At 49.5% G+C, this 70,367-nt stretch overlaps 3 protein-coding genes across 3 annotated transcripts; all 3 read right to left on the reverse strand.

Annotated features, from left to right (window-relative positions):
• Positions 1-27,294: 27,294 nt before the first annotated feature.
• LOC135997199 (lysozyme C-like) lies at positions 27,295-28,727 on the reverse strand. Its single transcript, XM_065649689.1, has 4 exons — positions 28,574-28,727; positions 28,071-28,229; positions 27,755-27,833; positions 27,295-27,355 (listed from the first exon to the last, which is right to left on the reverse strand). The coding sequence occupies exons 1-4, from the start codon at positions 28,725-28,727 to the stop codon at positions 27,295-27,297; spliced, it is 453 nt and encodes a 150-aa protein (XP_065505761.1).
• Positions 28,728-40,299: 11,572 nt separating this feature from the next.
• LOC135997187 (lysozyme C-like) lies at positions 40,300-41,711 on the reverse strand. Its single transcript, XM_065649667.1, has 4 exons — positions 41,558-41,711; positions 41,058-41,216; positions 40,742-40,820; positions 40,300-40,360 (listed from the first exon to the last, which is right to left on the reverse strand). The coding sequence occupies exons 1-4, from the start codon at positions 41,709-41,711 to the stop codon at positions 40,300-40,302; spliced, it is 453 nt and encodes a 150-aa protein (XP_065505739.1).
• Positions 41,712-62,301: 20,590 nt separating this feature from the next.
• On the reverse strand, positions 62,302-63,728 carry LOC135997208 (lysozyme C-like). Its single transcript, XM_065649697.1, has 4 exons — positions 63,575-63,728; positions 63,072-63,230; positions 62,756-62,834; positions 62,302-62,362 (listed from the first exon to the last, which is right to left on the reverse strand). The coding sequence occupies exons 1-4, from the start codon at positions 63,726-63,728 to the stop codon at positions 62,302-62,304; spliced, it is 453 nt and encodes a 150-aa protein (XP_065505769.1).
• Positions 63,729-70,367: the final 6,639 nt, after the last annotated feature.

The following is a 70,367-nucleotide window of genomic DNA, read 5'->3' on the forward strand; positions in this document are numbered from 1 at the left end:
AGGCAACGTAATGAGAAATACCCAACAGCCTTTACCTGGAAAGCTGTCGGATTTGGGTTTCTTCGTGTTTGTGCTGAGGACTGCTGAAATCTCTAATCCGAAGGAAAAGCTGCACTTGTAGCTCAGCCCGACAGGGTATTTTTTAAACTTGCTAAATAAATGTGGCACCCAAGAAAATGCTGGAGAAGTTATTGCAGCTGCAGTCTGGGACAGTGTAATTTTGCCTATAAATGGGTTTGCACAAGACACATGCTGAACAGGCTGCAACTGGAAGCTGGGTTTGGAAGGAGTGAAGGATTTGTAGAAGCCAGGATGCTCTGTTGGGTCTGTGCATGGCAGGACGGGATGGAGCAAGAAATCACCATCCCAGCCGTGCCTGTCCCGGGGGAGGAAGGAATGCCTTTTCCTCTTAAAGTGCTAAGTCAGAGTTGAGCCAAATATTATTACACTTTTCTTTTTGCAAAAGAGTGCACACGCCACCTTGGAAAAGGGGGGCAGAGTCATGTTTTGAGACAACTGACACTTGCAAAAGGTTACCCTCGCTTTGGCATTTTCCTACTGGCAGTCACAAGACAAGTCTCTGAAGTTCACAGCCAAGCTGCAGAATCAATACTTTGCTGTAGTTGCTAGTTTGCTCGCTTGATAGCTTTAAACAGCTGGGGATGGAATTGAAAACAAACCCACTGGAAAAGCCTCCCTGTCTCACCCATGGTAAAACCACTGCTGATGCAGAGGGTCTATTTTCACACATTGCACATTGGAAAACTTCACTGGACCAGCACATAGGACGGGTTTATGCTGGGCTCTCAGTGGCCACCAAGCGTCTAACGGGGTGTTTCTGGCTGCCTGCAAACTGCAGCCCCTCTGACCCAGCTCCCCACCACTGCATCATTTCAACGGGAGAGGTGCCTGAGGACTGGAGGAAAGCAAATGTCACTCCAGTCTTCAAAAAGGGCAAGAAGGAGGACCCAGGTAACTATAGACCGTTCAGCCTCACCTCCATCCCTGGAAAGGTGATGGAACAACTTATCCTTGGTGCCATCTCAAGGCATATCAAGGAGAAGAGGGTCATTAGGGGCAGTCAACATGGCTTCACCAAGGGGAAGTCATGCTTGACCAACCTCATAGCCTTTTATGAGGACATAACCAGGTGGATAGATGGTGGCAAAGCAGTGGATGTGGTGTATCTTGATTTCAGTAAAGCATCCTTGCTGCTAAACTGAGGAAGTGTGGACTGGACGATCGGGTAGTGAGGTGGGCTGCAAACTGGCTGAAGGAGAGAAGCCAGAGAGTCGTGGTCAATGGGGCAGAGTCCGGTTGGAGGCCTGTGTCTAGTGGAGTCCCTCAGGGGTCGGTACTGGGACCAGTACTATTCAATATATTCATCAATGACTTGGATGAGGGAATAGTGACTGTCAGCAGGTTTGCTGCTGACACCAGGCTGGGAGGAGTGGCTGCCACTGGAAGGCTGCGCTGCCATCCAGAGACCTGGGCAGGCCGGAGAGCTGGGCGGGGAGAAATTTAATGAAATATAACGAGGGAAAGTGTAGAGTCTTGAATCTGGGCAGGAACAACCCCAGGTTCCAGTGTAAGTTGGGGAGCGGCCTGTTGGAGAGCAGTGTAGGGGAAAGGGAGCTGGGGGTCCTGGGGACAGCAGGGTGACCATGAGCCAGCACTGGGCCCTTGTGGCCAGGAAGGGCAATGGGACCTGGGGGGGATTAGAAGGGGGTGGTCAGTAGGTCAGAGAGGTTCTCCTGCCCCTCTGCTCTGCCCTGGGGAGGCCGCATCTGGAATATTGTGTCCAGTTCTGGCCCCTCAGCTCCAGCAGGACAGGGAACTGCTGGAGAGAGTCCAGCGCAGCCACGAAGATGCTGCAGGGAGTGGAGCATCTCCCGTGTGAGGAAAGGCTGAGGAGCTGGGGCTCTGAGCTGGAGAAGAGGAGACTGAGGGCTGACTCATTCATGGGGATCAGTATGGAAAGGGGCAGTGTCAGGAGGATGGAGCCAGGCTCTTCTGGGTGACAACCAGTGATAGGACAAGGGGCAATGGGTGCAAACTGGAACACAGGAGGTGCCACTTGAATATGAGAAGAAACTTGTTCCCGGTGAGGGTGCCAGAGCCTGGCCCAGGCTGCCCAGGGAGGTTGTGGAGTCTCCTTCTCTGCAGACATTCCAACCCGCCTGGACACCTTCTGTGTAACCTCAGCTGGGTGTTCCTGCTCCGGCGGGGGGGTTGCACTGGGTGAGCTTCTGAGGTCCCTTCCAACCCCTGACATTCTGGGATTCTGGGATTCTGTGACCACTGATGTTCACCCGCGCTGATACAAACTTGCCCAACCACCTGCGCTGGGGATCAGCTTATAACCTCAGCTGGGTGTTCCTGCTCTGGCGGGGGGATCGGACTGGATGAGCTTTTGAGGTCCCTTTTAATCCCTGACATTCTGGGATTTTGTGGTTCTATGATCATTTCAAGAGCCATTCCAGGCAAATCAATGCGTTATTAATAATTAAATAATTCAGCACATTTTACAAGCTGATAAAATAGGGGAGATGCATCTCTCCATACCCCTCAAATCCCAGGGACCCCCGTCAGTGGGCTGGGGACATCCCAGCTGCCTCCTCCCCTCCATCCATCCATCCATCCATCCATCCATCCATCCATCCATCCATCCATGCATCCGTCCATCCACCCAGACCCCTCGGCAGCGCTGGTGCCCACAGTGTCTCACCGGAGCCAGCTGTCGGCTTCCCCTCCTCCCCCTTCAATTATCCTCACGGTTCGTATCTCCGAGCTCTTCCCCATGACCTCTGCCTTTCAACATCCACCTTTCTCTGAAGCTTTTAGTAATACTACCATTAAGTTAGTCCTGCACAGACTTTGGGTGTGAGAAATACTTCCCGTCTATGAAAATTTCAGTGCAAATTTATCTCTGTGTTATTTTAAAGCCTCATCAGTGTAGTTTCTGTGTGCTGCTGCTGCTGCATGGCATTGCATCTTTCTGAAGTCATCTTAACTTCGGCTCCTTTGCTGTGCTGCTTCTCTCCGTGCCCTGTTACATTCCGTCCAAAGCATTTCTTTTTATTTGCAGGAGCAGCGATACCGCGCGCTGCCGTCCCCTGCTAATGGGAGTCACTTCATTACTTTGCTACGCAAAGACCTGAATCTTACCACAAGGATTTTAATTAGGGATTAGCCGATTGGGAAATTAGATCACTCGTTCCATCAATCATTCTGCACTCCCTGGTACTTCATGCTCCAGGTAGCTTTGCTGCAGCGGGTTGGCAGGGGCTGGGCACCAGGACTGGGATGGCTGGTCACAAATAACCCAAATCCTGGCTTTCTCTTCAGAAACCACCTGCTAACAGCCAGGGCTTTTCTCTAACACCATCTTTGTTTATTAAGTTATTTCAATGTCTTGACTTTTTTCTATAATTCACATACCATTGCTTAGCTGCTTGATGTTTTAAATAGGAAACACTTCTAACACATGACGTGTGCCTCTTCTCTTTGGGATGAGCCTATACATTAGGATTGTATTTTCTTACTTATGCAAGTAAATTTTACTCAGAAGAGTAATCCCATGAGACTCAGTGAGGATACCTGCACGTGCAACTGCTTGCAAATTATCCCCGCTCACAAAATCATCCCTGTTTCCATGAATTCTCCTGCTAGCAAACCAGCTCACTAGTATATTCTTAGCACAGAAATGCAAAAGAGGCGTAGACACAAAAACCCCAGTTTTGTAAGAATTTAGAACCATGGAAAAGTTTTTTTTTCATATTTTCAGCACAGATAAAGACTCAACATATAACTTTCTTTAAAAGCTTTTGACTCCAGAATTTCCTTTTTTTTGCAGCACAGATCAGCAGAGCTCCCCAAAGCTCCCAGCCCAGCAGAACCAGGTGCTGCTGCTGGTTTTAGATTTATTGACTCTCCCTTCATGTTTGGCAGCTGCTCCATATTCTGTCATTATTTGGTGTGTGGGTATCTTCTATTGAGTGGATACTCTTTAGCTTAAAAGTTAGGAAATCATATATATATGGAAGAAATTATCTTGTACCTATCCTGCGAGCCCCAGACACATGGCCTGAACTATACACTGAGTCAGCCTGGCAAGTATGTGTGGATGTTACTTGTAGACAGGAATTCTCCTGGACTGCAAGCTACTTCCAAAAGAACTCCAAATGAAATATTTATGTCTCATAAGCAGTACATGGGAATCCCTTGTCTGAGGTTAAAATCAATTCATGATACTGTTAAAACAAATATACTGGTATATATTGTACATGTCCCTGCATATACAAGCATATGCATGTGCACACAAACACTCCCATATCATGTAAATTCTTGCTTTTTGCTTTCATTTCCGGGGCAATATTTAATAGAAGATGCAACATAATAGAAGCATCAGTGGGGGAAGCCATGATACAGCCAAGGTCCCAGAAAGTCAATTATGCTGTAGGAGCGGGTGATGATAACTAACGAGATTTGCATGGAAATGCCTGATCTCGTGATAAAAAGGACCACAGAGATTGTGCCAGCAGACAGTGCTGAAGGGAAAGGTAAAGACCAAGGACCAGAATACATCAGCCATGGCTTGTATAATATGTATTTCTTTATTCCTTTGTTAGAGGCGGCCACACAGGAAACTGAACTGGTGAAGATCTGGCTGTATTCTTGCAAAAGCCATTCATTGAAAATTAATGACAGCTTAAGTTTTCAATTAAATTTTAATTTAAAGCCTGCGACTGGTGCAAATCAGCATAGTTCCACTTGTGTCAGTGATTTATGTTAGCTGAGGATTTGCCCCAACATCTCGAGTGAAAGTCCTGCCAAAATACGCTGCAAGAAGGTTCCTCTGGCCAGATTCTTAAATGCGTTTAAGCCCTGAAACGTGTCAATAAGCATGAAAACAATGTGAGTCAGGTGCTTCAGAAAACTCCATTAGGTGCCTGTTTGCCTCTTCTGATGTTTAACAAACTGGTCCCAAATAATACCTTACCATAAAGGAAAAAATCCTGCAATTCCCCAAATGCTCTTCTGTTTTCCAGGCGGGATCTGTTCAGGGCACTGCCTGGGTTCCAGCTGAAGATCTCCGAAGTCTGAAGGTCTCTGCTGTGTCATTGCAAAATTGCAACATTTCAGAGCACTGCAAATTGCTGACATTTGATTTTACAGTCTCTTCTAGTTATGAAGGATTTAACTGGCTTTTCTGCAGCTGCACTCCCATTTTTGCATGTTTTGCCTATTTCGACATTAGCCTTTTAAAACCCAAATGGACACTGGGATAAAACCAGGAATCAGACTTTTTAAAGTCTGAAAAACACTTTCCCCATTTTGGACAGGGTATAAAATTATTAGCCATTGAGACTCTTTATATATAATTAATAAGGCATACTGCTATATTTTAGGTAAATAATGCATTTTAATTAACACATTAAAGGTAATTGCAGAAGAGCCAAATGATTGAGGCCAGTATGTGTCCGTGGGTCACCTGTACCTGCCATCCCATTTAATAGATCTGTGGCAGAAAATTTAATAAGTTAGGAAGTTTTACATGCTCTCTTTCTTTCTTATATTTAATGTAGTCATTTCTCAATATGCCATTCTCAAGAGGTTCTTTTTTTTTTCTCCTTACTGTTGAAATCTAGCTGGATTGAATCATTATTCCTGACATTCCACAAGTCCTGCTCTTAATACTTTTAGAAGACAAAAGTGTGATTTCTGCTCGGGACTTTTTTGTTTATAAATTTTGCATAAATTTCCAATACAAAAGCAGCAAAAGGCATTCAACCGGATCTTTTCAAGAACAGGAGCAGCTTGTGATGTACAGAGCAAAACCACTGGGTTTAACCAGCCAAGAGGTTGGAAGAAAATGAAGCAATTAAGGGGAAGGAGGGAATTGGAAATGAGGGTCATTTGCACTTTACAGAAAACCAGCACAACATTCAGTTATCCCTTAAGCTGGGAGGGCTCGGGAGGCAAAGGCTCTCGACGTGACTGCTTGCATTTTTTCTGGGAACAATATCGAGGGTGATGACAAAAACCACTTGTGTCTACAGCTCTGGCCCTGAAAGTTCAAGTTTTTGTGCATTAGGCTGGAACAGCTGGTTACAACTCATTTGGTGACATTTGGGCTGCACTAAAGTTGCATAGAGCAGAAGTTCAGGAGACACGAATCAGCCTTCCTACTCCCCAGGATCAGCAGTGGCAGGGCACATTTGACTCATACCCATAGACTCAATAATATGAATTAAGCACCTTGAAGGTAGAGGAGTCGTGTTTGTTGGGCTCATTTGCACTGTTTGGAAAAAAACATATTGTGAGCTCATGGTCTGCGATGCCCAGAAAATTCAGAGCGAATGGCAGCGATAGACGTGATACGTGGGATCAGAGCGGGCAGCGCCAGCTTCTTCTGGCCAAGAGGGAAGAAATCCATCTGTGATTTCTGTCCCCCTCGAGTTTGCAGTTCACAGAATTTGCAGACACAGCCAGGTCCCCTTTGGAGCGGCACCGTTTGGTGGCTTCACGGGCACCTTGGTGGGACCCAGCGTGCTGGGGAGCAGGAGACCTACAAGGGAGAGAAGGGGGAGGACGAAGCTGGGCCACTTTAGACACTTTGCATTCCCTTTTGTAGACCTGCCAAGCCTGGGACAGCCCTTCCCATTCAGCCAAAGTACAAGAATATTCTAAAATCCTACCCCAACTTCTTCTACAGCCATTGAAACCAGCCAGCGGAGCAGGGAGGATCCTCTCCCTCTTGGTTGTGTTCATCCTCCTGGAAGGAAGATCCCCAAGGAAGGGTTAAATCAATCACAGCTAAATTCACTGGTGTATTAACAGGTGTATCGAATTTAAATAATTAGCATTTTTATGTCACATGCTGTATACAGGGACACCAAAGGGACTGCAGGCACTGAGCAGAGCCATATGGTCCTCTGAATAATAATGTCAAGCCGAAGCAAGCAGAGCGTTCAAGGGAAACGCCACGCAGGTCGCAGGGGTGATGAGCTCTTACACGCTGTAAGCAGCGTTCTCGCTACGCCAGGGAGCTGCAGCCGTGCGGTGGGGTGGGACGGGGTTGGGCGGTGGGTCCCGTCAGGGACCGTGACAGCCAGAGCCCCGCGGGGACCTGGCGTCTCCCCCACGGGCAGCCCGTGTTCTCATAGATTCATCAAATAGTTTGGGTTGGAAGGGACACAAGTCTGAACAGGGTAGATGGGAAAGAAAAGGGATTTTCCATCTGCCTTGAAAGGACCGTTACATTCTCATTCATACATAAAGCGGATCTAGCAGAGAATGTTACAGGCTCAATGACAGCACTCTACAAATGTTAATATGGTTTTTAATTGGAAGAAATAATATCTTATTGCTGTACACTTGGCAGACCATTCTCTGTAGCTACTTGATCCTACCCCTTTTCTAAGGCAGAAGGGGAAAAAAATCGCAATTCTGCATTGCAGTCAGGGTTTATTTTAAGTAATTGAGGTGCTCAGCTGACGCAGCTGGTAACTCTCTGGTTATCCCTGGGGCAGCAAAGGCTGCAGCACGGGAGCATCCAGAGCCTCTGCACACCCTGGTCCTTCGGAGGGGACAGGACTTTTGGGACGTGTTTGAAGCACAGACCCAAGCTGGGCTGTTTGGTGCAAACCCTGGGGCACGTCCCAGGGCATGGGGACACCCTGGGGCTGGCACCATCCTCAGGTGCAGGTGACGGAGCAGCCTGGTGAAACAGACGGACAAATAAACCCAAACTCAGCCAAAAATCACCCATAAACATAGATGGCAGCAAATCACATCCCACTCGGTCGCTAAAATCAGGCCCACGGGTTGGCTGCATGGCCACTTCAGGGCTGGGTCTGTCCCCAAGTTCTGATGAAGTTACCGAGGGCCTGTGTGCACAAGGATATCAAGAAAATAATCTGAATTAACTTTTTAAATGGATTAGTCAAATTGCCTTAAATAACTTTGTAGACACTTAAGTTTGGTTTTTTTTTTTGTTTAGAATTTAGGGAGTCTTAGAGAACTACCATGTTGGCTGGAAACCTGTCAGTTGACATGATTTTCAAGGACAGAGGAAGATAATTCCTGCCCAGCTTCACTCACTGTGCAGATATTAAAATTTCTACTTGATGCTTAGGCAAAATCTAATCTGACTTCTGATTTTGTAAAATATTTTAGGGTAATTAGACATGTTTGTGCTTTATTGATTCTTAAAATGAACATAAGCACGTGGGGAATTGCAAGCGCTCTGGATTAAAGAAAACGAGACTCCTTGCTTTGCTGAAGTTCATGCAATTAAATCACCACCTGCTAATGTGGCCCTCATTATTCTGGATGGAAACGAATGCAGGAAAAAAGCTAAGGGAGGCTAAAATAATAACGATTATAAAAGTGAAGTTTTAGTGTTTAAATGAGAGTTTGGTTTCTTGTACTTTTAGCTGGTTCCCAGTGGCCTTTGGATAAAACCCAGAAGAGCCCCAGGGTGCTGGGGGAGGCAGGGCAGCAGCTTCGTCAAACTTTGCAGGGTTGGGTCACAGCCCCAGACATGTTCTTTACAACACTGCATGTCCCTGTTTGCTGCTTAGTTTAAAAATAGTTTTTATGATGAACAAGAGGCTGAAAGGTCAATGGGTTTGTAGGCAGAGGGGGTTTGAGAGCATCGTGCCAGCACCGCTCAGCCACCAAACACCGTATTGCCCCCGAGCAAACAGCAGCCGAGCAGAATCCACCCAAAGGGACTCTGTCAGAAATCGCCTTCTGAGAAGTCAAGCTCAGAGCAAACGCCGATGGCAGGATCGGCACCAACAGCCCGATGCACCAAGCACAGCTGCTGTCCTCACCCAGATCACCCAGGAGGAGGAGATCACCCAGCGAGTGACCCGTCACACAAACCCACCTTTAGGTCACAGGGATATTTACTGCTCTGTTAACTTCTCCTGCCTTTTCCCCCAAGCATTTTGGAAGACCGAGGCCAGCATAGGAAGTTCAGGCAGAAGATCATGACCCCTCTGCTGAGCTGCCTGTCCCGAGGGGCGAGCAGGGACCTGCATCCCCAGCTCTGCAGCATCCTCGCTCGCTCCTTCCCCGCTCCCACGCTGCGCTGAAGGAAGCAAAGAGTTCACAGGTCCGGGTCCTTAAGTAACACTTAGCTTTTCTGCACCACTGGTCATGCCCAGTCTTCAGGGGTTTTTGCAAAAGAAAATGCCTTCTTACCAGTTTTATATACGATAACACTTCAGACCTGGTTTATCTTGGAGAAAGCAGGCGACGCGGAGCCTGGCAGGCTGCAGGAATGAGCACGGGGGAGCCAGGCTGATGGATGCTGATCAGGGGTCAGACCTGGAGTCAATGGACATTTCATTAAGGCTCCTGTTTGCTTATTGATATGATTTAAAATAATCTTTCATGTCGGAGACAGAGAGGACTGGTTCATACACTGGCTGTGAGTCAGAGTGCTGCGTAGAGGCGATCTGTATTTTCTCCTCTTTAGCAAGCATGAGAGACTCCTCCGTCTATGTATTTTAGCCAGTGCTGCAAAGTCCAGATGAAACATTTTGGACAGAAAATCAATACGAGGGCATGTGTATTCCAACCCTGAGCTACAGCAGCACAGACAGCGGCACAGAATGTGCCTCCATCTGCTTCCACCCTGCATTTATCCACAAGTCCCTGCACCCTGCAGTTCTTCATCAGGTTTACATCCAGCATAAAGTGAACTCAAGATAGTTATAGATTTTAAAGGCAGAAAATACCATCGCAGTCATCTGTTCTGTTCTCCCAAAAGAGTTAGACACAGAAACTGCCTGGAATATAGTGTCTTGATTTAACTGCCTGCCTCAGAAGGGTATGTCTCACCAGGATCCAGGCTCGTTGGTTCCAGTGGTATTAAACTTCGTGTAGGAAGGGCTGTGCAGGGTGGTGGCGTGTGGCACGGGATGCAGGTGCTGCAGAAACACCCACAGCTGCTGTGAGCATCCTCATGCAACATCAGCATCTCATCGCTCTCCGCTGACCCCACGGGATGTGACAGTCCCAGGGGTTGGTGGCCGTGCATCCGAGGACACGGCACCCCTGGGAGCAACGCCCGTATCCACTTTGCACAGTACACGCTCTAAGTGCCGGCTGTCTGCAAGGGTGTGAAGTCTGCTCCAAAATGCACTAAAGGACAGGAGTTCAACTTGTTTGAACAGATGGCTGAGTAACATTTGCTGCCGGAGCCCGCAGGTCCCCAGCAGGCCCTTTCTGTTATCATTTACTGCACTTGCTGCAGCTGGGGATGCAGAGACACGCTCAGACGTGTGTGCGCACAGCACTGAGCTACACGCAATGGCGAGGGGCAGCTGTGCCCCCCCAGCCCCCACCCCTTGCTGTCACTGCAGCTTAAATGAAGTCATAAATAAGCAAGAAGCAGAAATAAGTGTCTGATTTATTGGGGAGCTGAGACAAAAAGACGAGCAAAACCAAGGTCACATCCACGGTTAAGCACATCCCTGTCACATCCTTCTCCTCTCTGCTCCTGCCAGGTCTAGGAAGCACCGAAACTGAATTTTGATCTGCACTTCTCACTTTGGCTATCTTTGGAATATTCGAACCAGCCCATTTGCTCCAAATCCAGGCAGTTTTAATTAATGCACGGCCAGCGTACCGCGCCATGGTGGGATGATGGCCACGAGGCTCCCGAGCTCTCCCGTAGCGTGGCAACAAGTGCTAAGCAACACAGAGTTTGCAGGCAGGACTTCGTCTGGCTTTTCTCTGCTGAGGGACCACTTATTTCAGAACTAATCTCTATCCAAAACACGGCTTCTCAGCAGGGCTGGCAGCAGTATTACTCATCTGAGCTTCCTTGAAGTGATGCTCATTAAAAATATATATATATATATATATATATATCTCCTCACTCTGACAGGCAATATGTCAATAAGGGAAGCCCACTTTAATCCACGTTCCCCTGGTTGAGGCGCTTTGTCAGGATTAGAGTGTGTGATTTTCACCTAATGCCTTCTCAAGGGAAGAGGCCGCTTTGGCAAAACGGGGGTTCCAAGTGGGGTGAAGGGCCCCGACTTTGAAGGGCCCTCCCCAGCCCCCCCAGTGCCCCCCCTGCCATGAGCAGGGACATCTGCACCAGCTCAGGTTGCTCAGAGCCCCGTCCAGCCTGGCCTGGGATGTCTCCAGGGATGGTTCAGCCACCACCTCTCTGGCCAACCTGGGCCAGGCTCTCACCACCCCCAGGGGCAACAATTTCCTCCTCACGTCCAGCCTGAATCTCCCTTCTTTTAGTTTAAAACCATCACCCCTTGTCCTATATGTCCCCCATATGGGGACCTGAGCTGCACAGACCATCAGTATCTCACTGCAGAGCAAGAAAGAAGAAAAACTTCCATCTGGCAGGCAGGCAGCTGCTTTGCCTCCTGGTCAGGAATGCAGGAAAACTGCATTGGGAAAAGCAGTGGCTGAAAGCTATCTGCTATCTCCCATCTTTGTGCCCTCTGTCATCACCTGCAGCATTAAATGAAGCCAGGTGGCCTGGGATAGAGGAGTGAAAGTGGCGCTTCCCCATGACATACTGAATTTTCTGTCACTTGGTACAAAATAAGCCACAGCAAATTTAAAAGCAGAGTGATTGCTGAAAAAATAACCTTAATAAAGTGGGTATAAATAACTGTATAGAAGTATATCTGTGTGTTGGAATTGTTCATTCAGGTAAAATTTAATAGCAGAGGTGTGACCACATTTGTAACGGAGTAATCCGTATGTAATTTCACAAATCCTGTGTGTTTGCTCACAGGAGACAACTGTAATGTCTTTTCTTAAAAGTCATTAGATTTAAGTAATAGCTAGCACCCAAGCTCTTGATCAGGCAGCTATAGAACAAATCAACTTTTGTTGCAGGCAAAAAGTAGAAAACCCAATTCCTTGGAAGCTAATAAAAATTTCATAATTTTTTTTTGATTCAAATAAGTGCAGCGCTTATTACTTTGTAGACGTCTTCATAAAAAAACTGGAGCAAACCTAATCTAGATGAAAACAACAGCTGCAAGGCACAATATATTTGACCAAGATGGATGCCTCAGAGGTATGATATTCATTAGCTCACTAATTCCAAACAGTAAACAAGGTTTAACTAATTTTGATTTCAAGCTACAATGGTCTGTTGGCCATACACAGGTGTGTGCCTGGGATGCAGCATTAATAACTGAACGTACAGCTGCTGCAGGAGTCAGTGTTGTCTGAATAGTTTTGCATGTTCTGTTGACATTTCTGCTGGGAGAAGTTTCAGGGACAGAAGAGAGGGAGCATTAATCTCCTAATTTTGCTCTTTTGCAAGAGCGTTGCTGGGTGTGAACGGCTCGCGATACTGCTTCAATGAGGATTTTTCCGAGATTAATGCCTACAGAGTCTGCTTGGATGTATGTAAGTAAAAACTAAGTGCCTAATTTGCTAATTTTGTCTAATTTGTGCATTCAGTGACCGAGGCTGCATTTGCGATGTTAGATATTTGCGTAAGTTGTAGCAGTTCTCTGGTGTGTCCTCCACAAAAACTTCTATTGTTAGTCTTTAAAAGGGAGTTTAGAGGAAGCAGCTATCAATGCTTCATTGCAAAACATCTTGACCTAAAACCCTGATGAAGACTCAGTTTTAGAGAATGAATAGTTACTCAGTCAGCAAATTTACATATGCAAACACTCACTTGTGTAGCCAATTACACATCTGCATGTTCAGCTTCCCAGTTTCATATCCAGCTGCATGCACAAATTACGCTGCTGTTGCACGTGCAGCTTGTTTAAAAACGTAATCCTTTCTTAGTTTTGAGTTGATCTCTTGGTAAAACCACGCTCCTTACAGTCAATCCCAGCTCTCCAAACTTGCATGCAGCAGCCAGATTTTTTATTTTATTTTTACATTGATGTTACTGTTTGCTGCATGGTGACTGCTATTCATTTGTACTAGCGTAACTGAAAAGGGAATAGGCTTTGTGGTCCTTGAAGATATTGCACATCATCTCCTTTTCAGAGCCTGAGCTCAGCTGACGGCACAGCATCACCCCTCTGCTCCCTGCCTGGCTTGCAGCAAGCGCGGGTCCTGTTTTGCCACCACTATGGCGCATTCCTGGAGCCCCAGCAACCTCCTTTAAGGGAAAAACTGTTTAAATCAGATGCCTCATCTTCAGCAAGGAATCGCTGCAAACCTTCTGCTAAAACAATATTGTGAATTGCTCCCTCTCCCTCACTTCCAGAGGATCCCCAAGTGTTTATTGTAAAACCAAGTGGAGAATTATTTTCATCCTCAAAATAAGAGTTATTTCCATATTCTACCTGTGAGTGACATGCATGATAGCTCCAAACACAGACAGATGCACGATACAGATGCCTGACAGACACAAAGATCTTTCTTTGCATTTAACTGAGCTACACTTTGACTTCCATCATGTTTTCGTCACCAAAAAAAAAAAAAAAAAAAAAATTGGACACAGCCAGAGATGATGAGATGTGCAAACTGTTATTATCACCCTGACACTCTGTGGTCCCCAGGGTCTTTCCAGCACCCACCGTTTCCCTCTCAGCTGCTCAGGCCCTGCTCTCTCCAGGGTGGAGCCTGTGGTTTTGTTATGTGTGACGATGGTGGCCGATGTGACCGGTGCCTTCCAGGGGCCTTGACAGGCTGTTAATGATATATCTTTTATTGATGGATTTGAGGGAGCCTCCTGATGGGGAGCATTTGCTCAAGGGGTATCTAAACAAAGTCCAAAGCCTGAAAAATCAGATTTGTGTTTCTGACATTGGTGACCCGAGAGAACAAAACACTCCCACGGACAAAAATCAGATGCAAAATGAAGATACACAGAAATAACCACAAAAGAGAAGGCACTGCGGAGCTCTGCGTGCTAACGCATGCCTTGGGCTTTGCAGGCTCCCAAGGAGGGTTGCTGCCCTCCCCGAGCCATCCCTCGTGTCCCTGCCCACACAAACCAACCCAGCATCAGCAGCAAGAATGCCCTTCAAGGACAACTGCTTCTGCAGAAACACATGCCATAATTACTGTGATAAATGCCGTGCTGGAGAAGCAAGGAGCAGCGGCACGTACAGTGGTACTCGGTTCTGGTTGTCCATGCACCATACTAACCAGCATCCCTCCTCCCGTCCCGTGTCTTCACTCTAGTGCTCGTTACTCACTTCTGACTGAAAAACAGGAGTTTGTTCTTCAAAAATGGGAAAGACCTGTGCTCATCAGGGTGCTGCAGGCCGCCGTTAAAAAAACCAAACCAAACCAAACAAACACACTTTAAAAACCATCTTGCCATGCTCACGGAGAACTGGGCATTGCTTTGCATTTCTGGCAGAATCCCCCTCTATGACAGGGCTGGGGAAGTTACATCGAGCTGTGGAAATGCCTGACCCTTCAGCTGGAAGTGGGGCAGAAACAGCACATGGTTCAGCTGTGGAACATCTGGCACATCTGCCAGCAGCTGAACGTGAGCTCAGAGAGGGGAAGGACAGCCACAGGGCACAGCTGAGCTCTCCCATGGTTTCAGCTCCCCAAGGATGGTTCTTAAAAATGAGCTTACAACTCTCATCTGACTTTGCCATCCTTTTTCCAGCTGCACAGAAGTCCCTGCTGTGCACAGTTTGGAATTGCGTGTTAGGAGTACACGCTGCTTGGCCATCACAGCAGCTGTGCCCAGCAGCACTCACTCCCCTCTAACAAACGGCACCTTGCATTGAGATGCAGAACTTTCCCGGGCTCCCCAAAATAGCCATAATCACAGCATGAGGGAGATTTTAATTGCCACTTTCAATGACATGAGTGCCTCCTCTGCACGGGTGCCCTCATGCTCGGAAGCAGCTATTCTCAGGAGATGCCTGGACAGGCTTGGAAAGCTGCTGTGAACCCTGGCACTCAGCTCTTTCCTCTCCAGTGCCCCCTCTGGACACGCATATCCATTAATCACAGAACTATTTTCGTTTGGAAAAGCCCCTGAAGATCATTGAGTCCAACCGTTTCCCCACCCTAGCACTGCCCTATGTCCCTGAGAACCTCATCTCCGTCTGTCCAACCCCTCCAGGGATGGTGACTCCAGCACTGCCCTGGGCAGCCTGTTCCAATGCCCCACAGCCCTTTGGGGAAGAAATTGTTCCCCAGATCCAACCTCAACCTCCCCCGGCGCAACTTGAGGCCGTTTCCTCTGGTCCTGGCGCTTGTTCCTGGGGAGCAGAGCCCGACCCCCCCTGTCTCCAAGCTCCTTTCAGGCAGTTCAGAGATCAGGTCTCCCCTCAGCTCCCGTTCTCCAGGCTGAACCCCCCAGCTCCCTCAACTGCTTCTCCTAAGGAAGCGAGTTGTAATAGAACCTCTCAAAGAATGATGTTCTGTTTCTAAGGGTTCTCATCTCTCAGCTTTCATGATCTCCACCAACTCTTCTATTTCTCCTCTATTTGCATCAGAGCAATATTAATACTGCTAATGATAATTAAATTTCAATCAGTGACCAAGTGAATTCCAGTCTGCAAAGGCTGAGTCTGCACCGGTTGGGTGCCAGCAGCAGTCCTGGTGAATAACTGTCTCGACATGTCGCTCTGCGAAACGCTGGCAGCACAAGATGCCTCCTCGGGCTGGAAGTGAAGGGGTCTCATGGGGGCTGCCTCCGCCACCTCTCTCATGTCTGGAAATGTCAGCATCGCTCATTGCTGCTGACTCGAGAACTGCTTTTCTAACACGAATCACTGGCCATGACCAGAAAAAAATGATGCTGAGATGGTCAGATTTATGACTAGTATAAAGAAACGCTGCAGCAGGATCACAGCAAGGAGCTTCAGTTCAATGGGAGCAGTGGAAAGAAGAGGCATTTTGATTATTTTTTGTTCCTCCCAAGATGTAAACCTGTAACTGAATCTTTCAACCCTGAGGCAGAATTCACAGTGGAGGCATTAGGCTTGTAAACCAGAATTTCCCTGCCCCACTACAACGCAAATGGAAAATAACCCGGTGTGCAGCCTCGGAGGGCAGCACCGGTCATGGCACCGTCCCTGCAAACCACCCAGCACTTCACAGAGCCAGTGATTTCCAGTTACTACTGGTCAACACCCTGGTGTATAACAGATGCCTATTCCTGCCAACACTGGCAAACCAAGTCCCGCAGCCCAATTCCACATTAAACAGACCCAGCTCTAGAGCTGCTGGAGTGAAAACGGAGGAAAGGAACAGGCTTTGTACCAAGCATCCATGGATGGAACATTGAAATGTCACAGTCTGTCATTTGCTTAAATATTTCAGAGTTAATTGCATCACTAGACCATTTATCTCATGCAGGCACTACAGCTCTGGAACATTCCTTTAGTGATGTGTGGGTGGGGTGGGACATGCTGCACACCCACCCATGGCGGGGTTTAGCTCCAAGTGCCCGAGGAAGTGTCTCTGTCACCTCTGAGTGACACCGGGACATGCTCTTGTTTTGTACTTGTGAATGGGAAATGTATTTAATCCAGGCTCCAGGCAAAGTCATGGCACACAGCCCTTTAGTGCGCTGCTGAATTTGAAACCAGCTTGCAAAACTGCTCCCAAAATAACCTTGCAAGTGCCTTTTATCCAGAGAACTGTATAAAATATTTTTGTTCAAAGACAGAAGTGCAAAGAATTTAAATGTCAACATCTCCCCTGGAGAGAGGGGACAGGTTTTGGGGACTATTTCCAAATGACTCTGGCCTTAGGACGGCAAAGACCAAGCGTGGCTGCACTCAGGCTCCTCCTGATGTGCCTGTCTCCATAGCAACCAGCCAGAGCTGGAAATATGCTTTAACAAAGCACAGCAAGAGTTAGCTATATTCACTTTTTTTCGCTCTTACATCATAGGCATAAATATATGCACTAAGAGAACGATGTTTTGGGTAACCATGGCTAAATAAATAGGATGGAAACTTTGCATACCTTCTGCAAAAAGAATTTGCTGGCTGCAAGATTTCAAGTTTCATTTAAAAAATAATCAAGTCATTGTAATGAAGCCTATACCCCAAAATCACAGCTTTGCATTTCAGGTGCTATGGACTTAATGCAATAATGAATATATTTGTCTTCTTCAGACTGTCATTCTATTAGTTGCTGTATCTAACATAATCTACTTTCAGCTAACATCTATCATAACACACAAATAGAACAACTGAAATGCATTAAAAATAAAATTGATTCTGCTGCATTCCCCTCTTTGTCTGGCTTCTTTATTTGCCTATTAATAACCCACTGTGCAAATAATTATGTACAAGTTCAGGTACAACCCTTGTACCCCTATAGAAGAAAGTTGATAGAATTCTGCAAATATTTTCAGCCTGGAGGTAATATTTTTCCTCCTGAGCCATGCTGTGGGTTTCTGCTGGGAGCTGGGTTGCACACAGCAGCTTGGAGAACACAACAGCATCATGGAAGACGCAGGACAGAAATTAGCTGCTTAAAATATTCAGGACAGTCCTGATGAATAATGGCTTCAACCATAGAAACAAGACTCAACCACAAACAAAACAATGGTTAAATTAATCAGGAAAATTTAACGATGAGGAGTAATTAGGCATCTCATGTCTCACTGGTGCTCCCTCCTCCGAGCAGGCTAGCTTATTCTCATCACTGCAGGCTGGAGTTTCTTAACACAAGGCTTTTAATTATCCTTAGATCAATATTCTCATTAGCACCAAGAACAACCTGAGAACAAACCTGTGCAGTCACAGGGACACTGAACCCATCAACCATCACCTGGAGAAGGCAGGGAGGGAATTGAAGAGCCCTTGCTTTGGGCAGCACAGGTCAGACTGGGGTGCTACTGATCAGACTGGGGGTGACAGCTTTGTCAGGCTCTGTTGAGCTTTGTCCGTCTCTGTTGGTCCCTGTCAAGCTTTGTTGGACTCTGTCGGGCTCTGTTGGGCTTTGTTGAGCCCTATCAGGATTTGTCGGGCTCACTTGGACCCTGTCGGGCTTTGTTGAGCCCTATTAGGCTCTGTCAGGCCCTGTCAGGCTTTGTCAGGCTTTGTTGAACCCTGTTGGGCTCTGTTGGGCTGTGTTGAGCCCTGTCGAGCCCTGTCGGGCTTTGTTGAACCCTGTTGGGCTTTATCAGGCTCTGTTGAGACCTGTCAGGCTCTGTCGGCCTTTGTCGGGCTTTGTCATTCTTTATCGGGCTCTGTCAGGATTTATTGGGCTCTGTTGGGCTGTGTCAGACCCTGTTGGACTTTGTTGGGCTCTGTCAGGCCCTGTCGTGCTTTGTTGGACTCTATCGGTCTTGTTGAACCCTGTTGGGTTTTGTCGGGCTTTGCCAGGCTCTATTGAGCTTTGTTGGTCTCTGTCGGCCCCTGTCGGGCCCTGTCAGGCTTTGTTGGGTTTTGTCGGTGTGAAAACCTTGAAGCGCTTCTCCCATCCTTAGCTGAACAAAGGGCTATTTTATGCCTTCAACATCTGGTTTTTGTTAAGACATGGCCTAAACACCCAGCATGTGGCGGCTGGAGAGGGGCAGCTTTGGCACAGGCCACATGGGTAGGGAGCATAAGGATGCAGCAGAGGAACAATGAGGGGATGGGAGAGCTGGTAGTTCTTTCCTCCTCAGCCTTCAGTGAATCATCATGAAGGGTCAGGACCCTCTTGCACAGTGCAGGCACTTAAGCAAAGCATCACCCTTCAGAGTGTGCTGGCTCCGGCTCCCTCTGTGCTCAGCATTCGTGAGGGAACCCTGCTGAGCAGCAGATCTCATGTGAGCCATGTCTCCCTGACTAGAAGGTATCTGGGGAAAAACAGCTCAGCCACGGTCTCTTCTGGCAGAACATCCAGCTGCTAACACCCACACGTGTCCTGCAGCCTCAGTGCCCCAGTGCTCTTGTGACTGTCCCCAGGAATGCCAGGGGCTGGGAGTAACCGGAGTGCTCTGCCCGAGCTGTGTCCTGCTCCCCAGAAGGTGAAATGGTGCTGTCTGGGCCCTGTGACATCTCTGAAGAAATGGGGTGACTTGCTATTTCCCCCTGAAGGCCCCAGGACAGGCACTTGGTCACTCCCAGGCTGCTGCTGCTGTCACCGCTCTGCTGGGCCACGGAATCCTCATGGTCAAGCTTCGGCTGTCATGTTCCTGAAGCCCCAAAAGAGCTCATACTCTGGCTCCAGAACCTCATCCATGGCCAGGCTTTTACACCAGGGACCCCACTCTCTGTTCCTCCCAGCACGGTCCAAACCTGCCACCCTGTGGTACCTGGCAGTGCAGTAGACATCTGGTCAGAAGAAGACAGCCGTCATCTTTTGCTGCCCCTGTGCTGGTCACATTCGGGCCCTGCTGCAGCTCCGAAGTGCTTATGCCTAGCCACCGCACCATGCAGCCATGCTCGTACCTAAAAGCAAGGGGGTCTTCTCCACTCATCTAGTGGCTTTGTGCTGCCCAAAGACAGCAAAAGCCTGCAAGAAAGGTTTTGGTCACAATGCTAATCTCAAGGTTTCCAGGCCAGGAATATTTCTTGACGAGTACATCTCATTTGTCCCCGATCCGCTTGCCTTGTCTGTACCACTGGAAGCCACTGAAACTAAAAGCAGATGGAGGAAATGGAAATGTTGGTCCAGCTGCCCACTGGGCCAGACCCAGCTAGGGCGTAAATCAACAAATAGTGACACAAAGCAGCACACCCACCTCCAGCCCCTTCTCCTCTCCATTGTCCTACCAGTCAACATCCACACTTATGACCACAGCCAGCATCTACCCCTATAAACTGTTTTGAGATGTCTCATCCCCACCCCCACCTGCAACTACCAACCTGCCATTACAGGCAAACCGGTAAATCTCATCTAGCGGGTACAGAGGTCCCAGGACAAGACAGCATTGCCCAGCATCCCCATCTCACTTTGGATCCACTTCCCAAAGGAGAACAGCCCCCAGGAACACCCTCTATGGGAACACCCAACAGCTCGGTCATGCAGATTGATCATAGAATCATAGAATGTCCTGAGTTGGGAGGGACCCACAAGGATCATGGAGGCCACCTCCTGTCCCTGCAATGACAACCCCACAGGTCACCCCGTGTGTCTGAGGACGTTGTCCAGGCTCTTCTTGAACACTGTCAGGTTGGGGCCGTGACACCTCCCTGGGGAGCCTGTTCCAGTGTCCAGCACCTCTGGGTGAAGAACCTTTTCCTAATGTCCAACTGCCCCTCCCCTGGCACATCTTTGTGCCATTCCCTGGGGTTCTGTCGTTGGTTGCCAAAGAGAAGAGAACTCGGCGCTTACCTTTCCTCCTCGCCCTTGTGAGAAGCTGTAGATCACGATGAGGTCTCCTCTTAGTCTTCTCTTCTCCAGGCTGAACAAACCCTGGGACTTCAGCTGCTCCTCATACGGCTTCCCCTCCAAACCTTCACCAACCTCGTAGCCTCCTCTGGACACTCTCCAGCAGCTTTGTCTCCTTTTCTCCTGTGTCCCCAGCCCTGCACACAGTGAATGCTGCAGGTGAGGCCGCCCCAGCGCAGAGCAGAGCGGGACAATCCCCTCCCTGCCCGGCTGGCCCTGCTGTGCTGGATGCCACTACAGAGCTCAGCACAGCCCTTGAAACTCGGTACCCAGCACAGAGGCCCCGCAGCCATACTGATGCTTCCTTACACCATGGTTAAGCAACTAATTAGCTCCGCTTTCCAGATAATTAGGCTGAGGCCTGCCTTGGGCTGCGGTGGCTACACCACTGTCCCATCCAGCACCACGGGGCAAGGGGCGCTGAGGGAGAATTGTCTCCACATTGCTCCGCTGAGCTGGCTGGGTGCTGTCACTTGTGTCCTATGCTCATCGCCGGTTCTTTTGCCTTTTCTGGACCCTGCTATTGATCAACTTGATGACACTCTAAAAACCAAAGTCAGCTGGAAAGCTGTTCCCCTCTGTGTTCCAGGCAGAGCCCTGCGGTCAGAGGCTTCCGGGCCTGCTCTGACAGAACGAGATGAGCAGCCGTCCTTCAAGGGTGGCCTGTCTTGTAACTGGAGCTGGAATCAGCTTGCTGCTTGTGAGCCTGTGAGTCTGGTACTGCTGTTAGGCAGAAATGCAGTGGGACACACTGAACCAAAAAGGAGCCATGTATTGTCACTGGGCACAGCCTCGCTGCCTCTTGCCACGGAGCCAAAGCCTCAACATCCTCCTCATCTCCTTGTCCTGCAGTCTCACGTTTTTCCCTCCAGCAGTCTCCTGCCACACCGCATCCAAGGGTGCCAACATCTGCCCTGCAGCAGGAATTAGGCCCTCAGTGCCCTGCAGCTCCGTGGTCCTCCAGGGTCCCCAGACTCCTCACCATCTGCCTTGAAGTCCTCCTGGCTGCAAAATGACCTGGAACACCAGGGTGACACCACAAAGCTTGACATGTCCAACAACCATCAACTTGCTGGGCTAATTGTCGAGCACGCAGTACCCAGCAATTTGCAGAGTACCCAGATTTTCTTATGCTAACATAGGTGCTTTTTGAGATGTGAGCAAATTTCAGCATAAAAAGCCCTCTGCCTCAAGCCAGCCTGACCTTCACCCGCCCTAGGCTGAGTGCAGTGATACTGCCCGCTCTCCAACTGCCTGGAAAAGACCCTGGACCACCCCTTGCTAAGCCTCACCCCCCCAGTCCTGCTTGCAGGGTATGGGGGATGCCTGGGGCTGGAATGTGTCCTGGCAAGTCCAGCTGGGCTTGGGAAAGCCCAACTGGTGAACAGTTATGGCAACTCCTGAGCTGGAAGGCAGGCAGGGACAGGTTGTCAGCCGGTTATCAGAGCCTCTTCGCAGCAGGGGACGCTGAGGCACCAGGAAGGATGGCTCGTGAGTTTTCTTCTGGGGTTTCCTGGACTGAGTCAACAAAATAATTGCAGAGATCTTATTACTCACAGTTATGTCCCAAGGCAAATGGTAACCCTGTCCTACAGAGATGTTACTGATGTGACCGACCAGCTGTGCCCCTGAAGAGAAGCTGCCAAATTCATGTATACTGTGATTAAGTTATAAAAGACGTACCCATCATTAACCAATTGATGTGAGATAAATGCTTTCTGACCACCTGCACAACAAGGAGATATTTTTCAAGTTTTAGATCCTTCTGCATGACAAGGAGGAGACAGAAGATTAAGTAATACGTTGTTTAGAAGCAGAGTGCTTAGTTGATATTTAACTAATAATTACTAGATGTATTCTAAGTGAGAAACTAAACAGTTATAACTACCACCATCAATTATTTCTGAGTATAGATGTATTGTATGTCAACATTTTCAAAAATGGTAATGCATATGTAATATGCATATGAATATAAGCAATAGAAGAGCATGCAGTCTTTGGAGCTCTTATGGGGGATGATCCCCAGTGTTCCCCAGCGCTGACAAAATAAAGAATGCCGCTTAACAGTGTAATTGGCTGTGCAGTTAAGTTTATTTCTTCGTTTCACCCCAGTCAACCCCGTGCACCCCAGGGAGCTGCTCCGCCCACTGCATCATGCTGCTGTGCTCAAAGCTTGCTTTGCTCTGCTCTGTGGAGGGACACGGCCGTGCAGCTGTGCAGCAGACTGTGCTGAGGGCCAGGAGGGCCACAGTGCCGGGGAACCCATCAGTCCTGCTCGTGGCAGGGACACAGCACGGGAGAGCAGCTCCTGCAGCTGCCCCAGCCCATTTCGAGGCACTTTGGAGGAGGGGGGCCCTCCACTGTAAAGGGCTTAAATTAGTAACTTGCCTCATCCGACACCACTCTGCTGCATTTTGTGCGAATCAGAGTTGAATCATTCCGGCTGAAGGTTCCGTGTGAGGCAGGTCCACGCATGTTCCCACTTCTCATTTAGTCCTTGTTCTTCCCCCTAAGCCCCCTATGAAAACCAGGAGCCACATTTCTGCCGCTGCCTGTGCAGGAAAACCTGTTCCACAGACAGGGAGGGTGCAGGGCCCATCTAGCGGTGCGCCCGGCAAGAAACATCTGCTCTTTGAGTCACCCTGGAAAAGACTATGAGGAAGAGGGCAGGGTGAGCGAGCTGGGGAGGAGGATGCTGGGGGCATCTCTCACCCCCTCTGCACCCCTTTGCTCACACACCCTGTGTGCAGCTGCTGGCAGCCGCTCACCACCTTGCTGCGCTCTGTGTTTTGCACAGGGCTGTGCTGGCAAACACCAACCGGACGTGGCTTGGTAAGGAACGTTTCACGAAGGAACGTTGTTGTTACAAAACTGGGGACCTGGCGCCTGACCCCAGTGGAGGGTGGAAGGACCGAGAGACATCAAACCATGAATCCTTAATGTAAAACAAAGTCTCTTGGAACTAATCCTGGAATGCAAACTCATACCTGTATTTAAAAAGTCCATGTAGGGGGAAAGTCAGTCAAAGAGTCAGGAATCCAGATTCTAAATAGATCGATAAGGGGAAGGGGGCTGTTAGAATTAGATGAATGAAATATGTAAACTGGGGCAGGTGCCAGGTGGTCTATAAACCCTGCAGTACCAACCAAGGGGGAACAGGGGAGGGAAACTGCGGCTGGGATACAGGGGGATTTAAGCGGGGGCTTTTTGCCGTATTATCCATGCCTGCCTTTAGGTAGAACACCCGATCTTGCAAAATCGTTAATAAAATACGCTTTGCTGAGATCCTGCCTGCGCCTATTAAGTTGCCAAGGTAATCGTTTCCTACAGCGCACACAAAACACGCTGCAGTGCTGTGCTCTACAGAGACGTCCCTACCTGCCCAGCAGGGACAGACCCCTTCCTCGCGAAACCTCTTCACATCCATCCTTGTCTTCCTCGCACACCTGATGAGCCCTCGAGGTCATCTCCTGCTCCATCCCTGCACACAGAGCCTTAGGAAGGGCCCCGAACGCAGTGAGCCCATGACGGCGGCCGGTCAGAGCAGGCGGCTCCTCCCGCTCCGGGAAGCGCAGGGATGGACACGCCGCCTGCGCTGCCGGTTCTCCAGCAGCGACCGCGCCAGCGAACACCTCGCAGCTGCCGGCGCTCACAGACGCGCACGTCCCGACAGCTCCCCCAGCCCAGCAGCCGCAGGACCCTGGCCGGCCTGTCCCTCGGGGCCGCCCGAGCCGGACAGACAGACGGCAGCGGGCAGCCTGTCCTGCGCAGCCCCAGGGCGGGCTCTCCCTCCCGCACACGCCGGGCAGAGGGCGCGACCGCCCGCGGGAACCTTCGGCCGGAGCGGGAGACCCGGCAGCGGCTCCTCCGGTGCCCGGGGCAGGACGGGGCAGGACGGGGCAGGACGGGGCAGGACGGGGCAGGACGGGGCAGCCTGGGGCCGCCGGAGCGGAGCTGCCCCTGGGCTTTGCTCTCCCGGGGCGGCCCCGCCGAGCCGATCTGCGCTGCTGCCAAGCGGGCGGCAGCAGGACCGGGATCCCGCCCCTCGCCCGGCCCCGCTCCCGCCCCGCTCCCGCCGGGATCCCGCGATCGCGGCCCCGCAGGCGGCTGCTGCGGCGCGGGGCGGCCCCACGGCTGGGTCGGCCCCGGCCCCGCAGCGGGAGCCGCGCTCCGGGCCGCCCTTGGGCCGGGGGCTCAGCGGGGCCCGAGCGCAGGTGGCTGCTCGAGGGACCACGGGAGTTGGCGAGCTGGCGTGGGGGCAGCCGAGACCCGCGGACACACGCGAGTGGGAGTGGGGGTTCTGCCAGCACGGAGGGGGATGCGGCCCCGGGACTGGTGTGTGCAGGTGCCAGCAACTGGTGAGACTGGGTGGCATCCAGAGGCAGCTACTGGGCAGACAGAGGGTCTGACCCAGCTGCTGGAGCGGGCTGATTGCACGCCTGTGCGTGTGTGCATGTATATACCTGTATATACCTCTGTGTGTGTATATATATGTATATTTCCCACTCAAGGACTAAGGGACCTTCATTCTGATCAGCCAGAGAGGGAAACAGGATGAGGCCACTGGTGCAGTTCGTGGTTTTGTGTGTGCTGAGTGTGTATGTCTTAATCTGTTTGGCCAGTCGTATACATGTGTATATACGTGTGTGTATATTGTAACATCATGGAATGGTTTAGGTTGGAGAAGACCTGTAAGATCATCGAGTCCAACCGTTAACCCAGCACTGCCAAGTCCACTACTAAACTATGCACCTAAGAACCTCATCTACACGTGTTTTAAAGCCGTCCAGGGATGGTGACTCCACCACTGCCCTGGGCAGCCTGTTCCAATGCCCGACAGTTCCCCAGATCCAACGTCAACTTCCCCTGGCACAACCTGAGGCTGTTTTCTCTTGTCCTGTCACTTACTACCCAGGAGAAGAGACCAACCCCCTCCATGCTCCAAGCTCCTTTCAGGCAGTTCAGAGATCAGAAGGTCTCCCCTCAGCTCCTGTTCTCCAGCTGAACCCCCAGCTCCCTCAGCCGCTCCCATCACACTTGTGCTCCAGCCCCTTCCCCAGCTCCGTTCCCTTCTCTCAACTCGCTCCAGCACCTCAAGGGCTTTTTTGTTGTCTAAGTGGTGTAGCAGGTTGCTAACCAGTTTGCCTTGGACTATGTGGGCTTCATTCTGCTCCACATCCCTCTCTTCCAGTTCAGGGGCTGGGTAGCCTGAGTACAACTGGTACCATTACTCTTTTACAGCAGTACCCTGTTCTAGTTGGGCTTTGGCTCTTCTAATTTTCCCCCTGCATAACTTCATGGCATCCTTGTAGTCCTCCTGAGTTGCCTGCCCTTTCTTCCAAAGGTCATAAACTCTGCTTTTTTCCCTGATTTCCAGCCAAAGCTCTCTGTGCAGCCAGGCTGGTCGTCTTGCCCACCAGCTAGTCTTTTGGCACATGGTGACAGCCTGTTCCTGCACCTCTAAGATCATCTTCTTGAAGAGCAACTAGCCTTCCTGGACTCCTTGACCCTTTAGAGCTGCCTCCCAAGGGAGTCTGTCAACCAGTCCCCTAAACAGGTCAAAGCCTGCCCTTCGGGAATCCAAGGCAGCACTTCTGCTGACCCACCTCCTTACTTCTCCAAGAATCAAAAACTCTATCGATTTTGTCATCACTGTGCCCAGGGCGGCCTCCACCACCACATCACCCACAAGTCCTTCTCCGGTCGCAAACAGCAGGTCCAGCAGAACCCTTCCCTAGTTGGCTCAGTGACCAGCTGTGTCAGGAAGTTCTCCTCCACAAGCCAAAACCCCATAAAAGAAGTTTTGTTTGAATCCTCAAATAGATGGCAAGTACCTGCACTGAAGACTACGACAATGTAAGGATTTGACTGAACTGTTTTTGAGTTTTCTCAAAATCTTCATGGACACCAGCTCTGCCTTGAGTTACTTAATGAAGTCTGATGGGTCACAGAAGGGGAAAGAGCCACCATCCCCCATGTAGCTGGGAAGATTGTCTTCTGGCAAGGCTAATTTGAGCTTTTTTTTTCAGATTCAGCCATCTAAAGAAACATGCCTTCCATGTTGGTTTATACATTCACGCAAGACAAAAGTTAAAGGATCCCTTTATTGCATGAACATGAAGCAGTCACTGCTCAGCAAGCAGCAGAACAAAGCATATGTGGAAGCAAATATGGTTTCAGTATTGTCAGCTTCCATTTGTGCACTGTTTCTGGATTCAGCCTTCATTTGGAAAAAGGACTCCTGACCTAAATGGCAAAACATTTCCCTTTCTTCGTGGGCTTTCCAACCCGTTATTTTCTCATGGAGATGCGGCCTGCATCTTTCCTAGACTGTGTTTGATCTGAATCCTCAGAGGATCGTTAGAAAAGCCATATTCAGATGTCTCTACATTTCAGTAGCCTATCTCTCACACCAGCCAGGAGCAGATGCTCGGATAAATTTAAGGATCAAGGTCATGTTTTAGCAAAGTTTTGTCTCTGTCAGCCAACTGTACTACGCACCTCAGTCAGTGACTTTGTCCTAGATATAAGGCTACTGAAGCAATGCAGGTCGTACAACTAGCACAGCATTTATTAATTTTTACGTTTTCTATTCTGAGATGAGAAAGAACATAAGAGTGAAAGAAGGTAACGGAGAGAGGGAAGAGCGGAGGAAGGGAGGGATGAAGGAGAAGAGATAAATAGACAAAAAGGGAGAGAAACCTGAAACATTAGTACGCCCTGTTAGTCAGGACAACAACATCTTGAGATGGGATTACGCAAATAAATGGCTGAAACTCCACCTGTAATGCACTTCTGCTAAGCCTTGTTACTACTAAGCCATCAGCCTTTAAGTTCTCTACCTGCATTGCGGTAGCTCAGAGTCCTCATAGTGTTAACAACAGCCTTTCTACCTTAATAATTTGCCGCTTTTAATTCCCTGCACCCATCCATTTTCCCTAGCCTCCATACACCCGCATTCTTCACCATTCGTGATCCCGAGGAAACAGCTGCCGCTTGTGGAGTGATTTAGCATCCATTGACATAGGAACTCAGGGGTTTGCCATTGCAATATTTTCTCCAGGCGACCCTGGAAAATAAATACATGATGTAATTTGAGGAGGTAAATAATGATTGAACTGCTTTTAAAATCAAAATTGGTTAGACTTTGAGAGTCTTGGGTGAAGAACGCTGGGCATGAAAGATATGAATCAATGAAAATTCTGATGAGCTCAATCCAGGGAGCTGGGGGAAGGGGAAGGAAACAAAAGGGAGAGCTCTGGGAGGGGAGGGAAATGTAGGGAGTTAGAGCAGGTCCTGGGAGCCAGGACTCCTCAGTTCTCCTTTCAGCTCCAGAAGAAGGACTGTGCTAAACTTTACCAAATACAGCTTCTCACTAATTGCCCCCACCAGCACCACCAGTCAAAAGCAGGATTTTCCTTCGTGTCTCTGCCCCCTCTTTCCCAGTGCCCACTGCAAATATCCTTACCAGGGTGTGAGGCCTCTAGCTCGTGTGGCAATCTGCTTGGCACACCGAATATCATCCTCAATATTATCATCTCGAAATTCTGTAGAGAAGGGAGAAAAGGTCAGTATGGAGGAAAGCAGAGCAGAGAGAGAGCAGGGATAGATGGGCAGAGAGAAAGGTGTTCATCAGGAAGGGCAGCTGGGATACCGGGGAGATGGATGAATAGGACACAAGGAGAGAAACGCCCAGAGCAGCTGATAGACAGATGTCATGGGCAGATCAAGGTGCTTTCATAGAGTGGATGAAGAAAGACTCTCTGTTCTGTCTCACCACTTACTTGAGCAATTGATACGGCAGACATTCTTGGATTCACGGGTCTTGCCATCGTTACACCAGTACTTGCTGTTGATCTGAAAGATCCCGTAGTCCCTACTTGGACCATTGTTATTAAATGCAGCAGTGTTGTAATTGCTCTCATGTTTTACTAGGCAGACCCCTGTGGGAGGAAGAGACAACCCGGAGGAGGAACATCAAATATGCTCAGGGTAAGTAAGAGGAAAGAGATGGAGGGATTAAGGATGAATGAGGAGCTGGAGAAGTAATTAACCTGTTGATATTGTAAGTCTGACAAATGGATGGATAAATGCTCGGAAAGATAAAGGTCCGAATAGGTATTTTTTGTGTAAGCAATAGAAGTGGGCAAGCAAGGGGATGAGGAAGACAGGTGATGAAGTCAAAGGAATGGAGGGACAGAATAGTACTGTTGGAAGATTGCAAAGAAGCTGAGAGGGACAAGGGTGGTATAGACAGAGAGGTGCAGCAGGAGCTTATTATACTCACAGTCAGCTACAGTTTTGCCCACAAAGCCCTCAAAGCCATGCCGACGAAGGATCTTCACCAAGTCACATCGGGGGATGCGTTTTCCCTGGGTGCCTGGCAGAGCCAGGCCAAGGAAGACAAGAAGAAAGCCGAAGAAGAGCATCGACTTTCTCATCATGCAGTCCACAGCAAGGAAGTGCCAAAATGACTTGAGCTCTCTGTCTGTCAGGACTGCCTTCAGTGTCACCCTTTTATTCCTGTTACCCGGATGAGGACCAACGGGCCAAGCCAAGCATGTCCAGGAAGTCTTGGCGGCCTTTACAATAACAAGCCAATAAGGAAGTGGGCCAAAAACCGAAGACAATTTCTGTAGGGTGCCAGTGCCTATTTCACCAGTCCTGTCTGGATGGGGCGTGTGCATGCCACAGACAATCCAGCAGCTCCCAGTTCGATATTGCAAAGGCACAGAGTTACTCCAGCGAAGAAATTTGGACCTAACATTGAGATCATGGTTATGGTTGCCATAGGAGTTGAGCTGGGATTTATCTATTAGCAAAGGCTGGGAAAACCTCAAGAGTCATTGTTAAAGTAACGTCAAAGACTGAGTTTACACTTAAATTATAGTTACCTATGTGTTAGGACCAGCCTTATGTTGATGCTATTGATGCAATTTGGAACTGTCCTGTGATTTGAGGGTAGGGTTGCTATAGGGACCCATTTTGGGTAATCACAAGAACAGAAGTCACCCCAGGTTGCTCTAAATGAGGGTTTGGCTCCACATGCACTAATTTTAGGATACTGTAGTTACCAAAACTTAATGGTTGGGGTTACAGGCACTTCATGGATCAAAGGCTGTAGTTACCCTGGGTTTCATGGTGTAACCTCAGTAGGTTGCTAAGTCACTTGGTCTTTCCCCAGTGGTGAGTTGAGGGGGAGAATTGTAAGGGTAAAAGTGAGAAAACTTCTGGGTTAAGGAAAAGACAGGGTAGCAGGTAAAGCAAAAGCTGTTCTCCGAAGCAAAGCAAAATAAAGAATTAATACATTGCTTTCCATCAGTAGGAAGATGCTCAGCCACCTTCAGGAAAGCAGGGCTTCATCACATGTACCAGTTACTTGGGAAGGCAAATGCCATCCCTCCAAATGTCCTCCCCTTTCTTCTTGTTTCCCCAGCCTTTATTGCTGAGCATGGCATCATAGAGTATAGACTATCCCTTTGGTCAGGTGGGGTCAGCTGTCCCAGGTGTGTCCCCTCCCAGCTTCTTATGCACCCCAACCCACGCGCTGGTGGGTCGGTATGAGGAGCAGAAAAGGCCTTGATGCTGTGTAAGCTCTGCTCAGCAGGAGCTAAACCATCCCTGCGTTATCAACAGTCTTTTCAGCACAAATCCAAAACACAGCCCCGTACAATCCACTATGAAGAAACTTAACTCTATCCCAGCCAAAACCAATCCAGGGGCTTACTGTCACCCTGGGTTTGGGAATGATGTTGTCCTAGAGACTAGTCTAGGATGGAGGCTTCTCAAGTGCCATGTCTCAAGGTGTACTCAGTGGCATGGAGACTGATAAAAAATCCTTTATGTCTGAGTAGTGATCTCACGAAAGGGCACACTAGTAGTTTAGAAGGCAGGACTGGGAACCATTCTGGCCCATGTTTGTTGCCACTGTGGGAAGCAGGAGTTTACAGCCTGGGGTTCTGGTTTTCAGATACCGACTAAATTAGCCATATACAGCTTTTTAAGGCATTAGCATTCTGGTTCACACATCATTTGCATCTCCAATGGCAGATACATGGACATAGCAAAACATCAAAGTGCCAGAACAGCCCTAGCTGTAGATGCCTCAGAAGAAACTGTAACTTCTACCAAAATCTCATACTGCTGGTGGTATCTGTTATGAAATGATACATGAGATACTTTCCAAAGTCGCTAGTGACTGTGGATGCCTCATTCTGGAGGTGTCTTCTTTCGTAATTTTTAATGCAGCGCTACTTCTAAAAAAATGTGTCAATCTGAAAACCAGTTCTCTTTGAGTTTCCTCATGAAGGAACTGATACCTCTGGCCAAACTCGGCCTAGAGATGTGTTTCTCTCAAAAGCAGCTGTTACACGGCATGTGAATGGCAGATGTATGATAAAGGAAGATGAATACTAACAATGACCATCTGGGCAAACAATACTGACATGATGAAATTACAGCAATTAGTCAAAACATAAAGGGCCTTTGACAGGTTATACAGAAGTATGTTTATCATGAGCATAAGGAGTGACAGCCCAGGCCAGTGAGAATGATATCTTGGGTTGGAACACCGCGCCCATATGTATGATGTGTGAATGTTGGGCCTGGGCCTGTGTGTTTGGAATAACAGCTTTTGAAAAGAACATCTTGTTTAAGCTCTTGGTCCAGGCCCGTATCTGTAAAGCTATACATTGAGAAAGCCTAATTAAAGAGGGCTCAGCTCAGCTCGGCTCAGCTCTGCCTGGCTCTGCTCTCGCCGCTGACAAGAACTGTGTGTCTGCATCTCTGTTTGTGTCTCAGCGTCTCTGTATGCCGCGTTCTCGTTGCTGCAATGGGATGCAGGACACATTCCCATGGTGATGAAGCAGCTTCCTCCTGCGCATAATTACACTACCTATTTGCTTCCTTTTTGGAGAGAATCCTAGTCCAACAGACGTCCCTGGTGTAATGTGGAGGGGAAGAGGACAAATCTTACAGCTGGCTGGAGATGGCCTTCCAGATCAGCTCCTGACTGATACTGGACCATGGCTCATCTGAACCTAAAGAAGTCCAAAGATGGCACAGTGAGGAGGAAACTGCCAAAAGGTGAGTCTGTGCATCCCAGAGCAGCTCCCATAGGATCATGGAATCGTTTAGGCTGGAAAAGACCTTGAAGAGCATCAAGTCCACCACTAAACCATGTCTCTAAGCACCACATCTACACACCTTTTACACACCTCCAGGGATGGTGACTCAGCCACTGCCCCAGGCAGCCTGTTCCAATACTTGACAACAGTTTTGGTCAAGAAGTTTTTCCTAATATCCAATCTATACCTCCCCTGGCACAACCTGAGGATGTTTCCTCTCATCCTGTTGCTTGGGAGAAGAGAGCGATACCCTCCTCGCTACAACCTTGCATCCAGGGAGGTGCCAGGACAGTGTCAGATAAGAATTTATTTAGGTACTGGGAATTCAACTGTGCATGAGTGTACAAGAGTTAAAATTATTATAGGATAATTGTGGCAGAACATCTCCTTCATATGAGCAGGTGCGAAACACTGATTGTATTTATGTCCGCAGCAAAAGCTGAGAAGCAAGGGTAGTGCATTAGAGACTTTGGCACTTTACAATTCTGTTTATTTCTGTGTGTGAGAAGCTGATGAGAAAGCACCATTCCAACTGTGTTCACATCCTGAGCTTTTGACCATCAAGGCAGGGATCCAAAGATCCCGTTGCAGTCGCTTCTGTGGGACTCAGTGCCTTTTGCATTGAAAAGCAAACTTGCCATTGGGCTGGAGACATGGAGAGAGTCAGGACAGGATTCAGTTACCAGAATGCACGTGTCGAGTGTCTTTTGAGATGTCCTAGGTATCTGAAAGTGTCCTCCAGACACTGATTCAGATTACACATAGTTTTCCTCTAAGTACTGTTTCATATCTGACAGATGCACACAGATGTTTCAGCTGTCCTGAGCTGTCTCAAGTGGCACTAGATGTCAACGTGTAGGCAATAAACCTTGCCTAGATGCCCTGCTGAAAGCCTCAGTCTAATCTCTAACATCCCACTTCTGCTCCAGACCTGAGAAATCCAATGTTTCCTTCTCCCTGCCTGTGGCCAGGTAGCCTTGGCTAATGGCCAGATTCTCACCCTGCCGCTCACTCACTGACCTCAGTGAAATGGGGGAGACTATAGGAAGGGTGGGAACAAGAAAGCTCATGCATTGAGATAAAGACAGGAGGTTCACTTACCCGTCATTGTTGCTGGCAGATTGGGCAGCTCGGGGAAAATTAGCATTATTTGTTTATTTCCCCTGCCCTTTCCCAGGCTCAATTCCGTTCCTTCAGGGCCAATACCTCTGTTCCCCCTTGAGTGGCACAGGAGGGATGGAGGTGTTCTGCTTGCTACACAGCAGTTCCTCTCTGCCACTCCTTCCTCCTCACACTTTTCCTCTGCTCTGGCATGTGTTGTACTCGGGCTGCAAGACTATCTCCTCCACCATGAGGTACCTCCTCCCCTGCTAAGGCAGGTTGACCTAGAGCAGGTTGCACAGGATTGTGTCCAGGTGGGTTTTGAATGTCTGCAGAGAAGGGGACTCCACGACCCAGCCAGCCTGTTCCAGTGCTCTATCACCCTCAAAGTAAAGAAGTTTCTCCTCATATTCAGATGGAGTCATCTTTTGCTGCCCCTGTGCTGGTCACATTCGGGCCCTGCTGCAGCTCCGAAGTGCTTATGCCTAGCCACCGCACCATGCAGCCATGCTCGTACCTAAAAGCAAGGGGGTCTTCTCCACTCATCTAGTGGCTTTGTGCTGCCCAAAGACAGCAAAAGCCTGCAAGAAAGGTTTTGGTCACAATGCTAATCTCAAGGTTTCCAGGCCAGGAATGTTTCTTGACGAGTACATCTCATTTGTCCCTGATCCGCTTGCCTTGTCTGTCCCACTGGAAGCCACTGAAACTAAAAGCAGATGGAGGAAATGGAAATGTTGGTCCAGCTGCCCACTGGGCCAGACCCAGCTAGGGCGTAAATCAACAAATAGTGACACAAAGCAGCACACCCACCTCCAGCCCCTTCTCCTCTCCATTGTCCTACCAGTCAACATCCACACTTATGACCACAGCCAGCATCTACCCCTATAAACTGTTTTGAGATGTCTCATCCCCACCCCCACCTGCAACTACCAACCTGCCATTACAGGCAAACCGGTAAATCTCATCTAGCGGGTACAGAGGTTCCAGGACAAGACAGCATTGCCCAGCATCCCCATCTCACTTTGGATCCACTTCCCAAAGGAGAACAGCCCCCAGGAACACGTTCTATGGGAACACCCAACACCTCGGTCATGCAGATTGATGACAGAATCATAGAATGTCCTGAGTTGGGAGGGACCCACAAGGATCATGGAGGCCACCTCCTGTCCCTGCAGTGACAACCCCACAGGTCACCCCGTGTGTCTGAGGACCTTGTCCAGGCTCTTCTTGAACACTGTCAGGTTGGGGCCGTGACACCTCCCTGGGGAGCCTGTTCCAGTGTCCAGCACCTCTGGGTGAAGAACCTTTTCCTCATGTCCAACTGCCCCTCCCCTGGCACATCTTTGTGCCATTCCCTGGGGTTCTGTCGTTGGTTGCCAAAGAGAAGAGAACTCGGCGCTTACCTTTCCTCCTCGCCCTTGTGAGAAGCTGTAGATCACGATGAGGTCTCCTCTTAGTCTTCTCTTCTCCAGGCTGAACAAACCCTGGGACTTCAGCTGCTCCTCATACGGCTTCCCCTCCAAACCTTCACCAACCTCGTAGCCTCCTCTGGACACTCTCCAGCAGCTTTGTCTCCTTTTCTCCTGTGTCCCCAGCCCTGCACACAGTGAATGCTGCAGGTGAGGCCGCCCCAGCGCAGAGCAGAGCGGGACAATCCCCTCCCTGCCCGGCTGGCCCTGCTGTGCTGGATGCCACTACAGAGCTCAGCACAGCCCTTGAAACTCGGTACCCAGCACAGAGGCCCCGCAGCCATACTGATGCTTCCTTACACCATGGTTAAGCAACTAATTAGCTCCGCTTTCCAGATAATTAGGCTGAGGCCTGCCTTGGGCTGCGGTGGCTACACCACTGTCCCATCCAGCACCACGGGGCAAGGGGCGCTGAGGGAGAATTGTCTCCACATTGCTCCGCTGAGCTGGCTGGGTGCTGTCACTTGTGTCCTATGCTCATCGCCGGTTCTTTTGCCTTTTCTGGACCCTGCTATTGATCAACTTGATGACACTCTAAAAACCAAAGTCAGCTGGAAAGCTGTTCCCCTCTGTGTTCCAGGCAGAGCCCTGCGGTCAGAGGCTTCCGGGCCTGCTCTGACAGAACGAGATGAGCAGCCGTCCTTCAAGGGTGGCCTGTCTTGTAACTGGAGCTGGAATCAGCTTGCTGCTTGTGAGCCTGTGAGTCTGGTACTGCTGTTAGGCAGAAATGCAGTGGGACACACTGAACCAAAAAGGAGCCATGTATTGTCACTGGGCACAGCCTCGCTGCCTCTTGCCACGGAGCCAAAGCCTCAACATCCTCCTCATCTCCTTGTCCTGCAGTCTCACGTTTTTCCCTCCAGCAGTCTCCTGCCACACCGCATCCAAGGGTGCCAACATCTGCCCTGCAGCAGGAATTAGGCCCTCAGTGCCCTGCAGCTCCGTGGTCCTCCAGGGTCCCCAGACTCCTCACCATCTGCCTTGAAGTCCTCCTGGCTGCAAAATGACCTGGAACACCAGGGTGACACCACAAAGCTTGACATGTCCAACAACCATCAACTTGCTGGGCTAATTGTCGAGCACGCAGTACCCAGCAATTTGCAGAGTACCCAGATTTTCTTATGCTAACATAGGTGCTTTTTGAGATGTGAGCAAATTTCAGCATAACAAGCCCTCTGCCTCAAGCCAGCCTGACCTTCACCCGCCCTAGGCTGAGCGCAGTGATACTGCCCGCTCTCCAACTGCCTGGAAAAGACCCTGAACCACCCCTTGCTAAGCCTCACCCCCCCAGTCCTGCTTGCAGGGTATGGGGGATGCCTGGGGCTGGAATGTGTCCTGGCAAGTCCAGCTGGGCTTGGGAAAGCCCAACTGGTGAACAGTTATGGCAACTCCTGAGCTGGAAGGCAGGCAGGGACAGGTTGTCAGCCGGTTATCAGAACCTCTTCGCAGCAGGGGACGCTGAGGCACCAGGAAGGATGGCTCGTGAGTTTTCTTCTGGGGTTTCCTGGACTGAGTCAACAAAATAATTGCAGAGATCTTATTACTCACAGTTATGTCCCAAGGCAAATGGTAACCCTGTCCTACAGAGATGTTACTGATGTGACCGACCAGCTGTGCCCCTGAAGAGAAGCTGCCAAATTCATGTATACTGTGATTAAGTTATAAAAGACGTACCCATCATTAACCAATTGATGTGAGATAAATGCTTTCTGACCACCTGCACAACAAGGAGATATTTTTCAAGTTTTAGATCCTTCTGCATGACAAGGAGGAGAGAGAAGATTAACTAATACGTTGTTTAGAAGCAGAGTGCTTAGTTTATATTTAACTAATAATTACTAGATGTATTGTAAGTGAGAAACTAAACAGTTATAACTACCACCATCAATTATTTCTGAGTATAGATGTATTGTATGTCAACATTTTCAAAAATGGTAATGCATATGTAATATGCATATGAATATAAGCAATAGAAGAGCATGCAGTCTTTGGAGCTCTTATGGGGGATGATCCCCAGTGTTCCCCAGCGCTGACAAAATAAAGAATGCCGCTTAACAGTGTAATTGGCTGTGCAGTTAAGTTTATTTCTTCGTTTCACCCCAGTCAACCCCGTGCACCCCAGGGAGCTGCTCCGCCCACTGCATCATGCTGCCGTGCTCAAAGCTTGCTTTGCTCTGCGCTGTGGAGGGACACGGCCGTGCAGCTGTGCAGCAGACTGTGCTGAGGGCCAGGAGGGCCACAGTGCTGGGGAACCCATCAGTCCTGCTCGTGGCAGGGACACAGCACGGGAGAGCAGCTCCTGCAGCTGCCCCAGCCCATTTCGAGGCACTTTGGAGGAAGGGGGCCCTCCACTGTAAAGGGCTTAAATTAGTAACTTGCCTCATCCGACACCACTCTGCTGCATTTTGTGCGAATCAGAGTTGAATCATTCCGGCTGAAGGTTCCATGTGAGGCAGGTCCACGCATGTTCCCACTTCTCATTTAGTCCTTGTTCTTCCCCCTAAGCCCCCTATGAAAACCAGGAGCCACATTTCTGCCGCTGCCTGTGCAGGAAAACCTGTTCCACAGACAGGGAGGGTGCAGGGCCCATCTAGCGGTGCGCCCGGCAAGAAACATCTGCTCTTTGAGTCACCCTGGAAAAGACTATGAGGAAGAGGGCAGGGTGAGCGAGCTGGGGAGGAGGATGCTGGGGGCGTCTCTCACCCCCTCTGCACCCCTTTGCTCACACACCCTGTGTGCAGCTGCTGGCAGCCGCTCACCACCTTGCTGAGCTCTGTGTTTTGCACAGGGCTGTGCTGGCAAACACCAACCGGACACGGCTTGGTAAGGAACGTTTCACAAAGGAACGTTGTTGTTACAAAACTGGGGACCTGGCGCCTGACCCCAGTGGAGGGTGGAAGGACCGAGAGACATCAAACCATGAATCCTTAATGTAAAACAAAGTCTCTTGGAACTAATCCTGGAATGCAAACTCATACCTGTATTTAAAAAGTCCATGTAGGGGGAAAGTCAGTCAAAGAGCCAGGAATCCAGATTCTAAATAGATCGATAACGGGAAGGGGGTTGTTAGAATTAGATGAATGAAATATGTAAACTGGGGCAGGTGCCAGGTGGTCTATAAACCCTGCAGTACCAACCAAGGGGGAACGGAGGAGGGAAACTGTGGCTGGGATTCAGGGGGGATTTAAGCGGGGGCTTTTTGCTGTATTATCCATGCCTGCCTTTAGGTAGAACACCCGATCTTGCAAAATCGTTAATAAAATACGCTTTGCTGAGATCCTGCCTGCGCCTATTAAGTTGCCAAGGTAATCGTTTCCTACAGCGCACACAAAACACGCTGCAGTGCTGTGCTCTACAGAGACGTCCCTACCTGCCCAGCAGGGACAGACCCCTTCCTCGCGAAACCTCTTCACATCCATCCTTGTCTTCCTCGCACACCTGATGAGCCCTCGAGGTCATCTCCTGCTCCATCCCTGCACACAGAGCCTTAGGAAGGGCCCCGAACGCAGTGAGCCCATGACGGCGGCCGGTCAGAGCAGGCGGCTCCTCCCGCTCCGGGAAGCGCAGGGATGGACACGCCGCCTGCGCTGCCGGTTCTCCAGCAGCGACCGCGCCAGCGAACACCTCGCAGCTGCCGGCGCTCACAGACGCGCACGTCCCGACAGCTCCCCCAGCCCAGCAGCCGCAGGACCCTGGCCGGCCTGTCCCTCGGGGCCGCCCGAGCCGGACAGACAGACGGCAGCGGGCAGCCTGTCCTGCGCAGCCCCAGGGCGGGCTCTCCCTCCCGCACACGCCGGGCAGAGGGCGCGACCGCCCGCGGGAACCTTCGGCCGGAGCGGGAGACCCGGCAGCGGCTCCTCCGGTGCCCGGGGCAGGACGGGGCAGGACGGGGCAGGACGGGGCAGGACGGGGCAGGACGGGGCAGCCTGGGGCCGCCGGAGCGGAGCTGCCCCTGGGCTTTGCTCTCCCGGGGCGGCCCCGCCGAGCCGATCTGCGCTGCTGCCAAGCGGGCGGCAGCAGGACCGGGATCCCGCCCCTCGCCCGGCCCCGCTCCCGCCCCGCTCCCGCCGGGATCCCGCGATCGCGGCCCCGCAGGCGGCTGCTGCGGCGCGGGGCGGCCCCACGGCTGGGTCGGCCCCGGCCCCGCAGCGGGAGCCGCGCTCCGGGCCGCCCTTGGGCCGGGGGCTCAGCGGGGCCCGAGCGCAGGTGGCTGCTCGAGGGACCACGGGAGTTGGCGAGCTGGCGTGGGGGCAGCCGAGACCCGCGGACACACGCGAGTGGGAGTGGGGGGCTCTGCCAGCACGGAGGGGGATGCGGCCCCGGGACTGGTGTGTGCAGGTGCCAGCAACTGGTGAGACTGGGTGGCATCCAGAGGCAGCTACTGGGCAGACAGAGGGTCTGACCCAGCTGCTGGAGCGGGCCGATTGCACACCTGTGCGTGTGTGCATGTATATACCTGTATATACCTGTGTGTGTGTATATATATGTATATTTCCCACTCAAGGACTAAGGGACCTTCATTCTGATCAGCCAGAGAGGGAAACAGGATGAGGCCACTGGTGCAGTTCGTGGTTTTGTGTGTGCTGAGTGTGTATGTCTTAATCTGTTTGGCCAGTCGTATACATGTGTATATACGTGTGTGTATATTGTAACATCATGGAATGGTTTAGGTTGGAGAAGACCTGTAAGATCATCGAGTCCAACCGTTAACCCAGCACTGCCAAGTCCACTACTAAACTATGCACCTAAGAACCTCATCTACACGTGTTTTAAAGCCGTCCAGGGATGGTGACTCCACCACTGCCCTGGGCAGCCTGTTCCAATGCCCGACAGTTCCCCAGATCCAATGTCAACTTCCCCTGGCACAACCTGAGGCTGTTTTCTCTTGTCCTGTCACTTACTACTCAGGAGATGAGACCAACTCCCTCCATGCTCCAAGCTCCTTTCAGGCAGTTCAGAGATCAGAAGGTCTCCCCTCAGCTCCTGTTCTCCAGGCTGAAACCCCAGCTCCCAGGTTGCTATCCAGCAGAACCCTTCCCTAGTTGGCTCAGTGACCAGCTGTGTCAGGAAGTTCTCCTCCACAAGCCAAAACCCCATAAAAGAAGTTTTGTTTGAATCCTCAAATAGATGGAAAGTACCTGCACTGACGACTACGACAATGTAAGGATTTGACTGAACTGTTTTTGAGTTTTCTCAAAATCTTCATGGACACCAGCTCTGCCTTGAGTTACTTAATGAAATCTGGTGGGTCACAGAAGGGGAAAGAGCCACCATCCCCCATGGAGCTGGGAAGAGTGTCTTCTGGCAAGGCCAGTTTGAGCTTTTATTTTTCAGATTCAGCCATCTAAACAAACATGCCTTCCATGTTGGTTTATACATTCACGCAAGACAAAAGTTAAAGCATCCCTTTATTGCATGAACATGAAGCAGTCACTGCTCAGCAAGCAGCAGAACAAAGCATATGTGGAAGCAAATATGGTTTCAGTATTGTCAGCTTCCATTTGTGCACTGTTTCTGGATTCAGCCTTCATTTGGAAAAAGGACTCGTGACCTAAATGGCAAAACATTTCCCTTTCTTCCTTGGCTTTCCAACCCATTATTTTCTCATGGAGATGCAGCCTTCATCTTTCCTAGACTGTATTTGATCTGAATCCTCAGAGGATCGTTAGAAAAGCCATATTCAGATGTCTCTACATTTCAGTAGCCTGTCTCTCACACCAGCCAGGAGCAGATGCTCAGATAAATGTACGGATCAAGGTCATGTTTTAGCAAAGTTTTGTCTCTGTCAGCCAACTGTAGTACGCACCTCAGTCAGTGACTTTGTCCTAGATATAAGGCTACTGCAACAATGCAGGTCTTATAACTAGCACAGCATTCATTAATATTGACGTTTTCTATACTCAGATAAGAAGGAACGTAAGAGTGAAAGAAGGTAATGGAGGGAGGAAAGGAAGATGGGAGGAAGGGAGGGATGAAGGAGAAGAGAGAAATAGACAAAAAGAGAGAGAAACCTGAAACATTAGTACGCCCTGTTAGTCAGGACAACAACATCTTGAGACGGGATTATGCAAATAAATGGCTGAAACTCCACCTGTAATGCACTTCTGCTAAGCCTTGTTACTACTAAGCCATCAGCCTTTAAGTTCTCTACCTGCATTATGGTAGCTCAAAGTCCTCATAGTGTTAACAACAGCCTTTCTACCTTAATAATTTGCTGCTTTTAATTCCCTGCACCCATCCGTTTTCCCTAGCCTCCATATGCCATCATTCTTCACCATTCGTGATCCTGAGGAAACAGTTGCCGCTTGTGGAGTGATTTAGCATCCCTTCACATAAGAACTCAGGGGTTTGCCCTGGCAATATTTTCTCCAGGCGACCCTGGAAAATAAATACATGATGTACTTTGAGGAGGTAAATAATGATTGAAGTGGTTAATCTTTGAGAGTCTTGGGTGAAGAAAGCTGGGCATGAAAGATATGAATCAATGAAAATTCTGATGAACTCAATCCAGGGAGCTGGGGGAAGGAGAAGGAAACAAAAGGGAGAGCTCTGGGAGGGGAGGGAAATGTAGGGAGTTAAAGCAGGTCCTGGGAGCCAGGACTCTTCATTTCTCCTTTCAGCTCTAGAAGAAGGACTGTGCTAAACTTTACCAAACAGAGCTCCTCACCAATTGCCTCCGTCCCCCCCACCAGTCAAAAGCAGGATTTTCTTTCGTTTCTCTGCCCCCTCTTTCCCAGTGCCCACTGCAAATATCCTTACCAGGGTGTGAGGCCTCTAGCTCGTGTGGCAATCTGCTTGGCACACCGAATATCATCCTCGATATTATCATCTGAAAGTTCTGTAGAGAAGGGAGAAAAGGTCAGTATGGAGGAAAGCAGAGTAGAGAGAGAGCAGGGATAGATGGGCAGAGAGAAAGGTGTTCATCAGGAAGGGCAGCTGGGATACCGGGGAGATGGATGAATAGGACACAAGGAGAGAAACGCCCAGAGCAGCTGATAGACAGATGTCATGGGCAGATCAAGGTGCTTTCATAGAGTGGATGAAGAAAGACTCTCTGTTCTGTCTCACCACTTACTTGAGCAATTGATACGGCAGGCATTATTGGATCCACGGGTCTTGCCATCGTTACACCAGTACCGGCTGTTGATCTGAAAGATCCCGTAGTCCCTACTTGGACCATTGTTATTAAATGCAGCAGTGTTGTAATTGCTCTCGTGTTTTACCAGGCAGACCCCTGTGGGAGGAAGAGACAACCCGGAGGAGGAACATCAAATATGCTCAGGGTAAGTAAGAGGAAAGAGAAGGGAATAAGGATGAATGAGGAGCTGGAGAAGTAATTAACCTGTTGATATTGTAAATCTGACAAATGGATGGATAAATGCTCAGAAAGATAAAGCTGTGAATCGGTATTTTTTGTGTAAGCAATAGAAGTCAGCAAGCAAGTAGATGAGGAAGAGAGGTGATGAAGTCAAAGGAATGGAGGGACAGAATAGTACTGTTGGAAGATTGCAAAGAAGCTGAGAGGGACAAGGGTGGTATAGGCAGAGAGGTGCAGCAGGAGCTTATTATACTCACAGTCAGCTACAGTTTTGCCCACAAAGCCCTCAAAGCCATGCCGACGAAGGATCTTCACCAAGTCACATCGGGGGATGTGTTTTCCCTGGGTGCCTGGCAGAGCCAGGCCAAGGAAGACGAGAAGAAAGCCGAAGAACAGAACTGACTTTCTCATCATGCAGTCCACAGCAAGGAAGTGCCAAAATGGCTTGAGCTCTCTGTCTGTCAGGACTGCCTTCAGTGTCACCCTTTTATTCCTGTTACCCGGATGAGGACCAACGGGCCAAGCCAAGCATGTCCGGGAAGTCTTGGTGGCCTTTACAATAATAAGCCATTAAGGAAGTGGGGCAAAAATCAAAGACAATTTCTGGAAGGTGCCGGTACCTGTTTCACCAGTGCTGCCTGGATGGGGCGTGTGCATGCCACAGACAATCCAGCAGTTCCCAGTTCGATATTGCAAAGGCACAGAGTTACTCCAGCGAAGAAATTTGGACCTAACATTGAGATCATGGTTATAGTTGCCATAGGAGTTGAGCTGGGATTTATCTATTAGCAAAGGCTGGGAGAACCTCAAGAGTCATTGTTAAAGTAATGTCAAAGACTGAGTTTACAATTAAATTATAATTACCTATGTGTTAGGACCAGCCTTATGTTGATGCTATTGATGCAATTTGGAACTGTCCTATGATTTGAGGGTAGGGTTGCTATAGGGACCCTTTCTGGGTAATCACAAGAACAGAAGTCACCCCAGGTTGCTCTAAATGAGGGTTTGGCTCCACATGCGCTAATTTTAGGATACTGTAGTTACCAAAACTTGATGGTTGGGGTTACAGGCACTTCATGGATCAAAGGCCGTAGTTACCTTGGGTTTCATGGTGTAACCTCAGTAGGTTGCTAAGTCACTTGGTCTTTCCCCAGTGGTGAGTTGAGGGGGAGAATTGTAAGGGTAAAAGTGAGAAAACTTGTGGGTTCAGCAAAAGACAGGGTAGCAGGTAAAGCAAAAGCTGTTCTCCGAAGCAAAGCAAAATAAAGAATTAATACATTGCTTTCCATCAGCAGGAAGATGCTCAGCCACCTTCAGGAAAGCAGGACTTCATCACATGTACCAGTTACTTGGGAAGGCAAATGCCATCCCTCCAAATGTCCTCCCCTTTCTTCTTGTTCCCCCAGCCTTTATTGCTGAGCATGGCATCATATAGTATAGACTATCCCTTTGGTCAGGTGGGGTCAGCTGTCCCAGGTGTGTCCCCTCCCAGCTTCTTATGCACCCCAACCCACGCGCTGGTGGGTCGGTATGAGGAGCAGAAGAGGCCTTGATGCTGTGTAAGCTCTGCTCAGCAGGAGCTAAACCATCCCTGCGTTATCAACAGTGTTTTCAGCACAAATCCAAAACACAGCCCCGTACAATCCACTATGAAGAAACTTAACTCTATCCCAGCCAAAACCAATCCAGGGGCTTACTGTCACCCTGGGTTTGGGAATGATGTTGTCCTAGAGACTAGTCTAGCATGGAGGCTTCTCAAGTGCCATGTCTCAAGGTGTACTCAGTGGCATGGAGACTGATAAAAAATCCTTTATGTCTGAGTAGTGATCTCACGAAAGGGCACACTAGTAGTTTAGAAGGCAGGACTGGGAACCATTCTGGCCCATGTTTGTTGCCACTGTGGGAAGCAGGAGTTTACAGCCTGGGGTTCTGGCTTTCAGACACTGACTAAATTAGCCATATACAGCTTTTTAAGGCATTAGCATTCTGGTTCACACATCATTTGCATCTCCAATGGCAGATACATGGACATAGCAAAACATCAAAGTGCCAGAACAGCCCTAGCTGTAGATGCCTCAGAAGAAACTGTAACTTCTACCAAAATCTCATACTGCTGGTGGTATCTGTTATGAAATGATACATGAGATACTTTCCAAAGTCGCGAGTGACTGTGGATGCCTCATTCTGGAGGTGTCTTCTTTCGTAATTTTTAATGCAGCGCTACTTCTAAAAAAATGTGTCAATCTGAAAACCAGTTCTCTTTGAGTTTCCTCATGAAGGAACTGATACCTCTGGCCAAACTCGGCCTAGAGATGTGTTTCTCTCAAAAGCAGCTGTTACAGGGTGTGGGAACGGCAGTTGTATGATAAAGGAAGATGAATACTAACATCGACCATCTGGGCAAACAATACTGACATGATGAAATTACAGCAATTAGTCAAAACATAAAGGGCCTTTGACAGGTTATACAGAAGTATGTTTATCATGAGCATAAGGAGTGACAGCCCAGGCCAGTGAGAATGATATCTTGGGTTGGAACACCGCGCCCATATGTATGATGTGTGAATGTTGGGCCTGGGCCTGTGTGTTTGGAATAACAACTTGTGAAAAAAACACCCTGCTTAAGCTCTTGGTCCAGGCCCGTATCTGTAAAGCTATACATTGAGAAAGCCTAATTAAAGAGGGCTCAGCTCAGCTCGGCTCAGCTCTGCCTGGCTCTGCTCTCGCCGCTGACAAGAACTGTGTGTCTGCATCTCTGTCTGTGTCTCAGCGTCTCTGTATGCCTCGTTCTCGTTGCTGCAACGGGATGCAGGACACATTCCCATGGTGATGAAGCAGCTTCCTCCTGCGCATAATTACACTACCTATTTGCTTCCTTTTTGGAGAGAATCCTAGTCCCACAGACGTCCCTGGTAAATGTAGGAGGAAGAGGACAAATCTTACAGCTGGCTGGAGATGGCCTTCCAGATCAGCTCCTGACTGATACTGGACCATGGCTCATCTGAACCTGAAGAAGTCTAAAGATGGCACAGTGAGGAGGAAACTGCCAAAAGGTGAGTCTGTGCATCCCAGAGCAGCTCCCATAGGATCATGGAATCGTTTAGGCTGGAAAAGACCTTGAAGAGCATCAAGTCCACCACTAAACCATGTTTCTAAGCACCACATCTACACACCTTTTACACACCTCCAGGGATGGTGACTCAGCCACTGCCCCAGGCAGCCTGTTCCAATACTCGACAACACTTTTGGTGAAGAAGTTTTTCCTAATATCCAATCTATACCTCCCCTGGCACAACCTGAGGATGTTTCCTCTCATCCTGTTGCTTGGGAGAAGAGAGCGATACCCTCCTCGCTACAACTTTGCATCCAGGGAGGTGACAGGACAGTGTCAGATAAGAATTTATTTAGGTACTGGGAATTCAACTGTGCATGAGTGTACAAGAGTTAAAATTATTATAGGATCATTGTGGCAGAACATCTCCTTCATATGAGCAGGTGCGAAACACTGATTGTATTTATGTCTGCAGCAAAAGCTGAGAAGCAAGGGTAGTGCATTAGAGACTTTGGCACTTTACAATTCTGTTTATTTCTGTGTGTGAGAAGCTGATGAGAAAGCACCGTTCCAACTGTGTTCACATCCTGAGCTTTTGACCATCAAGGCAGGGATCCAAAGATCCCGTTGCCGTCGCTTCTGTGGGACTCAGTGGCTTTTGCATTGAAAAGCAAACTTGCCATTGGGCTGGAGACATGGAGAGAGTCAGGACAGGATTCAGTTACCAGAATGCACGTGTCGAGTGTCTTTTGAGATGTCCTAGGTATCTGAAAGTGTCCTCCAGTCACTGATTCAGATTACACATAGTTTTCCTCTAAGTACTGTTTCATATCTGACAGATGCACACAGATGTTTCAGCTGTCCTGAGCTGTCTCAAGTGGCACTAGATGTCAACGTGTAGGCAATAAACCTTGCCTAGATGCCCTGCTGGAAGCCTCAGTCTAATCTCTAACATCCCACTTCTGCTCCAGACCTGAGAAATCCAATGTTTCCTTCTCCCTGCCTGTGGCCAGGTAGCCTTGGCTAATTGCCAGATTCTCACCCTGCCGCTCACTCACTGACCTCAGTGAAATGGGGGAGACTATAGGAAGGGTGGGAACAAGAAAGCTCATGCATTGAGATAAAGACAGGAGGTTCACTTACCCGTCATTGTTGCTGGCAGATTGGGCAGCTCGGGGAAAACTAGCATTATTTGTTTATTTCCCCTGCCCTCTCCCAGGCTCAATTCCGTTCCTTCAGGGCCAATACCTCTGTTCCCCCTTGAGTGGCACAGGAGGGATGGAGGTGTTCTGCTTGCAACACAGCAGTTCCTCTCTGCCACTCCTTCCTCCTCACACTTTTCCTCTGCTCTGGCATGTGTTGTACTCGGGCTGCAAGACTATCTCCTCCACCATGAGGTACCTCCTCCCCTGCTAAGGCAGGTTGACGTAGAGCAGGTTGCACAGGATTGTGTCCAGGTGGGTTTTGAATGTCTGCAGAGAAGGAGACTCCAAGACCCAGCCAGCCTGTTCCAGTGCTCTATCACCCTCAAAATAAAGAAGTTTCTCCTCATATTCAAATGGAGCCTACTGTGTTTCGATTTGTGCCTGTTGCCCCTCACCCTGTTGTTGGGCACTGCTGAAAGGAGTCTGGTCCCATCCTCTTGACACTGGCCCTTAAGATATATAGAATGCATATATATGTATATTTGTATGTATGCATATATATATAAAAATATTTTTTTGTATCAATATAAAATCCCCTCTCAGTTTTCTGTTCTCCAGGCTGAACAGACCCGTCTCTCTCAGCCTTTCCTCGTAAGAAATATGCTCCAGACCCCTCAGCATCTTTGTAGCCCTCCACTGGACTCTTTTCTGAACTGGGGAGCCCAGAACTGGACACAATATTCCAGATGTGGCCTCACCAGGGTGCAGTAGCGGGAGAGGAACAACTTCCCTTGACCTGCTGGTCACACTCTTCCTCATGCACCCCAGGTACCGTTGGCCTCTTGGCCACAAGGGCACATTGCTGGCTCATGGTCAACATGTTGTCCACCAGGACTCCCAGGTCCTTGTCTGCAGAGCTGCTTTCCAGCAGGTCCACCCCAACCTGTACTGGTGCCTGGGGTTGTTCCTCCCCAGGTGCAGGACCCCACACTTGCTCTTGTTAAACTTCATCAGGTTCTTCTCTGCCCAGGCCTCCAGCCTGTCCAGATCTTGCTGGATGGCAGCACAGCCTTCTGGTGTGTCGGCCCTTCCACCCAGTTTGGTATCATCAGCAAACTTGCTGAGGGTGCACTCAGTCTCTTCATCCAGGTCATTGATGAACAGGTTGACCAGGACTGGACCCAGTACTGACCCCTGGGGAAAGCCACCAACTACAGGCCTCCAACCAGACTCTGCACCACTGATCACAACCCTCTGAGCTCTGCCATTCAGCCAGTTCATGATCCATCTCGCTGCCCACTTATCCAACCCGCACTTCCTGAGCTTGCCTATGAGGATGTTATGGGAGACAGTGTCAAAAGCTTTACTGAAGTCAAGGTAGACAACATGCACTTGTCGCCCCTCGTCTATCCAGCCAGTCATGCCATCATAGAAGGCTATCGGATTGGTCAACTGAGAATTCCCCTTGGCGAATTCATGTTGACTGTCCTTTCCTTAACATGCTTAGAGATGACATCTGGAACGAGCTGTTCCATCACCTTTTCAGGGATGGAGGTGAGGCTGACTGACCTATAGTTTCCTGGGTTGTCTTTCATGCTGTTTTTGAAGACTGGAGTGACAGTGGCTTTCCTCCAGTCCTCAGGCATGTTGTCTGTTCTTCATGACCTTTCAAAGCTGATGGAGAGTGGCTTAGCAAGAACATCTCTCTCAACACCCGTAAGGAGTGTGCATCCCGTAAGGGCCCATGGATTGTGGGTGTCCAATTTTTCTAAACGATCTCTAACCTGATCCTCCTCAACCAAGGGCAATTCGTCCTTTCCCCAGACTTTCTCTCTTACCTCCAGGCTCTGGGATTCCTGAGGGTCAGCCTTAGCAGTAAAGACTGAAGCAAAGAAGGCACTCAGTAACTCCACCTTCTCTGTACACTCTGTCACGGGGGCATCCATGTCATTCAGCAATAGGCCCACATTTTCCCTGGTCTTCCTTTTGCTACTGGTGTGCTTGAAGAAGCCCTTGTTGTCCTTGACATCCCTGGCCAGTTTTACTTCCAAGTGGAGCCTGGCTTTCCTCACTGCATCCCGGCATACTCTAAAAACGTTCCTATAGGCCTCCCAAGTGGCCTGTCCCCTTTTTCACATTCCATAATCTTCCTCCTTCCATTTGAGTTTTGTCAGAAGCTCTTTGCTCATCCATGCTCCTGCTCCCTTTGCTTGATTTCTTGCTCATAGGAATGCATCAATCTTGAGATTGGAGGAAGTGATGCTTGAATATTAACCAGCTCTCTTGGACTCCCCTACCTTCTAGAGCCCTATCCCATGGGATTCATCCAAGTAGGCCCTTGAAGAGGCCAAATTTAGCTCTCTTGATGTCCAGGTTTTCAATCCTACTTATTGCCCCGCTTTCTCCATGCAGGATCCTGAACTCCACCATCTCATGGTCACTGTAGCCAAGGCTGTCCCCAACTTTCACATTCCCAACCAGTCCTTTTTTTGTTAGTACATGGCCTAGCAGCACACCTCTCCTTGTTGGCTCTTCCACCATCTATGTCAAAAAATTATCATCAATGCTCTGTAGAAACCTCATGGACTGTGTGTGCCTAGCTGTGTTGTGTTGCTGACTTGTTGAAGTCCCCCATGAGAACCAGGGTCTGTGATCTTGAGGCTACTTTCAGCTGCCTGTAGAAGGCCCCATTGACTTCCTGATCAGGTGGCCTGTAGTGAACGCCCACAACATGTCATCCATATTAGCCTGCCCCTCAATTCTTACCCATAAGCTCTCAACTTGTTCTTCATCCACCCCTAGGCAGAGCTTAATACATTCCAGGTGCTCACTCAAAGAGCAAATCCACCGCCTTGCCTTGCTGCCCTGTCTTTCCAAAAAGTACACAGCCCACCCGTGCCAGCATTCCAGTTGTGTGAGCTGTCCCACCATGTCTCTGTAATTGCAGTGAGGTCATGACCCTGTGACTGCACATGGATCTCTAATTCTTGCTGTTTGCTCATGTTCATTACACGTCCTTCCTGAGCCCATTTCAGGGCTGCACCATTCTTGGGGAGAAGGATTTTTTCATTATGTTTTGTTGGTATTTCTCCATTTGCAACTTGTGGCAGTTCTCTCTTGGCCTTTCTCTGTGCCCCTCTGGGAAGGGTCTGGCTCCATCTTCTCTGCCACCACACTTCAGGGTTTCCGAATCTGCTATTGGATCCTCTCTTCAGCGTCTCTTCTCTAGGCCGAATAAGCCAAATTCTTGCAGCCTCTTCACAAATATTTGAGCTCCATTTCTCTGGCCATTGTGGACACATGCTGTTGGACTCTCTAGAGTTTGTCAGCATCTTCCTTTCCATGGGTGGCTCACCAGGGGTTTTAGTATTGAGATGCAGCAACACGGGTGGCAGGTAGAGCGGAACCATCACTCCCCTCCATCAGCTGGCTACCCTCTTATTAGTGAAGCCCACGCTGACATTCATTGCTAAAAGTGCACCTGCTAATTCATGTTCGACTTCTTGTTCACCAGGGTCTCCGGCTCTGTTTCCACAGAGCTGCTCTTCGGGCAGTCGGTAATCAGCCTGCCTTGCTGCATGAGGCTATCCTGTCCCAGGAAAAAGGTAGGAGTTTACATTCACTTTTGCTGAATTTCACGTGGGTTTTGACAGTTTCTGCCAGGTAACTGGCAGCTTGTCTTGGTCCCATATGCCACCCTACCTGCAGTATTTGAACCATTCACTCCTCAGTTTGCTTTTCTCTACTAACTAACTGAAGATGCACTGTGTCCAGTCTCCATCCTGCTCCTGAACATGCAAGCAGTATTAGCTCCAGTATCAGCCCCTGAGGAACACAACTCCAAAGTGACCACCACTAAAATTTAGAATGATCAACCACTAGGTTCATCTTGCTTTCATCCACATTGCAGCTCACCCATCTACCTCTTTTACCTGAGTTTTTCATCCGGGATATTGTGTTGGAAGTGTTATGAAGGAGGAGAGGTTCACAAGTGCTGCTTTCCCCCTGAAGGCCCCAGGACAGGAACTTGGTCACTCCCAGGCTGCTGCTGCTGTCACCGCTCTGCTGGGCCACGGAATCCTCATGGTCAAGCTTCGGCTGTCATGTTCCTGAAGCCCCAAAAGAGCTCAAACTCTGGCTCCAGAACCTCATCCACGGCCAGGCTTTTACGCCAGGGACCCCACTCTCTGTTCCTCCCAGCACGGTCCAAACCTGCCACCCTGTGGTACCTGGCAGTGCAGTAGACATCTGGTCAGAAGAAGACAGCCGTCATCTTTTGCTGCCCCTGTGCTGGTCACATTCGGGCCCTGCTGCAGCTCCAAAGTGCTTATGCCTAGCCACCGCACCATGCAGCCATGCTCGTACCTAAAAGCAAGGGGGTCTTCTCCACTCATCTAGTGGCCTTGTGCTGCCCAAAGACAGCAAAAGCCTGCAAGAAAGGTTTTGGTCACAATGCTAATCTCAAGGTTTCCAGGCCAGGAATGTTTCTTGACGAGTACATCTCATTTGTCCCCGATCCGCTTGCCTTGTCTGTCCCACTGGAAGCCACTGAAACTAAAAGCAGATGGAGGAAATGGAAATGTTGGTCCAGCTGCCCACTGGGCCAGACCCAGCTAGGGCGTAAATCAACAAATAGTGACACAAAGCAGCACACCCACCTCCAGCCCCTTCTCCTCTCCATTGTCCTACCAGTCAACATCCACACTTATGACCACAGCCAGCATCTACCCCTATAAACTGTTTTGAGATGTCTCATCCCCACCCCCACCTGCAACTACCAACCTGCCATTACAGGCAAACCGGTAAATCTCATCTAGCGGGTACAGAGGTCCCAGGACAAGACAGCATTGCCCAGCATCCCCATCTCACTTTGGATCCACTTCCCAAAGGAGAACAGCCCCCAGGAACACGTTCTATGGGAACACCCAACACCTCGGTCATTCAGATTGATCACAGAATCATAGAATGTCCTGAGTTGGGAGGGACCCACAAGGATCATGGAGGCCACCTCCTGTCCCTGCAATGACAACCCCACGGGTCACCCCGTGTGTCTGAGGACCTTGTCCAGGCTCTTCTTGAACACTGTCGGGTTGGGGCCGGGACACCTCCCTGGGGAGCCTGTTCCAGTGTCCAGCACCTCTGGGTGAAGAACCTTTTCCTCATGTCCAACTGCCCCTCCCCTGGCACATCTTCCTGCCATTCCCTGGGGTTCTGTCGTTGGTTGCCAAAGAGAAGAGAACTCGGCGCTTACCTTTCCTCCTCGCCCTTGTGAGAAGCTGTAGATCACGATGAGGTCTCCTCTTAGTCTTCTCTTCTCCAGGCTGAACAAACCCTGGGACTTCAGCTGCTCCTCATACGGCTTCCCCTCCAAACCTTCACCAGCCTCGTAGCCTCCTCTGGACACTCTCCAGCAGCTTTGTCTCCTTTTCTCCTGTGTCCCCAGCCCTGCACACAGTGAATGCTGCAGGTGAGGCCGCCCCAGCGCAGAGCAGAGCGGGACAATCCCCTCCCTGCCCGGCTGGCCCTGCTGTGCTGGATGCCACTAGAGAGCTCAGCACAGCCCTTGAAACTCGGTACCCAGCACAGAGGCCCCGCAGCCATACTGATGCTTCCTTACACCATGGTTAAGCAACTAATTTGAGACACTGAGGTCCATCAGGGAGTGTGAAAGGGAGGTCGACTGGTGGAGTAACTCCCTGGCGTGCCAGGCAGAAAGGCCCCAAGGGGGAACCCCCCAAAAGGTGATGGACCCCCTGCCCTGTCGGGCAGAGAGGGAAGATCTGAGAGAGTCCCTGCCCTGTCGCTGTCGGGCAGAAGTAGGGGGCCAAACAGCTGAGGAGGGTTGGAAGCGAGTTCCAGTTAGGCGTCCCGGGCAACCCCCCTCCCTACCTGCTTCACTTCCCCAGGTGCCCCTCCGTAAGAGGTTTGAGGCCCTGGATATTGAAGAAGATGTAGGTGGGGACGTGGTGCAAGGGCCACCTACGAGGTCACATAGGAAGAGGCGATCGACTCCACGCCTCAAGACCGCCTCCGATAAAAAAGAAAGAAGGGTAATTGTGGTAGGCAATTCCCTTCTGAGAGGGACGGAGGGCCCGATATGCAGAGCTGACCCTCAGCATCGGGAAGTTTGTAGCCTACCTGGAGCTCGGATCAGGGACATTGCCAGGGCGCTCCCCAAACTGGTGCGCCCAACGGACTATTACCCCCTACTGATCTTCCAGACAGATGGGGAGGAAGCGGCATCCCGTAGTCTGAGGGGAATGAAGAGAGACTTCAAGGCCTTGGGACGAATGGTGAAAGAGTCTGGGGCTCAAGTTATCTTCTCTTCCCTCCTTCCATTTTCGGATGATGATGTGGGACGGAATAGAAAAATTGAGTCTGTAAATGATTGGCTTCGGGACTGGTGCTACAGGCAGGGCTTTGGGTTCTTTGATAACGGCTGGTTTTATAAGACACCAGTCCGGTCAGTGATATGTGGGAAAGGTTTATCCCACAGGGGTAAAAGGATGCTGGGACAGCAATTAGCAGGGCTCATTTGCAGGGCTTTAAACTAGATTCGAAGGGGGATGGGGTTGTAGCTGGGCTTGCATCAGTGGGGCAGCATGCTGGAATCCATAAAGACCAGGAGGCCCCTCAGGCCCCTAGAGTGAAATCGGTGTACTCGGCTCGCTCCCTGAAATGCCTGCACACCAATGCGCGCAGCATGGGGAATAAGCAGGAGGAGTTAGAAACCTGCGTTCGGTCAGGAGATTATGATCTGGTGGCATTAACAGAGACATGGTGGGACAGCTCACATGACTGGAATGTGGTCATGGATGGCTATGTCCTTTTCAGGAAAGACAGGCCGGCCAAGCGTGGTGGTGGAGTTGCTCTTTACGTGAGAGAGCAACTGCAATGTATAGAGTACTGTCCAGGTGCGGTTGAGGAGCAAGTTGAGAGTCTGTGGGTGAGAATTAAGGGGCAGGCTGGCAGGGGTGACACTGTTGTGAGAGTCTATTACAGGCCACCAGATCAGAGTGAGGATGTTGATGAGGCCTTCTACAGGCAGCTGAGCGTGGCCTCACAGTCACAGGCTCTGGTTGTTATGCGGGATTTTAACTACCCTGATATTTGCTGGAAGGACTACTCAGCCAGCCAGCCTCAGTCTAGGAGGTTCCTCCAGTGCATTGACGATAACTTTCTGATGCAAATGGTGGAGGAGCCGACTAGGAGAGGTGCGCTGCTAGATCTCGTCCTCGCTAACAAGGAGGGTCTGGTTGAAGCAGTAAAGGTGGGGGGCTGCCTTGCTTGCAGTGACCATGAGATGGTGGAGTTCAGGATCTCCTGTGGTGGGAGCAGAATACCGAGCAGAATTGCAACCCTGGACTTCAGCAGGGCCGACTTTGGCCTTTTCAAACAATTGCTGGAGGAAATCCCATGGGCAAGGCTGCTGGAAGGTAAAGGGGCCCAAGATAGTTGGTTAACATTCAGGGACTGCTTCTACCAAGCTCAAGATCAGTGCATCCCGACGCGCAGGAAGTCAAGGAAGGGAGCCAGGAGACCTGCGTGGTTAAACAGGGAACTGCTGGGCAAACTCAAGTGGAAGAGGAGGGTTTACAAATCATGGAAGGAGGGGCTGGCCACTTGGGAAGAATATAAGGCTGTTGTCAGAGGATGTAGGAAGGCAACTAGGAAAGCTAAGGCCTCCTTAGAGTTAAACCTGGTGAGAGGGGTCAAGGACAACAGGAAGAGCTTCTTCAAATACATGGCAGATAAAACTAACACCAGAGGCAATGTAGGCCCACTGATGAACGGGGTGGGTGCCCTGGTGACAAAAGATACAGAGAAGGCAGAATTACTGAATGCCTTCTTTGTCTCTGTCTACTCTGCCGGAGGCTGTCCTGAGGAGCCCGGTACCCCTGAGGCCCCAGAGGAAGGCAGGGCAATGGAGGAGTTTGCCTCAGTTGATGAGGACTGGGTTAGGGACCAGTTAAGCAATCTGGACATCCATAAATCCATGGGTCCAGATGGGATGCACCCGCGGGTGCTGAGGGAGCTGGCTGAAGTCATTGCTGGACCGCTCTCCATCATCTTTGCCAAGTCTTGGGAAATGGGAGAGGTGCCTGAGGACTGGAGGAAAGCAAATGTCACTCCGGTCTTCAAAAAGAGCAAGAAGGAGGACCCAGGCAACTATAGACCGGTCAGCCTCACCTCCATCCCTGGGAAAGTGATGGAACACCTTATCCTTGGTGCCATCTTAAGACATATCAAGGATAAGAGGGTCATCAGGGACAGTCAACATGGCTTCACCAAGGGGAAGTCGTGTTTGACCAACCTCATAGCCTTTTATGAAGACATAACAAGGTGGATTGACGATGGCAGAGCAGTGGATGTGGTCTACCTTGACTTCAGCAAAGCATTTGACACCGTCTCCCACAGCATCCTCACGGCAAAACTGAGGAAGTGTGGACTGGATGATCGGGTAGTGAGGTGGACTGCAAACTGGCTGAAGGAGAGAAGCCAGAGAGTCGTGGTCAATGAGTCAGAGTCTGGTTGGAGGCCTGTATCTAGTGGAGTGCCTCAAGGGTCAGTTCTGGGACCAATACTGTTCAATATATTCATCAATGACTTGGATGAGGGAATTGAGTGTACTATCAGCAAGTTTGCTGATGATACCAAGCTGGGAGGAGTGGCTGACACGCCAGAGGGCTGTGCTGCCATCCAGCGAGATCTGGACAGGCTAGAGAGTTGGGCGGGGAAAAATTTAATGAAATATAACAAGGGAAAATGTAGAGTCTTGCATCTGGGCAGGAACAACCCCAGGTTCCAGTACAGGTTGGGGAATGACCTATTAGAGAGCAGTGTAGGGGAAAGGGACCTGGGGGTCCTGGTGGACAGCAGGATGACCATGAGCCAGCACTGTGCCCTTGTGGCCAAGAAGGCCAATGGCATCCTGGGGTGTATTAGAAGGGGGGTGGTCAGTAGGTCAGAGAGGTTCTCCTTCCCCTCTACTCTGCCCTGGTGAGACCTCATCTGGAATATTGTGTCCAGTTCTGGGCCCCTCAGTTCAAGAAGGACAGGGAACTGCTGGAGAGTGTCCAGCGCAGGGCCACAAAGATGATTAAGGGAGTGGAGCATCTCCCTTATGAGGAAAGGCTGAGGGAGCTGGGTCTCTTTAGCTTGGAGAAGAGGAGACTGAGGGGTGACCTTATCAATGTTTATAAATATATAAAGAGTGGGTGTCAGGAGGATGGAGCCAGGCTCTTCTCGGTGACGACCAACAGTAAGACAAGGGGTAATGGGTTCAAGCTGGAACACAAGAGGTTCCACTTAGATTTGAGAAGAAACTTCTTCTCAGTGAGGGTGACAGAACACTGGAACAGGCTGCCCAGGGAGGTTGTGGATTCTCCTTCTCTGGAGACATTCAAAACCCGCCTGGACGCCTTCCTGTGTAACCTCACCTAGGTGTTCCTGCTCCGGTGGGGGATTGGACTAGATGATCTTTTGAGGTCCCTTCCAATCCCTAACATTCTGTGATTCTGTGATTCTGTGAAAGTACACAGCCCACCCGTGCCAGCATTCCAGTCGTGTGAGCTGTCCCACCATGTCTCTGTAATTGCAGTGAGGTCATGACCCTGTGACTGCACATGGATCTCTAATTCTTGCTGTTTACTCATGTTCATTACACATCCTTCCTGAGCCCATTTCAGGGCTGCACCATTCTTGGGGAGAAGGATTTTTTCATTATGTTCTGTTGGTATTTCTCCATTTGCAACTTGTGGCAGTTCTCTCTTGGCCTTTCTCTGTGCCCCTCTGGGAAGAGTCTGGCTCCATCTTCTCTGCCACCACACTTCAGGGTTTCCAAATCTGCTATTGGATCCTCTCTTCAGCGTCTCTTCTCTAGGCCGAATAAGCCAAATTCTTGCAGCCTCTTCACAAATATTTGAGCTCCATTTCTCTGGCCATTGTGGACACATGCTGTTGGACTCTCTAGAGTTTGTCAGCATCTTCCTTTCCATGGGTGGCTCACCAGGGGTTTTAGTATTGAGATGCAGCAACACAGGTGGCAGGTAGAGCGGAACCACCACTCCCCTCCATCAGCTGGCTACCCTCTTATTAGTGAAGCCCACGCTGACATTCATTGCTAAAAGTGCACCTGCTAATTCATGTTCAACTTCTTGTTCACCAGGGTCTCCGGCTCCGTTTCCACAGAGCTGCTCCTCGGGCAGTCGGTCCTCAGCCTGCCTTGCTGCATGAGGCTATCCTGTCCCAGGAAAAAGGTAGGAGTTTACATTCACTTTTGCTGAATTTCACGTGGGTTTTGACAGTTTCTGCCAGGTAACTGGCAGCTTGTCTTGGTCCCATATGCCACCCTACCTGCAGTATTTGAGCCATTCACTCCTCAGTTTGCTTTTCTCTACTAACTAACTGAAGATGCACTGTGTCCGGTCTCCATCCTGCTCCTGAACATGCAAGCAGTATTAGCTCCAGTATCAGCCCCTGAGGAACACAACTCCAAAGTGACCACCACTAAAATTTAGAATGATCAACCACTAGGTTCATCTTGCTTTCATCCACATTGCAGCTCACCCATCTACCTCTTTTACCTGAGTTTTTCATCCGGGATATTGTGTTGGAACTGTTATGAAGTGGGAGAGGTTCACAAGCGCTGCTTTCCCTTCAGCCACAGAACTAGCCATTTCACCTTAGGGGACAATCGGGTTGCTCAGCCACAGTTTGCCTTTGGTCAATCGACTCTGTTTCCAGCCCCCTTCTCATCCTTCATGTACCTGCCAGTGGCTTCTGGGAGGACTGAACCCATGATCCTCCTGCGGACCAAGGGTGAGACTGGCTGCCTCATACCTCCCTGGATCCTTCTTTCCTCCCATCTTTTTGAAGATGAGCATCACATTTACTTTTTCCAGGCCCTGTCAGGCTCTGTCAGGCTTTGTTGGGTTTTGTTGGTGTGACAACCTTGAAGCGCTCCTCCCATCCTTAGCAGAACAAAGGGCTATTTTATGCCTTAAACGTCTGGTTTTTGTTACTTTCGGAAAAAAAGATAGATGGCTGTGCAGGTAGGCATCTCATCTTATCTTTCCCAAGATTTTGTGATTGATACTTTGGGCAGAAAGATAGATGGCCATGGAGGCAGAAGATAAAGACAATTAACAGTGTTGCTGTGAAATGCCTCATGGCTCTCCCTCTCTTTCTGATATCTTAGTTTTCCTTCTTTCTCTTTCTTCGCCTTTTTCTTGAGCATATAAAGGAAATATCATTGTAAGTTGCATTGCTAAAGTCTTGTTAAGAGATTGTCTGTCATTCACTTCACGTAACCACACAGAAATACCCAGTTAACTCACACCTGATTTCATCTGTTGGGACCGGGCGCGTGTCGCGTTCAGAGTTGACTCATCCCTCGTCCCGTCTGTTGGGACGGGACACCCTGCCCAACTGTGTGTGGGGAAACCTCGCTGGACACGGGGAAACAACCTCCCGCTGGGGCTCCAGAGGGAGCAGTCAGAGTCACTCTCTGCACACCTGCAGTTGCTGCCCATTTCTTGGGTCCCCAGGGAGGGAGGGAATGTGCCAGGAGAAGACATGGCCTGAACAGCCAGCATGTGGCTGCTGGAGAGGGGCAGCTTTGGCACAGGCCACATGGGTAAGGGGCATAAGGCTGCAGCGGAGGAACAATGAGGAGATGGGAGAGCTGGTAGTTTTTTCCTCCTCAGCCTTCAGTGAATCATCCTGAAGGGTCAGGACCCTCTTGCACAGTGCAGGCACTTAAGCAAAGCATCACCCTTCAGAGTGTGCTGGCCCCGGCTCCCTCTGTGCTCAGCATTCGTGAGGGAACCCTGCTGAGCAGCAGATCTCATGTGAGCCATGTCTCCCTGACTAGAAGGTATCTGGGGAAAAACAGCTCAGCCACGGTCTCTTCTGGCAGAACATCCAGCTGCTAACACCCGCGCGTGTCCTGCAGCCTCAGCGCCCCAGTGCTCTTGTGACTGTCCCCAGGAATGCCAGTGGCTGGGAGTAACCGGAGTGCTCTGCCTGAGCTGTGTCCTGCTCCCCAGAAGGTGAAATGGTGCTGTCTGGGTCCTGTGACATCTCTGAATAAATGGGGTGACTCGCTATCTCCCCCTGAAAGCCCCAGGACAGGCACTTGGTCACTCCCAGGCTGCTGCTGCTGTCACCGCTCTGCTGGGCCACGGAATCCTCATGGTCAAGCTTCGGCTGTCATGTTCCTGAAGCCCCAAAAGAGCTCAAACTCTGGCTCCAGAACCTCATCCACGGCCAGGCTTTTACGCCAGGGACCCCACTCTCTGTTCCTCCCAGCACGGTCCAAACCTGCCACCCTGTGGTACCTGGCAGTGCAGTAGACATCTGGTCAGAAGAAGACAGCCGTCATCTTTTGCTGCCCCTGTGCTGGTCACATTCGGGCCCTGCTGCAGCTCCAAAGTGCTTATGCCTAGCCACCGCACCACGCAGCCATGCTTGTACCTAAAAGCAAGGGTGTCTTCTCCACTCATCTAGTGGCTTTGTGCTGCCCAAAGACAGCAAAAGCCTGCAAGAAAGGTTTTGGTCACAATGCTAATCTCAAGGTTTCCAGGCCAGGAATGTTTCTTGACGAGTATATCTCATTTGTCCCCGATCCGCTTGCCTTGTCTGTACCACTGGAAGCCACTGAAACTAAAAGCAGATGGAGGAAATGGAAATGTTGGTCCAGCTGCCCACTGGGCCAGACCCAGCTAGGGCGTAAATCAACAAATAGTGACACAAAGCAGAACACCCACCTCCAGCCCCTTCTCCTCTCCATTGTCCTACCAGTCAACATCCACACTTATGACCACAGCCAGCATCTACCCCTATAAACTGTTTTGAGATGTCTCATCCCCACCCCCACCTGCAACTACCAACCTGCCATTACAGGCAAACCGGTAAATCTCATCTAGCGGGTACAGAGGTCCCAGGACAAGACAGCATTGCCCAGCATCCCCATCTCACTTTGGATCCACTTCCCAAAGGAGAACAGCCCCCAGGAACACGTTCTATGGGAACACCCAACAGCTCGGTCATGCAGATTGATCATAGAATCATGGAATGTCCTGAGTTGGAGGGACCCACAAGGATCATGGAGGCCACCTCCTGTCCCTGCAATGACAACCCCACAGGTCACCCCGTGTGTCTGAGGACGTTGTCCAGGCTCTTCTTGAACACTGTCAGGTTGGGGCCGTGACACCTCCCTGGGGAGCCTGTTCCAGTGTCTGGCACCTCTGGGTGAAGAACCTTTTCCTCATGTCCAACTGACCCTCCCCTGGCACATCTTTGTGCCACTCCCCTGGTTTTGTGTGTGCTGAGTGTGTATGTCTTAATCTGTTTGGCCAGTCGTATACATGTGTATATACGTGTGTGTATATTGTAACATCATGGAATGGTTTAGGTTGGAGACGACCTGTAAGATCATTGAGTCCAACCGTTAACCCAGCACTGCCAAGTCCACTACTAAACTATGCACCTAAGAACCTCATCTACACGTGTTTTAAAGCCCTCCAGGGATGGTGACTCCACCACTGCCCTGGGCAGCCTGTTCCAATGCCCAACAGTTCCCCAGATCCAACCTCAACCTCCCCTGGCACAACCTGAGGCTGTTTTCTCTTGTCCTATCACTTACTACCCAGGAGAAGAGACCAACCCCCTCCATGCTCCAAGCTCCTTTCAGGCAGTTCAGAGATCAGAAGGTCTCCCCTCAGCTCCTGTTCTCCAGGCTGAACCCCCAGCTCCCTCAGCCGCTCCCATCACCCTTGTGCTCCAGCCCCTTCCCCAGCTCCGTTCCCTTCTCTCAACTTGCTCCAGCACCTCAAGGCCTTTCTTGGTGTGAGGGGCCCAAAACTGCCCCCAGGATTTGCGGTTCGGCCTCCCCAGTGCCCAGCACAGGGACGGTCACTGCCCTAGGCCTGCTGGCCACACCAGTGCTGGTACCAGCCAGGATGCTGGTGGCCTCTTGGCCACCTGGGCACATGCTGGCTCATGTTCAGCCGCTGTCACCAACACCCCCAGGTCCTTTTCCCCCAGGCACTTTCCAGCTGCTTTTCCCCAGCCTGCAGTGTTCATGGGGTTGTTGTGACCCAAGTGCAGGACCCGGCACTTGGCCTTGTTGAACCTCATACAATTGGCCTCAGCCCAACGATCCAGCTGGTCCACATCCCTCTGTGTGGCCTTCCCACCCTCCAGCAGATCAACATTCCCACCCAACTTGGTGCTGTCTGCAAACTTAGTGAGGGTGCACTCGATCCCCTCGTCCAGATCACTGATAAAGAAATTAAGCAGAACTGGCCCCAGTACTGAGCCCTGGGGAACACCACTCGTGACCGTCCGCCAACTGGATTTGGCTCCATTCAGCACAACTCTTTGGGCCCGGCCATCCAGCCATCTCTTTATCCATCAAAGAGTACACCCATCCAAGGCATGAGCTGCCAGTTTCTCCAGGAGAATGCTGTGGAAAGATCTGTCAAAGGCTGTGTCCAGGTACACAACATCCTCAGCCTTTCCCTCATTCACTAGGTGGGTCACCTTGTCATAGAAGGAGATCAGGTTGGTCAAGCAGGACCTGCCTTTCACAAGCCCCTGCTGATGGGGCCTGACCACTTGTTTGTCTTGTATGTAGCGTGTGATGGCACTCGGGATGATCTGCTCCATGACCTTCCCTGACACCGAGGTCAGACTGACAGACCTGTGATTCTCTGGATGCTCCTTTCAGCCCTTCTTGTAGGTGTGCGTCACATTTGCCACCTTGCAGTCAACTGGGGCCTCCCTGGTTAGTCAGGGCTGCTGCTAAATGATGGCAAGTGGCTTGGTGAGTACCCCTGCCAGCTCCCTCAGAACCCTTGGGTGGATCCCATGGAGCCCCATAGACTTGTGTTTGTCTAAGTGGTGTAGCAGGTTGCTAACCATTTTGCCTTGGACTATGTGGGCTTCATTCTGCTCCACATCCCTCTCTTCCAGTTCAGGGGCTGGGTAGCCTGAGTACAACTGGTCTTACTATTACTCTTTTACAGCAGTAGCCTGTTCTAGTTGGGCTTTGGCCCTTCTAATTTTCTGCTTGTGTAAACTCATGGCATCCTTGTAGTCCTTCTGAGTTGCCTGCCCTTTCTTCCAAAGATCATAAACTCTGCTTTTTTCCCTGATTTCCAGCCAAAGCTCTCTGTGCAGCCAGGCTGGTCGTCTTGCCCACCAGCTAGTCTTTTGGCACATGGTGACAGCCTGTTCCTGCACCTCTAAGATCATCTTCTTGAAGAGCAACTAGCCTTCCTGGACTCCTTGACCCTTCAGAGCTGCCTCCCAAGGGAGTCTGTCAACCAGTCCCCTAAACAGGTCAAAGTCTGCCCTTCGGGAATCCAAGGCAGCACTTCTGCTGACCCACCTCCTTACTTCTCCAAGAATCAAAAACTCTATCAATTTTGTGATCACTGTGCCCAAGGCGGCCTCCACCACCACATCACCCACAAGTCCTTCTCCAGTCGCAAACAGCAGGTCCAGCAGAACCCTTCCCTAGTTGGCTCAGTGACCAGCTGTGTCAGGAAGTTCTCCTCCACAAGCCAAAACCCCGTATAAGAAGTTTTGTTTGAATCTGCAGATAGATGGAAAGTACCTGCACTGACGACTACGGCAAGGTAAGGATTTGACTGAACTGTTTTTGAGTTTTCTCAAAATCTTCATGGACACCAGCTCTGCCTTGAGTTACTTAATGAAGTCTGATGGGTCACAGAAGGGGAAAGAGCCACCATCCTCCATGTAGCTGGGAAGATTGTCTTCTGGAAAGGCTAATTTGAGCTTTTTTTTTTCAGATTCAACCATCTAAAGAAACATGCCTTCCATGTTGGTTTATACATTCACGCAAGACAAAAGTTAAAGCATCCCTTTATTGCATGAACATGAAGCAGTCACTGCTCAGCAAGCAGCAGAACAAAGCATATGTGGAAGCAAATATGGTTTCAGTATTGTCAGCTTCCATTTGTGCACTGTTTCTGGATTCAGCCTTCGTTTGGAAAAAGGACTCATGACCTAAATGGCAAAACATTTCCCTTTCTTTGTTAGCTTTCCAACCCGTTATTTTCTCATGGAGATGCAGCCTTCATCTTTCCTAGACTGTGTTTGATCTGAATCCTCAGAGGATCGTTAGAAAAGCCATATTCAGATGTCTCTACATTTCAGTAGCCTATCTCTCACACCAGCCAGGAGCAGATGCTCAGATAAATGTACGGATCAAGGTCATGTTTTAGCAAAGTTTTGTCTCTGTCAGCCAACTGTAGTACGCACCTCAGTCAGTGACTTTGTCCTAGATATAAGGCTACTGCAACAATGCAGGTCTTACAACTAGCACAGCATTCATTAATCTTGACGTTTTCTATACTCAGATAAGAAGGAACGTAAGAGTGAAAGAAGGTAATGGAGGGAGGAAAGGAAGATGGGAGGAAGGGAGGGATGAAGGAGAAGAGAGAAATAGACAAAAAGAGAGAGAAACCTGAAACATTAGTATGCTCTGTTAGTCAGGACAACAACATCTTGAGACGGGATTATGCAAATAAATGGCTGAAACTCCACCTGTAATGCACTTCTGCTAAGCCTTGTTACTACTAAGCCATCAGCCTTTAAGTTCTCTACCTGCATTGCGGTAGCTCAGAGTCCTCATAGTGTTAACAACAGCCTTTCTACCTTAATAATTTGCCGCTTTTAATTCCCTGCACCCATCCATTTTCCCTAGCCTCCATACGCCCGCATTCTTCACCATTCGTGATCCCGAGGAAACAGCTGCCGCTTGTGGAGTGATTTAGCATCCCTTGACATAGGAACTCAGGGTTTTGCCCTGGCAATATTTTCTCCAGGCGACCCTGGAAAATAAATATGTAATGTAAATTGAAGAGTTAAATAATGATTGAACTGCTTTTAAAATCAGAATTGGTTAGTCTTTGAGAGTCTTGGGTGAAGAAAGCTGGGCATGAAAGATATGAATCAATGAAAATTCTGATGAGCTCAATCCAGGGAGCTGGGGGAAGGGGAAGGAAACAAAAGGGAGAGCTCTGGGAGGGGAGGGAAATGTAGGGAGTTAGAGCAGGTCCTGGGAGCCAGGACTCTTCAGTTCTCCTTTCAGCTCTAGAAGAAGGACTGTGCCAAACTTTACCAAACAGAGCTCCTCACCAATTGCCCCCACCACCAGTCAAAAGCAGGATTTTCTTTCGTGTCTCTGCCCACTCTTTCCCAGTGCCCACTGCAAATATCCTTACCAGGGTGTGAGGCCTCTAGCCTCTCTGGCAATCTGCTTGGCACACCGAATATCATCCTCAATATTATCATCTGAAAGTTCTGTAGAGAAGGGAGAAAAGGTCAGTATGGAGGAAAGCAGAGCAGAGAGAGAGCAGGGATAGATGGGCAGAGAGAAAGGTGTTCATCAGGAAGGGCAGCTGGGATACCGGGGAGATGGATGAATAGGACACAAGGAGAGAAACGCCCAGAGCAGCTGATAGACAGATGTCATGGGCAGATCAAGGTGCTTTCATAGAGTGGATGAAGAAAGACACTCTGTTCTGTCTCACCACTTACTTGAGCAGTTGATACGGCAGGCATTCTTGGATTCACGGGTCTTGCCATCGTTACACCAGTACTTGCTGTTGATCTGAAAGATCCCGTAGTCCCTGCTTGGACCATTGTTATTAAATGCAGCAGTGTTGTAATTGCTCTCATGTTTTACTAGGCAGACCCCTGTGGGAGGAAGAGACAACCCGGAGGAGGAACATCAAATATGCTCAGGGTAAGTAAGAGGAAAGAGATGGAGGGATTAAGGATGAATGAGGAGCTGGAGAAGTAATTAACCTGTTGATATTGTAAGTCTGACAAATGGATGGATAAATGCTCGGAAAGATAAAGGTCCGAATAGGTATTTTTTGTGTAAGCAATAGAAGTGGGCAAGCAAGGGGATGAGGAAGACAGGTGATGAAGTCAAAGGAATGGAGGGACAGAATAGTACTGTTGGAAGATTGCAAAGAAGCTGAGAGGGACAAGGGTGGTATAGGCAGAGAGGTGCAGCAGGAGCTTATTATACTCACAGTCAGCTACAGTTTTGCCCACAAAGCCCTCAAAGCCATGCCGACGAAGGATCTTCACCAAGTCACATCGGGGGAGACGTTTTCCCTGGGTGCCTGGCAGAGCCAGGCCAAGGAAGACGAGAAGAAAGGCGAAGAAGAGCACTGACTTTCTCATCATGCAGTCCACAGCAAGGAAGTGCCAAAATGACTTGAGCTCTCTGTCTGTCAGGACTGCCTTCAGTGTCACCCTTTTATTCCTGTTACCCGGATGAGGACCAACAGGCCAAGCCAAGCATGTCCGGGAAGTCTTGGTGGCCTTTACAATAATAAGCCAATAAGGAAATGGGCCAAAAGCCAAAGACGATTTTTGAGGGTGCCAGTGCCTGTTTCACAAGTGCTGCCTGGATGGGGCATGTGCATGCCACAGACAATCCAGCAGTTCCCAGTTTGATATTGCAAAGGCACAGAGTTACTCCAGCGAAGAAATTTGGACCTAACATTGAGATCATGGTTATGGTTACCATAGGAGTTGAGCTGGGATTTATCTATTAGCAAAGGCTGGGAAAACCTCAAGAGTCCCTGTTAAAGTAACGTCAAAGACTGAGTTTACACTTAAATTATAGTTACCCATGTGTTAGGACCAGCCTTATATTGATGCTATTGATGCAATTTGGAACTGTCCTATGATTTGAGGGTAGGGTTGCTATAGGGACCCATTTTGGGTAATCACAAGAACAGAAGTCACCCCAGGTTGCTCTAAATGAGGGTTTGGCTCCACATGCACTAATTTTAGGATACTGTAGTTACCAAAACTTGATGGTTGGGGTTACAGGCACTTCATGGATCAAAGGCTGTAGTTAATCTGGGTTTCATGGTGTAACCTCAGTAGGTTGCTAAGTCACTTGGTCTTTCCCCAGTGGTGGGTTGAGGGGGAGAATTGTAAGGGTAAAAGTGAGAAAACTTGTGGGTTCAGCAAAAGACAGGGTGGCAGGTAAAGCAAAAGCTGTTCTCCGAAGCAAAGCAAAATAAAGAATTAATACATTGCTTTCCATCAGCAGGAAGATGCTCAGCCACCTTCAGGAAAGCAGGGCTTCATCACATGTACCAGTTACTTGGGAAGGCAAATGCCATCCCTCCAAATGTCCTCCCCTTTCTTCTTGTTCCCCCAGCCTTTATTGCTGAGCATGGCATCATATAGTATAGACTATCCCTTTGGTCAGGTGGGGTCAGCTGTCCCAGGTGTGTCCCCTCCCAGCTTCTTATGCACCCCAACCCACGCGCTGGTGGGTCGGTATGAGGAGGAGAAAAGGCCTTGATGCTGTGTAAGCTCTGCTCAGCAGGAGCTAAACCATCCCTGCGTTATCAACAGTGTTTTCAGCACAAATCCAAAACACAGCCCCGTACAATCCACTATGAAGAAATTTAACTCTATCCCAGCCAAAACCAATCCAGGGGCTTACTGTCACCCTGGGTTTGGGAATGATGTTGTCCTAGAGACTAGTCTAGCATGGAGGCTTCTCAAGTGCCATGTCTCAAGGTGTACTCAGTGGCATGGAGACTGATAAAAAATCCTTTCTGTCTGAGTAGTGATCTCACGAAAGGGCACACTAGTAGTTTAGAAGGCAGGACTGGGAACCATTCTGGCCCATGTTTGTTGCCACTGTGGGAAGCAGGAGTTTACAGCCTGGGGTTCTGGCTTTCAGATATCGACTAAGTTAGCCATATACAGCTTTTTAAGGCATTAGCATTCTGGTTCACACATCATTTGCATCTCCAATGGCAGATACATGGACATAGCAAAACATCAAAGTGCCAGAACAGCCCTAGCTGTAGATGCCTCAGAAGAAACTGTAACTTCTACCAAAATCTCATACTGCTGGTGGTATCTGTTATGAAATGATACATGAGACACTTTCCAAAGTGGCTAGTGACTGTGGATGCCTCTTTAAGGAGGTGTCTTCTTTCCTAATTTTTAATGCAGCGCTACTTCTAAAAAAATGTGTCAATCTGAAAACCAGTTCTCTTTGAGTTTCCTCATGGAGGAACCGCTACCTCTGGCCAAACTCAGCCTAGAGATGTGTTTCTCTCAAAAGCAGCTGTTACACGGCATGTGAACGGCAGTTGTATGATAAAGGAAGATGAATACTAACATTGACCATCTGGGCAAACAATACTGACATGATGAAATTACAGCACTTAGGCAAAACATAAAGGGCCTTTCACAGGTTATACAGCAGTGTGTTTTTTATGAGCATAAGGTGTGATAGCCCAGGCCAGTGAGAATGATATCTTGGGTCGGAACACCGCGCCCATATGTATGATGTGTGAATGTTGGGCCTGGGCCTGTGTGTTTGGAATAACATTTTTTGTTCAATGTTTAATATGCTGTTTACTGACATCTGTAAGAAATTGCAAAAGGTAAATGGGGCTGAGGAGTGTAACTATTGCTCAGCTAATTGGAATTGCATATAAAGTGTATAATAGCAGGAATGGGAAAAAAATATAAAAGAGGCAAAAAGAGCCCAGGCCTGTGCTGTATGGGTAGAAAATAAATTTCAGGCCTGTGTCAATCTGCAAAGTAAACTCAGCTCCTTGCAACCGAGGAGTCTGCCAGGGACCGGCAGCTCCCAGTTGGTACCAGCGATTACACCACCTGCATGGCCTTGCCTGTATATAAACTGCAGCAAGAAGAAGAGAAAAAAAACAAAATAGAAAAAGCTGGCTGCCCACTGCTAAAGCAGCGAAACGGGGGCTTTCTCCACTCCCCAGCCCCCCGCTGCAGCGATGTTGCTTCTAGAGAACTGTAATACTGAATGAAGGAGTCTGAGGGGGAAATGCAAAGGCCCCCTTAGCAGATCCGTAGTTCCAATGAAGTTGGGAAATTAAACCAAAATTTTTTTAAGAGACTTATTCGGTGGTAACTAGGTGTAAGAGACTTCTTAGTAAATTCACCATGCTAGTTCTTGGGGTGATGGGAAGGGTCAGTGAGGAAGGGGTCAGTGAGGAGGAATCTGCCAAAAGGTGATTCTGTGCTCATGGGAAAGAAATAAAGGCCATTTTTGAAACTAGTGGAACGTCAAATTTGGAACAAAGTTTTAACACACGAATTCTTGTATTTGCCAGAAAGCCCTATACCTCTCTTAGGTCAAGATTTGTTAAGTAAATTGTAAGCTCAAATAACGTTTCCTGAGAATTCTGTTTAGTTGCATGTCCCATAAGAAGATGCTTGGAAGGTGCAGATCTGCTTGCTGCAAGCAAGAAATCTCCAAGGAAATTCTGGATGCTATATTTCCACTGGTATGGGCAGCCAAGGTATCGGTAAATCCAACACTACACTGATAGAACTGAGACAGAACTGAAACAGGACTTCCATCCGGTAAGGAAAAACAATATCCATAAACATGAAAGCCAAAATGGGTCTAGAGACGTTGATGAACAAGTTTATGACAACCTTGCAGGCTGACTGCATTTGAGTACACTTGCAGATTTGTCTCTTTATAGCTACAACACAGAGGCAACCTGTGGCTACTGTAGGACAATATGATGAGAAAGCAAACAGATTGATATATTCGGAATGGATTTTTTTGCCCAATTCTTTTGGTAAAACTATTACTCAGCTTCTAAAATTGTTACTTTGATCAAAAGAGGCAGGGAGCGGATTCAGATCTTAATAGGCCATGATCCTTCTGTCATATACGTACCATTTGTGAAATCTAATTTTAATTTTTTAATTCGCAATCTATGTCCTTGCAGATTGCACTGGCCGATTTTCTTAACAGCATAGCTTTTGTCATGCCTAATTGTAAATTGCTGCGGAATCTAAATGTCTTTGATATCAGGCCAAGCTCAACCTAGAGATGTGTTTCTCTCAAAAGCAGCTGTTACGGGGTGTGGGAACAGCAGTTGTATGACAAAGGAAGATGAATAGTAACATTGACCATCTGGACGAATACTACTGACATGATTAAATTACAGGAATTAGTCAAAACATAAAGGGCCTTTCACAGGTTATACAGAAGTATGTTTCTTATGAGCATAAGGAGTGACAGCCCAGGCCAGTGAGAATGATATCTTGGGTTGGAACACCGCGCCCATATGTATGATGTGTGAATGTTGGGCCTGGGCCTGTGTGTTTGGAATAACAGCTTTTGAAAAAAACATCCTGTTTAAGCTCTTGGTCCAGGCCCGTATCTGTAAAGCTATACATTGAGAAAGCCTAATTAAAGAGGGCTCAGCTCAGCTCGGCTCAGCTCTGCCTGGCTCTGCTCTCGCTGCTAACAAGAACTGTGTGTCTGCATCTCTGTCTGTGTCTCAGCGTCTCTGTATGCCTCGTTCTCATTGCTGCAATGGGATGCAGGACACATTCCCATGGTGATGAAGCAGCTTCCTCCTGCGCATAATTACACTACCTATTTGCTTCCTTTTTGGAGAGAATCCTAGTCCCACAGACGTCCCTGGTGTAATGTGGAGGGGAAGAGGACAAATCTTACAGCTGGCTGGAGATGGCCTTCCAGATCAGCTCCTGACTGATACTGGACCATGGCTCATCTGAACCTAAAGAAGTCCAAAGATGGCACAGTGAGGAGGAAACTGCCGAAAGGTGAGTCTGTGCATCCCAGAGCAGCTCTCTTAGGATCATGGAATCATTTAGGCTGGAAAAGACCTTGAAGAGCATCAAGTCCACCACTAAACCATGTCTCTAAGCACCACATCTACGCACCTTTTACACATCTCCAGGGATGGTGACTCAGCCACTGCCCCAGGCAGCCTGTTCCAATACTTGACAACACTTTTGGTGAAGAAGTTTTTCCTAATATCCAATCTATACCTCCCCTGGCACAACCTGAGGATGTTTCCTCTCATCCTGTTGCTTGGGAGAAGAGAGCGATACCCTCCTCGCTACAACCTTGCATCCAGGGAGATGCCAGGACAGTATCAGGTAAGAATTTATTTAGGTACTGGGAATTCAACTGTGCATGAGTGTACAAGTGTTAAAATTATTATAGGATAATTGTGGCAGAACATCTCCTTCATATGAGCAGGTGCGAAACACTGATTGTATTTATGTCCGCAGCAAAAGCTGAGAAGCAAGGGTAGTGCATTAGAGACTTCGGCAATTTACAATTCTGTTTATTTCTGTGTGTGAGAAGCTGATGAGAAAGCACCGTTCCAACTGTGTTCACATCCTGAGCTTTTGACCATCAAGGCAGGGATCCAAAGATCCCGTTGCAGTCGCTTCTGTGGGACTCAGTGCCTTTTGCATTGAAAAGCAAACTTGCCATTGGGCTGGAGACATGGAGAGAGTCAGGACAGAATTCAGTTACCAGAATGCACATGTCGAGTGTCTTTTGAGATGTCCTAGGTATCTGAAAGTGTCCTCCAGTCACTGATTCAGATTACACGTAGTTTTCCTCTAAGTACTGTTTCATATCTGACAGATGCACACAGATGTTTCAGCTGTCCTGAGCTGTCTCAAGTGGCACTAGATGTCAACGTGTAGGCAATAAACCTTGCCTAGATGCCCTGCTGGAAGCCTCAGTCTAATCTCTAACATCCCACTTCTGCTCCAGACCTGAGAAATCCAATGTTTCCTTCTCCCTGCCTGTGGCCAGGTAGCCTTGGCTAATGGCCAGATTCTCACCCTGCCGCTCACTCACTGACCTCAGTGAAATGGGGGAGACTATAGGAAGGGTGGGAACAAGAAAGCTCATGCATTGAGATAAAGACAGGAGGTTCACTTACCCGTCATTGTTGCTGGCAGAGTGGGCAGCTCGGGGAAAATTAGCATTATTTGTTTATTTCCCCTGCCCTCTCCCAGGCTCAATTCCGTTCCTTCAGGGCCAATACCTCTGTTCCCCCTTGAGTGGCACAGGAGGGATGGAGGTGTTCTGCTTGCAACACAGCAGTTCCTCTCTGCCACTCCTTCCTCCTCACACTTTTCCTCTGCTCTGGCATGTGTTGTACTCGGGCTGCAAGACTATCTCCTCCACCATGAGGTACCTCTCCCCCTGCTAAGGCAGGTTGACGTAGAGCAGGTTGCACAGGATTGTGTCCAGGTGGGTTTTGAATGTCTGCAGAGAAGGGGACTCCACGACCCAGCCAGCCTGTTCCAGTGCTCTATCACCCTCAAAGTAAAGAAGTTTCTCCTCATATTCAGATGGAGTCATCTTTTGCTGCCCCTGTGCTGGTCACATTCGGGCCCTGCTGCAGCTCCAAAGTGCTTATGCCTAGCCACCGCACCATGCAGCCATGCTCGTACCTAAAAGCAAGGGGGTCTTCTCCACTCATCTAGTGGCCTTGTGCTGCCCAAAGACAGCAAAAGCCTGCAAGAAAGGTTTTGGTCACAATGCTAATCTCAAGGTTTCCAGGCCAGGAATGTTTCTTGACGAGTACATCTCATTTGTCCCTGATCCGCTTGCCTTGTCTGTCCCACTGGAAGCCACTGAAACTAAAAGCAGATGGAGGAAATGGAAATGTTGGTCCAGCTGCCCACTGGGCCAGACCCAGCTAGGGCGTAACTCAACAAATAGTGACACAAAGCAGCACACCCACCTCCAGCCCCTTCTCCTCTCCATTGTCCTACCAGTCAACATCCACACTTATGACCACAGCCAGCATCTACCCCTATAAACTGTTTTGAGATGTCTCATCCCCACCCCCACCTGCAACTACCAACCTGCCATTACAGGCAAACCGGTAAATCTCATCTAGCGGGTACAGAGGTCCCAGGACAAGACAGCATTGCCCAGCATCCCCATCTCACTTTGGATCCACTTCCCAAAGGAGAACAGCCCCCAGGAACACGCTCTATGGG

This window comes from Caloenas nicobarica, chromosome 21 (genome assembly GCF_036013445.1).
Source record: "Caloenas nicobarica isolate bCalNic1 chromosome 21, bCalNic1.hap1, whole genome shotgun sequence".
NCBI lineage: Eukaryota > Metazoa > Chordata > Aves > Columbiformes > Columbidae > Caloenas > Caloenas nicobarica.

Bases quoted from the DNA above. Each gene is read 5' to 3' on its own strand.
- LOC135997208 (XM_065649697.1), bottom strand. From the start codon at position 63,728: ATGAGAAAGTCAGTGCTCTTCTTCGCCTTTCTTCTCGTCTTCCTTGGC. The intron at 63,231-63,574 runs GTGAGTATAATA...TTCCTCCCACAG, and splicing joins GGGCAAAACTGTAGCTGACT to GGGTCTGCCTAGTAAAACAT. The intron at 62,363-62,755 runs GTAAGGATATTT...TTTATTTTCCAG, and splicing joins GCTAGAGGCCTCACACCCTG to GGTCGCCTGGAGAAAATATT.
- LOC135997187 (XM_065649667.1), bottom strand. From the start codon at position 41,711: ATGAGAAAGTCAGTTCTGTTCTTCGGCTTTCTTCTCGTCTTCCTTGGC. The intron at 40,821-41,057 runs GTAAGTGGTGAG...CCTTCTCTACAG, and splicing joins CTGCCGTATCAATTGCTCAA to AACTTTCAGATGATAATATC. The intron at 40,361-40,741 runs GTAAGGATATTT...TTTATTTTCCAG, and splicing joins GCTAGAGGCCTCACACCCTG to GGTCGCCTGGAGAAAATATT.
- LOC135997199 (XM_065649689.1), bottom strand. From the start codon at position 28,727: ATGAGAAAGTCGATGCTCTTCTTCGGCTTTCTTCTTGTCTTCCTTGGC. The intron at 28,230-28,573 runs GTGAGTATAATA...TTCCTCCCACAG, and splicing joins GGGCAAAACTGTAGCTGACT to GGGTCTGCCTAGTAAAACAT. The intron at 27,356-27,754 runs GTAAGGATATTT...TTTATTTTCCAG, and splicing joins GCTAGAGGCCTCACACCCTG to GGTCGCCTGGAGAAAATATT.